General features: G+C 39.3%; 2 protein-coding genes across 2 annotated transcripts in view; both read right to left on the minus strand.

Annotated features, from left to right (window-relative positions):
• Positions 1–28,155: 28,155 nt before the first annotated feature.
• On the minus strand, positions 28,156–44,275 carry LOC139720327 (arrestin domain-containing protein 3-like). Its single transcript, XM_071631692.1, has 7 exons — positions 44,147–44,275; positions 39,094–39,231; positions 38,502–38,734; positions 36,440–36,622; positions 35,066–35,257; positions 31,903–32,599; positions 28,156–29,028 (listed from the first exon to the last, which is right to left on the minus strand). Exons 1-7 carry the CDS (start codon positions 44,265–44,267, stop codon positions 28,742–28,744), a joined length of 1,851 nt encoding a protein of 616 aa, XP_071487793.1. The 5' UTR covers positions 44,268–44,275; the 3' UTR covers positions 28,156–28,741.
• A 9,143-nt stretch (positions 44,276–53,418) lies between these two features.
• The window catches only part of LOC139720303 (uncharacterized), a 66,130-nt gene continuing 47,459 nt past the window's right edge, over positions 53,419–72,089 (minus strand). Inside the window, exon 3 of the mRNA XM_071631666.1 lies at positions 53,419–59,251. Within this exon, the coding sequence (XP_071487767.1) occupies positions 54,101–59,251 (5,151 nt within the window). The 3' untranslated portion in view covers positions 53,419–54,100. The remainder of the gene's footprint in view (positions 59,252–72,089) is intronic.

Here is a 72,089-nt window from a genome sequence, read left to right on the forward strand (position 1 = left end):
TCATTATGCCATTCTCCTGATGTTGCTGTCAGTAATTGCCAGCAGTTGCGCCCGGTGCTCCCCCTCCCCTTAATTTCTAAAGCGAAAAAATATAGCTACAAACGGCAGTTTTGGGACTGTAAAATGTCAAAATGTTCAAGTTCGCTCGCATTTAATCGTTATGCCATTCTCCTGATGTTGCTGTCAGTAATTGCCAGCAGTTGCGCCCGGTGCGCCCCCTCCCCTTAATTTCCAAAGCGAAAAAATATAGCTACAAACGACAGTTTTTGGACTGTAAAATGTCAAAATTTTCAAGCTCGCTCGCTTCGCTCGCTCGCATTTAATCGTTATGCCATTCTCCTGATGTTACTGCCAGCAATTGCCAGCAGTTGCGCCCGGTGCTTGCTGCCATGAGGTGCCCCCCCCCCCCCAATGTCTTGACCCACGGTACGCCTTGCATTATCTTTCTTTGTTGGATGGAAATAAAGCGACATTGGCGTGGCATTAGCGTTTTCACCGTAGCGTTTTCACCGGAAAATGATGAATAATTGAAAAATACTGCAAAATCCACGAGGAATTGCTTTTTTTTTTTTAAGATAAAGTGATACACACTGTATCATAAGCTTTGGATATTCCCTTCGCCGTCTTGAATAAAGACTAAGAGCTATGGACATCATAACCTTTGGATATTCACTTCGCTGCCTTGAATAAAGACTAAGCGCACCGCGTTTACAACAGATTACCTGTGGACATACAGAAGACAGTGCTCTTCTTTGTATAGCGGTTAGTTTCGATTCAGAAGTATAGGGATATAAAAACGAGACCAAATTGGTTAAAAGTTCATTTATTATGACTAAGCTACTCATTTGGAAATGCTATCATAGCTTGATAAGCATATCTATGCCCGACAAACAAAATGACACCAAAAAGGTTTTGCCACCTCAGGTGGTACCAATAACCCATTTTTCGGATCTTGGCCCATGGACTATTTGCAGAATTCCTGGATCCGCCCCTGCTAGTAGATGGTCATGTACGACAAATGCACAAAATGCCCAAGTACATTCATCTTTCAGCATTCAACGAGGGTTGATGAATTAAATGCATTTGGAGTTTTAGTTAGAAAAAGCCAGTTCACACTTAGCTCGTGGGCACATTTACAAATGACCTTTCTTTCTTCTCAGTAGGTCAGGCACTTCACTCGTTTTCAAAGCAGCGTGTTGCATAAGCATGCCCACAATATGGAATTCACGTTCATAGAAGGTGAGAGGGTAGTAGAAAAACAATATAGATAATCCCTTTTATGAGGAACTTTAGATATGACAACGGTACATTGTTTTGTTTGTTTTTCTTTTTAGCAGTGTTTACCAGAATATTGTTGTTAATCAGGCAAAAAAAACAAAAACAAAAAAACACACACACACACAGACACGGAAACAATATTGTCACATAATGTAAAGACGCAGTATTGTAGCAGAATTTAAGAACACGTTGACAGGAAAAATGAAGGTTAAAGAGACAAAAGAAGGGGGTGAGAATAAAGAAATAGAGATCTGATGCCACGCAACTCCATCACCAGCTGGAAGTACGAATAGAAGTCGTCCCGGAGATCAAGGGGAGTTGTTACATTTCACTGTGCTTCTGTTTTAACATATAACCGGTGAAATTTTGATGGTGTCATTTTTTAGAGCATCATATGCTGAATATATGTGCCAAATTTCAGAGGAATTGGTTTAAAAACCTTGAAATTATCAAAGGTCACACTCTGCCTGTCTTTGGTCAAAGAGCGTCAAAAAATATTTGGTCTTGGTCGGGTTAATGGCTGAAAATGTATTACTAAGCTACTACTCTGGAAATTCTATCATAGCAAAATATAATCCTTAGATATATGCCATTTCAAAATGCACAACTAGAACTTGCCACCAATAACCCATTTTCGGGTCTTGGCCCATGGACTAATTATGTGACAATTGTTTCCGTGTCTGTTTTTTGTTTTGTTTTGTTTTGTTTTTTTGCCTGATTAACAACAATATTCTGGTAAACACTGCTAAAAAGAAAAAAAAAACAATGTACCGTTATCATATCTAAAGTTCCTAATAAAAGGGATTATCTATACTGTTTTTATACTACCCTCTCAACAAATACATCAGTTTTCAACAAAAATCACTCTGTTCATTTACAATATTATTTATTGTAATGTATTGTAGTTTACCGGTACATTGTTTTTGCATCATCTTTCATTGTTGGATGGAAATAAAGCGACATTGGCGTGGTATTAGCGTTTTCACCGTAGCGTTTTCACCGGAAAATGATGAATAATTGAAAAATACTGCAAAATCCACGAGGAATTGCTTTTTTTTTTTGTTTTTAGATAAAGTGATATACACTTTATCATAAGCTTTGGATATTCCCTTCACCGTCTTGAATAAAGACTAAGAGCTGTGGACATCATAGCCTTTGTATATTCACTTCGCTGCCTTGACTAAACACTAAGCGCACCGCGTTTACAACAGATCACCTGTGGACATACCGAAGACAGTGCTCTTCTTTGTATAGCGGCTAGTTTCGATTCAGAAGTATAGGGATATAAAAACGAGACCAAATTGGTTAAAAATTCATTTATTATGACTAAGCTACTCATTTGGAAATGCTATCATAGCTTGATAAGCATATCTATGCCCGACAAACAAAATGACACCAAAAAGGTTTTGCCACCTCAGGTGGTACCAATAACCCATTTTTCGGATCTTGGCCCATGGACTGTTTGCAGAATTCCTGGATCCGCCCCTGCTAGTAGATGGTCATGTACGACAAATGCCCAAAATGCCCAAGTGCATTTATCTTTCAGCATTCAACGAGGGTTGATGAATTAAAAGCATTAGGAGTTTTAGTTAGAAAAAGCCAGTTCACAATTAGCTCGTGGGCACATTGGTACAAATGACCTTTCTTTCTTCTCAGTAGGTCAAGCACTTCACTCGTTTTCAAAGCAGCGTGTTGCATAAGCATGCCCACAATACGGAATTCACGTTCATAGAAAGAATGAAGTTGTGCAGAGCATGTGACTAGAATGGTCTGTCAATTGACACTTCAGCAGGCATTAATTTCATTGTTTTGAGTTGAATGCATTTTCGGCCAACATTGCTAAATACCAGGCTTGCTGTAAGGTGGATGGGGGGGGGGGGGAGGGGGTGCTAGTATGAACAATTTACAATTCGGGGTTACACGAATAATCACTATATCAGGGGTGCTTATCTCAGTGAATTAAAAAACCAACATGCCTGAGTATACGAATGATCTTTTTCTGCTCAACTGGCTTATAATACAGTGCAAGAAATAGCGTGTGAAATTTGTTACGGTGAATAAAGTGTATTGATTTGTCGAGGTTAGGGGATTCTCCGTGCCAAGAACAAGAAGAGTCATAAAGTTAAAAAAAAAAATCTGTGAATGTCCCGTGGTACCATTCGACCAATCACAAATCTTATTATGTCAACATGATAAATATATACAGTGTATAATTGGGTGCTGTTCGTTATTCCGAAGGTTCGTTTTTCCGAAGGTTCGTTGATCCGAAACACGCAAATTCCCTATACCTAGAGGTTCGTTAATCCGAAAATGAAAAAGGGTTCGTTAATCCGAACATTTGTGGCGTTATTCCGAAGGTTCGTCATTCCGAAGGTTCGTTGATCCGAAAATAGAATAGGGTTCGCTATTCCGAAGGGCCGTTAATCCGAAAATGACCTAGGGTTCGTTATTCCGAAGGTTCGTTAATCCGAAAATGAAATATGGTTCGTCATTCCGAAGGTTCGTTAATCCGAAAATGAAATAAGGCTCGCTATTTCGATGGTTCGTTATTCCGAAGGTTCACTGATCCGAAAATAAAATAGGGTCCGTTATTCCGAAGGGTCGTTAATCCGAATATATAGTAAGGTTCGTTATTCCGGAGGTTCGTTCATCCGAAAATATGATAAGGTTCGTTATTCCGAAGGTTCGTTGATCCGAAAACGAAATAAGGCTCGTTAATCCGAAAATGAAATGAGGTTCGTAATTCCGAAAATGAAATAAACTCACTGTAATGACAAACTACGTTGTCGTAATAAAAAAAAAAAAAAAAAACTGCTTGAATATCACGCAATGAAAATTCGATGTTGTCTCTGGGGAGGATGATACACGTGTATATTTTCAGGTAAAGCTCGTCGTGTTGCGTGATGAAGTGGCGTAGATCAAGAATCTTGATTTTAATTCAGTCTGAACAATAAATTATTTACCTGAGCGATTGGATTTAGAGCGTAGGGAACTGTGTGATTTTTCTATAGCCTATTTTCAGACACCCTCACATTTTTAATGATATTGACAGTAACGACGTCATATTGCAAGTTTGAAATTAAGTGCTTCATTATGCCCCACCTTCCCCATGCTGTAGTCGAGATCTTCGACATGCAGCGGCTCCGTGTAAATATGATCTCACATGGTCCACCTTCATAATGGTTATTTTTTTCAGCACTCGGTATCATGTTTATTATGTATGATAACGACCAATATAATCGCAACATCTATACGTATATGTTTGTGTGTTTTTTTTTGTACCAATATCCAACGACGGGGCGTGTTTTGTTTTTTGTAAGGTGCTTGCAGTTAGTCCCCTTTTTATCTTGTGTCTGTGTGTATTTGTTTTTTTTTTTGTTTCAAACAATATTTTATTTCGATTTCATCATCTATCATTGATTACAATTCAATATCTAATTGTGTTGCTTGCAGCGTGACATTTCAAACGTATATCAAAATATTACAAAATAATTCTTAGGACTGTCATTGTGTAAATTTCCGATTGTTCTACTACTAGTATACAATACACAGTAACTGCTTCACAAATATAATCATCCCCGCAATAATTATAAAATCAGTTGTTAATGCCTAATGGGTCAGCAAAACCAAAATGTATGTACAATACACATTACAAAATATACCCATTGACTGCGTCCGTATACTCGTCACAGCAGTGATTATGAGATAATGAAATCAATATTGTTAAGGGGTCAAACACAAGGTCTGCATACCTACGCATCAGGTGTCAACAAAAAGCCTACATACCTATGTACACACAATCCAATATACAAACATTTTACAAATCTTTATGATCAATGTCTACATAATTCATACCTATAAACATTACCCCTTCATCGTTCACCCGTATAACCTCAACAACACTTCCCCCTCTAAATAGGCATACTCCAGGTATACCTCACTCCAGCACAGATACACACACATATTTGCGCGCGCACACATACACACACACACACACACACACACACGCCCACAAACATCGAACCTGTTCACCAAACACTCAACAACAAAAAGCACAAAAAAGGTATCAAATAGTAGTGCAGTAAGTATCCCGTGTCATTAATTGATTCCATTTCCTGCTGTGCAGGGCCAGCGTACCTCGTTTCATTGCTAATTTCCTTTCTTCTTCTCTACTTTCTAACATTCTTTCTCTAATTTCTCTTATCAAAGGGGGCCTGCTCTTTTCCTTCGAAAATACAAATATCATCCATTCTATCAATAATATCAAATGGTTTATGAGTTGTCCTTTTCCAATATCCTGCGTTTTAATACCAACATGAACAGATTGCCAATCTAACTTTTGCATCTGGGGTAAAACAAAAACTTCACTACACAATTTCCAAATCTGATTGACTTTCCTACAATGAAAAAACAAATGTTCATAAGTCTCAACCTCAGAATAACAAAATGTACATTGATTATCTCCTACAAAACCAAAAGAAAATAACTTAGCTTTTGTATATATTAAACCATACAACATTTTATATTGAAATTCACGCAGTTTACAATCAAGAGTAGACTTGTGTGGGGTGTCTATCGATCCTCTGGGGTATTAGTGTCTTATAAAGAGATTTATTTCATCTAAAGGGATAGTATAGACTATAGTTTTGGGTGAGATGGGAGATTCAAATTTTAACTTTTTGCAAGATAATTCGAAATCATCTGTTAAATTTAAAAAGGATACAATTCTAAAATAAATTCAAAGTGTATTGTATCAAAATCGGTTCAAATGGCCGAGATATCCAAAAACAAAGTAAAACATTGGGCCAAACAAAAGGTGGGTCCAACGTTTTATTAGGATCCCTTTGTTTTGAATATCTCAGCCACTTCAAAACCAATTTTAATCGAATAAACTTTGAATTCCTCGTAGAATTACGTGCTCTTTCATATTTCATAAAAAGTTTCTCATTATCTCACAAAGAAAGTTGGAAACCTGACGCCCCATCTCAGCCAATACTATACCATCCCTTTAATTTTGAATGCCTTCCCTTTATTTAAGATGGTGACCGCGGTCCCCCCCCCCCCAAAAAAAAAAATCATATGTTTAAAGAAAGTGAAATGCATGCAAACATTTTTTTTTCACTTCTAACAATGGGTACCGTAACTTGAATATCCAAACAGTACACCTAAATATGTGTCCAAAATCGGGTTTTACACAAAAAAGTTGCAGTTTCTTTTGGTAATACGTAATACAACTAGTGTCATGGCAAAGGCTATCATAATGGAGTGTAAAACCCAATTTACTTAACTTTACGAGAGCTAGAAATGATACAAAGCACTGGCTTACATTAATTTGTCAGTTACCATCCGACATGAATTCCATGTGTTACCATGGGCCCATTGCATAAAACTCCAACCGGATTTTTTTCCGGTTGAAATCACAAAATTCCGGTTGGAAGCTCCCAACCAGAGTTTTTATGCAACGGATTTTACCTTCTTAGGTTAGCAACCGTAAGAAATTCAGGTTGGGCAAATACCAACTTGAATTTTTTAAGGTTGCTAAAAAAGTTTTATGCAACGGGACCCATGTCACACAAAAAAGTGGAGAACTGCATTTAACTTCTCATTGAATTCATGCAAATATAATTTCTTACCTAGTGACTGATCGGTAGGACAAGTTAGATTACATTCCACTCTTCACAGTGAAACTTATGTAAAGAGATGTTACATTTTAAATCTGCTTGTTGAGTATATTTGATTGTTTATTTGTTTAAAAGCCTTTATTTTTAAGTCCACGCATGTGTGATTTTTTTTTTCCTGCTTGAGACATGTTAGAGTCGCAGAATATGGTAATTATTTCAAATAATGAATGTATCATCCTGACAATGATGAAGAAGGGAAGGAGTGGGAGGGGGGCGAGCTCATCCTCCGGAGGAGAAAATACCTCTACTTTCATCGTTAGTATACATGTACAAATGAAATTACATATTACAACGGCATTACTATACGTCGCCGATAAAAGTTTGTGTGGAATTGCGTGTGTTTGTGTGTGCCTGTTTACATAAATATGTGTGTTCGTATAACTATGTGTTTATGTGTCCAAAGAGAGTATGAGTGTGCTGGCATCCCCTTTTCAAAGTGAACATGCCTCTCCTGAATTGTTATGATGATGATAATAAATTTTAGACTACCGATAAACGTGAGGCTATAAGGCGACGATAATGGGGGTGAGAGCGGATAAGATGGGCATTTAAAGAGTAATTTCAAAGGTTCTATGTACTTGACCTCAATACACACACTCACACATAAGTTATTATGCGCACACGTATCAACGAACGCATAAGACAGTAATTACAACACCATATTTTGTCACAACAAGAATTTTACTCTATTTTAGGAATTTTAAGAGCATTATTTCATTTTCGGATTTACGAACCTTCATTTTCGGACTAACGAACCTTACTTCATTTTCGGATTAACGAACCTTCGGAATAACGAACCTTATTCTATTTTCGGATCAATGAACCTTCGGAATAACGAGCCTTATTTCATTTTCGGATTAACGAACCTTCGGAATAATGAACCTTCGGAATAACGAGCCTTATTTCATTTTCGGTTTAACGAACCTTCGGAATTACGAACCCTATTACATTTTCGGATTAACGAACCTTATTTCGTTTTCGGATTAACGAACCTTCGGAATAACGAACCTTATTTCGTTTTCGGATTAACGAACCTTCGGAATGACGAACCTTATAATCATTTTCGGAATAACGAACCTTCGGATTAAATAACCTTCGGAATAACGAACCTTCGGAATAGCGAGCTGTAACCGTATAATTATACATTTTCTCAAAGCTAATCTTACCGAGTTCACTGCCAGTATTATGCTTTGGATTTGACATTTCGTATTTCATTGTTAGGTCTCGCGCTCACCTGAGTATCGCAAGTTTACCTTCCACGCATTCTTGCAGACTCTTACCTGAGAAAATTGGAAACTTGGGGTGGGGGCAGCTTTGAGAACTGGGGGCATGGTGTCCATTTGCATATTCCATTACACTGGTAAAATACATGTCAAGTACACTATGCTTAGAAAGTGGGACTATGCAGTTTGGAAAAAAAGACTTAAAGCTTTATCACTTTTGATTCTAGAGAAAAATATTATTGAATATTTCTTAGTTTAGGAAGTTTGGGCCCCCCTGGGGCCCCAAAGGTGAGCATTGTGCCCATTCGAACACACTGAGATACTATCCCCCTAGGAATGCTACTTACCAAGTTTGGCTAAAATCCATTATGTTGTTTTTAAAGAAGGAGATGAAAATGTACAATTTAGGCCCCCATTAGAACCCCTCCCCTAGGTCCCGGGGGGGGGGGGCACCACTGATTCCGCCATAAACAAACTTGAAACTACAGTCTTCAATTTACATGTACTAACTAACAGTACTAACTTCGCTCTATCACTTCTGGTTCTAGAGAAAATAATTTTTTAAGATTCATTGATTTTGGGGGGTTTGGGCCCCCTGGGGCCCCCAGGTGGGGCATAGTGCCCATTTGAACATATCGAGATCCTATCCCCCCGAGGGATACTATACCTGCCAAGTTGGTGAAAATTGGTAATGGTGTTTTCAAGAAGAGGATGGAAATTTCCAATTTAGGCCCCCATTAGGACCCCTCCCCTGGGTCCCAAGGGGGGGGGGGGGGGCATCCCTGATTACGCCATTAACAAACTTGAAACTAGTATACAGTTATCAATATAGGCCTACTAACTCATAGTATTAACTTAGCGCTATCACTTCTGGTTCTATAGAGAAGATTTTTTTTTTAAGATTTATTTTTTGGGGGATGGGCCCTGTTGCGACACGGATTGTCGCCCCTACACGGATTGTGCCGCCAACGCCCGTCACGGATTGTCGCCCCCGTCACGGATTGTCGTCTGGCGACAATCCGTGACGAGGGCTGGCGGCACGGATTGTCGCCCGCCCTCGAAGCACATTTTGCTGGGTAATATCGTTCTGGACATAGTCATTGAAATACTAACACATAACTTACATGGCTACATCCATGCAAACATGCCATGTAAAAAGTCATGGTGAGGTTTCAAGGAAGTGTGTATGTGCGCGTGCACATGATAATTTAGTGTCCGTTTGTGCGTGTGTGTGTGTGTGTGTGTGTGTGTGATGGAGCGCTGCGCGTGTTGTGGGAATTGTGTCGTTTGAATGTTTCGTTCCTATTATCTCCTGCGTGCTAATGCAACAGTCACACAGTGCTTTACGATGGGTTACGTACGCCGCGGATAGATGCGGATGAGGGGACGCAGGGGGACGCAGCGGGGACGCAGGCATCCGCAGGGACGTATGTAGACGTAACTGTCCGTGACTCGTCTGTAAAGAAACGTAAAATGAAGGCGGCAAACCTGCGAAATTTTGAAATGTTCAAATTTCGCAGAGGGACTCCACGGACGCAGACTTACGTAAGGTAACCGTAACCAAACGTAACTACCCGTAACTGAACGTAACTCTCCATAGCTTGAACGCAGACCATCGGCAATACATTTTACCTCCCTTCCGTTTGCGTTCGTTTACGTCCACCGTAAGTATTCGAAATCAACCGCAAGTTAACGTATCACAACACTTTCGTCCGCTTACGGATATTTGCGGAGAGTTACGGATGCTGTACACGATTACGTTCTTCGACGTTTTCTGTTTTCCATTCGCATGGGAGCACAGAGACGCGTGGGAAGCCACACAACTCGTGTTGCCAAGCTGCAGCGCATTTACCTGAAGGAATGCTACAACACACTCGGAGCGGTGAAGAGGCAGAACCGCAAAGTCAAGTTACTAAATTTCTCCCACAGTATGGTCATTTTAGGTGGCACCCATATACGCATGACATCGCTTGACCATTGGTGCTGAACATTTTTTCCTTGTACTATTTGAATGTATATTTTTCGAAACTCGGAAAGCAATTTTTGGGTTGGGCATGAGGTGACAGCATTTTTTTTTCCACTTTTCTGGCCGGGAAGGTGTGGGACAGCGATAAACGATATAAAATGAGAACGAATTTAGTATTTCCCTATAGTCTTACCCACTTTACGCTCCATGGATATTACATTTTTTTATATTGTATTTGGGTGTAGGAGGGGTGTCCGAATGTCCTAAATGATTTTTTTTTTCTGGAAATGTAATAGGCTTTGCTTTATCATAACAGTCTCCTTAACATAACCCAGAAAGTCATGAATATTGCTGCACAATGACAGCGTAACCACAGTTTGTCTATTCCATGACTGTAAGTAATATTTTCTTACTCTGTTTAACTTATCGATCTAGATAGTATTCTATTTGTGGTATAATTATGTTATGTAGTCTTTACATTTATGATGTTTATCCATATTTTAGCTGCACAAATAGAATTCAAACTTCAAGTTCAAAATTTCATATATCTTTCATTACTGTAAAGCAAATTAAAGAAATGCGAAAACTTTTCACAACTTCTACGTAAATTCAATTTCAGTTTTCCCCAGTGTACAATGTAAGACAGTCCAATATGTGATAAATTTGCTGTCATAATACATTGACTTGGCAGGGATCGTCATATTGTACATAATTATTTATAACAATCTGTAACATCCGAAAATGTCCGCAACTCTCCGTAAATAGTCGCAACTCTCCGCAAGTGTTCCGAACTATTCGGAAGTTTATGCAAGTTGAAAGAACAAAATTACGTGCCAATTCGTAAGAATATCCGCAAGTGGACGCAAGTATCCGCATTTGGTCGTATCTCTCCGTATCGCCCGCATATTTTTTCACGTATGTTTTGTAAAAATGCTCTGGTGACAGCAAGAGATCCCCGGGTGTCCGCAGAAAAAAAAAATGACGTACTAGTATTTGGACGTAACGCCGGACGCAGAGCATTATGTGACTGGGGCCTTACGTAGACACACGAACGCTCACACACAACACATATACGTAGGGCCTACGTAGCCCACGAACACCAAACCCCTCAGATACTTATGCAGGCACAAAACTGCGCCCACAAACACGCACCATCACATACCCTTTGATATACACATACGCCACTATATACTAGGTGTTTCAAAAAACATTTCCCACTTTTGATTCTTAATAATTCATAAACTATATATCAGATAACACTGTCATTAATATGAGTAATAGCTGAATAGTGTACAATTTGGTTGAAGGTGGTTTGGATATGAAAACATAAATCAGTTGCATGAAATCCATGATTAATTTCACAGTTAGGTTCCAGATTTTGCTCTATTTTCAACCCTCTGTACAAAATTTCACTTTGCACAGGGGTCAATGGGTGTGTATGGGAGTGTGTGGTTAACACCCTGACAATGGTCCTAAACAATGGTTAGGGTTTGAATGTTTCATTATTTATTCATGAGAAATTCCACTATCACAACTAGTCTTTATTCAGCCTCTGGCAGTATCTGTGTAAAGTCAAACGCATGCCGATACTGTCGTTGGGTCTCGACAGTGCATGCTCTCCCTACTTCTGAAAAACGAAATTACAATGAATACCTTCTGTTCTATCGTAAACATGGTGACAGGAAGCAAAGAAAATCAATTAGAGTATACACTTGTGTAAATGGAGCCTTAAATAAATCTACTGTGAAACATATCGCCCCAATGATAAATGCTGCTGAACTCTTTACCAAAAATGATTTTTTTTTTATCAAAAAGCGAAAAATTTGTCAGACTATTTAATTAGTAGACAGTTGTATTAAAATGAGGAACTTTAGATCATTTATGCTTATTTATATCCCAAATTTAGTGATATGTGAAGCAAAAATTGAAAATGATTGCCAGCTGGAACGGAATGTAGTGTTTGCAAGCACATGGAAACGTGTGCTTCCTTTTTCCATGTGCATGCAGTTTACCCTTTACCGTGCATGAATCCAGACTAGCAGTGCCCCAGGGCAATCCATATGAATTATTGATTAAGCATTCATGTGCCTGGGAGCACGAGACTGACGCCTAGTCAACAGGTGGTTCAGGCATGTCTTTTGTTCAGGGCTATTGTCAGCACACACTCACATACACATCATTGGTTCCTGTGCAAAGTCCATTTTTGTACAAAGGGTTAAAATTTGACCAAAATCTGAAACCTTACTTCAAAATCAATCTTAGATTTAATAAAACTGATTTATGCTTTTACATTCAAATTACCTTCAACCAAATTGTACACTATTCAGCTATTATTTATATCAATGACACTTTTATCGGATGAATAGTTTTTGAGCTATTAATGATCAAAAGTGGAAAATGTTTTTTGAAACACCTAGTACACACGTAAGCATACAGGCACACGAATACACACAGACAAACAAACCACTACCACTATACAACCACCACACATGCACATTTTCTACATATTGTATTATTATACTCCAAACACACACACACACACACACACACACACATACGCATAACTTACCAGTCATACCCATCCCACCAAAGCTTAACACCGGAGGAACCACCCCGAGCCCGGGGCGACAATCCTTGACGGGGCGACAATCCGTGTCGCAACAAATTTTTTGCCATCTTGAATTGTCGCCTTCGAGGTCAAAAACTGGGAACTGCACAAGCGTCACGGATTGTCGCCAGACGACAATCCGTGACGGGGGCGACAATCCGTGCCGCCAACTCCGTCACGGATTGTCGCCCCGAGCCGGGGGCGACAATCCGTGTCGCAACAGGCCCTCTGATATTTGGTATTTTGGTATTTTGTCAAGATTAACAGAAAAAGTTTGTTGAAGCTGCAATGCGCATACACACACGCGCGCGCACACACGCACACACACAAAATTGATGCTTCCCCCAAATTCTGGTCACTAATTGGTCTACTGAAGTTCAATCTTTGTTGGAACATGAATACCATGAATTGTTACGTAGGGAAAGCATATGCATTGTGACACTCAAAACGAGTGAAGTGCCTAACCAACCGAGGAAATATAAAACTCATTTGTGCCAATGTGCACGTGAGCTAATTGGCTTATAGTGCGAAAACGAGCAGTAGCAGTTCCAGTAATGCCACCAAATGCTTATTCCAGCTCTCCTTCTATCAAACATCTTTCTTTCTGTCTATCTTTCATGTAATTCCGCACTGATGCAATTTTGTACCACTGCCATCTGATGTTGAATACGCATAACACCATAAGCATGTGACAGAATTTTCTCTCCCCCCCCCCCCCTTTAACAGTACTGTGTACTGGACGAGACAATACAGTCAACGGATAGTGTGTAGTAGGCTTCAAGACGGAGCTGATTGTAATTCTCTGACCACACCTGGAAACACGGACATCTTCGGCTTGTCCATCGACACAAGTTGTAAGTAATATGAATTGTATACGACAAGCTTATTGCAGTCATGGTTGGAACTAAGTTATAGATATTGGGAGAGATGCAACCTAAACGGTGAAAGATGTTGTTACTGATTGTTTAGTGTGAGATGTTTTTATCGTTGTGTAGCATCAACGTTTTTATTGAATCTTACCTAGCATAACGTATATTGATACAAAACGTTCACATTGAGTGGCTAGACCAAAGGTGACCCTGCACCACAAAACAAACAAAAAGTCGCCAGACATGGATTTTTAGTTGAGGGTAGATTCTGAAAGAGCAGACTCTAAGCTTTAAAATGAAACATGATGTTAATCACTGTAGCACCAACAATTAAGGGATAATCAGATGAAGCTGAAATTGAGCATGGTCAATAACCACATTCTGACAATGACAAATATTAACTTTCAGAGCAGTAGCATTATCCTTTCAAAAGTTATTAGAGTTGAAAATGAAGAGGTGTAAAGGATTTTCAGGAAATGAAAGGGGCCTGTAAGAAAAGCCTGATCACAATACTTTACCAAAAAGGGGGTTGTAGAAAAATCGCTAAAAACCCACTTTCCCATTCAATTTATGATCCCAAACTCAAGAATAATGTAGAAGAAGAATAGCTCTTTCAGAAAATATGGAAAATTCAAAATTGACTCAGTTGACCCATTTCACCTTTCTGGAGTCCTCACGTAAAATCAAGGGGTGCGACTTTTTGTTTGTTATGTGATGCACGGTCACAAAGTGTATTGGACAAAACCCTTTCAATTCAGTAAAGACCTTGAGAAATACTCATGGTGGCGATTTCCGAGTTCACAAGGATCCTTTTTGTCAACCAAAACACTTGAAATTGAAAATGATGATCTTCTAAACGTTGGCTTGTTATTGCATCCAATGAAAAGGAGTGATTAACAACTACACTTGTAGTAACATACAGCTTACTTATTGAAAAAGAATACATGCATACTCCGTTCCAAAATCGAACCTGTATGCCCCTCCCTCACACCCACTCACGATATAAACCAAAGGCCACACGATATAAAACAAAAACAAATGCCACACGCTATAAAACAAAAACAAAAAACAAACAAGATATTTCCAATACTCACAAGTAATAGTATTTTGTGATTCCTTGTTTTATGTATAAGCCCTACCCTCGAGGGTGCACGTTACGAGTTTGTAAACACTCGCGAGTCATACAGCCCACAAGTAATAAAGCCCAAGGATGACCACTCGATCGTCATTATACGGTCCACGTCTTCCCACCCATGGGCATCAGGGGGGGGGGGGGGGTGCGTAGCACCCCTTAAGACCCTAAAAACAAACAAACAAACAAACAAACAAACAAACAAACAAAAAAAAATTCAGTCTGCGGGCGCCCTCAATTGCCGGACGCTAAATTATTATTCTTATTTTTTATTATCTTTTTTTTTCAATCCTGGAAGACAAGGGGGCAAACGTCACCCTATAATTCTCGAATTGAGGAAAATTTTCTTCCTTTTTCAATAGAAAACTGTCCAAGTATTTCATTCAACGGACTGTTGAATTTCAATTCTGAAAGTGCAAAATCTCGCGTGGGAGGAGGATACCCCTCCCATACCCTCCCCCGTTAGGTCTCCAACCATACACTTAGCATACCGGGGGGTTGACAAATTTCAGAATATTTCATCAAAAAGCATGTTTGATATCTGTCACTTGAATTCAAATATATTCAAAAGTTCCCTCATCCTCTTTGATTGCAGTTTCCCCCGCTCGGTTCCTACCCACAGCTTAAGACTCGACACATTTGGGGACTGACAGTTTTTCGGAGTATTTCATAGAAGTGTGCATCAGGGGGCAAAACGAGTTACCCCCCCCCCCCCCGCGCCCCCTGTAACAAATAACTGATCAATTATTCAAAGACCAAAATTAACAATAGAGGCATTTTTCTCGTCTAAAAGTTGTCAATTTCATAACTGAAAATGCGAAATTTTTCGCCCATGTCGGTAAGAATAATACACTAACAATTTACATTATTATATCTATACACTTATATTTACTTATGAGTAAATTTAGTGTATAGATGGTAGCCTCGCGTCCTCGAGTGCCCCCTGAAACATACATTTAGTAAACCTTACATTTTTCCTGTTCTTCTATGCTTTATTATGCTAATATAAGAACAAATTATATTGCTCAAACAATGCGATCACGTTTAAGCTTTTAATGAATACATTTCAGACGAATGGCAAAGTGAAAGTAGCTCGCTCCCCCTGCCCGTACTCATAGTAGAATGATTAATTTTCATAAGTTATGATCACAGTCCTTCGCAGTTTTCTTTTTTTTTTACTATGCATAATTCCCTAGAAATTTGCTAATGAAATGCCCTATAAACGCAACTTTTATACTCTGTTTTTACTAAAAAAGTATCCCCCTCCGACATCCTCGCCGAGGATCTCACACCGTCACATAGTGACCCCCGTTATGTTATAATCATAGTCCTCTACAGTGAATTTTCCACTATATTTAATTTCCAGAAATTTGCTTTTAGATGCTCTACAAAGGCGACTTTCTACTCTACTTTACAAAAAGTCCCTACCGTGGGAGGGGGTATCCTCCTCCCACACCCTCCCCCGCTAGGTCCCACAACCACAACCTCGCCGAAGATCTCACACCGTCTCATAAAGAACCCCGGTTTGTTATAATCATAGTCCTTTACAGTGAATTTTCCACTATGTTTAAATCCAATAAATTTGCTTTTAGATGCTCTAAAAAACGCGACTATTGTACTCTGCTTGTACAAAAAGTCCCTACCGTGGGACGGGGTATCCTCCTCCCACACCCTCCCCCGCTAGGTCGCTTCGCTCCCTCGCCGAGGATCTCACACCGTCACACAATGTACCCCCGTAGGCCTATGTTATAATCATAGTCCTTCACAATGTTTTGTTTTTGTTTTTTACGATGTTTAATTCCCTAGTAATTTGATTTAAATTGCTCTATAAACGCGACTTTTATACTCTGTTTTACAAAAAGTCCCTACCATGGGAGGGGCTATCCCCCTCCCACACCCTCGCCGAGGATCTCACACCGTCACCACACTACACCCGTATGTAATATAATCATAGTCCTTTGCAGTGATTTTTCCACTATGTTTAATTCCCAGAAATTTGCTTTTAGATGCTCTACAACTTTACAACTCTACAACTTTACTACTTATGGCTAATTTTCAATTCCATACGTAAAGTACATGTAAACTTTCCGTGACAATTCGTATCCAATGAATACAAAAATAATGTCTTTCAGTATGATGTTTAAAATGATACTATATAAAATCAAGTGTGCACCAGATCGCACAATTTCACATCCCAAAATATTTATAAATTATAAAGGTAATGAAGAAAAGAAAACTTTGAAAGCAACGTATGCTTGTGAATACGTGCCACTAGCAATGTATGCATCTCTGTATAATATGTACAGTGTGTGTGTAAATGTACATGATGATACAGGAACCAATAATCAATTTTTTTTCTTTAATCTCGCAGGTTACATTTAATGTCAAAACGCACCCCCCCCCCCCGCCCTTGACAAAAGCTGGTGACGCCCCTGCCACCTCCCTGATGTTAGCAGCACTCGGAATGACTCCCAAAGACCTCCGTTAACGAAATACCACTGTAATCTGAGAACCTAAAATTTTCAAAATCGTTCAGTACATTCATCCTGTAAATACATGTTGAGCATGTTTTCAAAAAACGCATAGTAAAAATGATCATAATATTGGGTGCTGTTCGTTATTCCGAAGGTTCGTTATTCCGAAGGTTCGTTAATCCGAAACACGCAAATTCCCTAGAGGTTCATTTATTCCGAAAATGAAAAAGGGTTCGTTAAACCGAACATTTGTGGCGTTATTCCGAAGGTTCGTTATTTCGGAGATTCGTTAATCCGAAAATGAAATTCTGAATAACGAACCTTCGAAATAACGAATCTTCGGACTAAAGAGCCTTCGGAATAACGAACCTTCGGAATAACGAGCTGTATATAACCATATTATTTTGTAACTCTGTCATGTCTGTGTTCTGTCACAGCTGGCCGACTGCTCTATTGTGACTTTACGGGAGCCTTCTACACTAACCTGCCTCTAGGGAACTCCACGCAGACAGAAGTACCCGGAGTTGACATACCAAGTACAGCCATTGACAGACGCAGCCTAGTTGATGTGGCCATATTCAACGACACAGTGTACTGGCTGCGGAGGGACGCTTTGGTGGTCACCACAGACTACGCTTCGGACAGTCCGACTTCCGTGCTGCATAACTTACCAGGGGGACATTTCTGGAGAATTGCCATTGCTTTTGATGACTCCATGTAATCCTGCGTTGTCGGCATGTCAAGTACATTAAAACCCCCATAAAATCATGATAATAACTCTAGTAAAATGATGTGTGTTGGATTTTTTAAAAGTTATAAATTACGACAACACTGTATAGTAATGTTACTCAAAATTTAAAGTGTATAACGTACTAACATTTCATACATGAACAATTTCTATGAATTATAGCGATAATATCTTTGCGCATACCAGAAAAGGTTTGGAGTGATTGATCGATTTGAATTTATCTCTACTTTGTGTTCACAAAAGTATGAAACAGACATAACTGAGTTACAGTGATTATTACAATTATTACTATAGAATAATATTTTGTCCATGTTCATGTACAAAAATAATCGAAACAATAATACGTCAAGTAGGCCCTACTAAATCAAAAGCAAAGCTTGCACTACTTTGGCCCCCGGAAACAAAAAAATCAAATGTCATCATTATGCGACATATGATTAACTTATAACAATAAACAGAATATATACCGGAATGCTATAATCTCAACAACAACTAAAGCTGAAGCTCTGCATTAAGAGAGAGGGATTATGTAGGCCATAATACATATGTATATAATAATAATTATATATATATATATATATATATATATATATATATATATAACAAGATAGGATTTGAAATAGAGGGAATAGATGAGATTAAGATGAGATGAATGGGGAAAGAAAAGATGGAGAGAGGAGATGATATGTCAAGCAGGCTGATTGATAATAAAATTTCAAACAGTATATCTTTGTAATCATTTGTTCCTAAGTTGTCTCTTGAAATCAATCAGAGCAGATATTTCTTTTAAACTTGTGTCCAATGAATTCCGGAGTTTAGGCACTCTGAATGTAAAAGATTTATTAGCAGATAATGTTGTATTCATTTAATAGGTAAATGCAGTAAGTCAGACTGTCTTGTTGGGTAATTACGAACCGAACTATTTTTGATAAACGTTTCAGATAATATTACTAGTATCGGCAGTTCATTACAATTGAATTTACGCATAAACTGCCCTATTTGAAAATCATATAAATCATAGATTTTAGGAATCTTATGCTCACAAAACAAGGGATTGGTGTGTGAATAAAAGTTTGTGTGATAAATGATACGGAGGACCTTCTTTTGTAATAAATAATTCTATCTGTCAAAAGTTTACCCGAGTTACCCCAGGCAAAAAGTCCATTATGTGAATTAAGCATATGTAAAGTAGAATAAAGTTTAAATAGAACAGAACGAGGAAAAAATTTATTCATAACTTCAGAATTTCCAGATATGATTTTACTGTTATTATCAATATGTTCTTTCCATAATAAAAACTTATCATTTATCGTCAAACCTAAAAATTTAATGGAATTCACTTGATCAAGTAAATAATTACCAAAACAAAATATTACTAGAAAAAAATGTGTTTAGTTTTTTGCACATTCAATGATTATTCTTTTGACTTCAACCAAATCGAAACACTTTGCAATTCATCATTCATTATTTGAACTAACTGATGAGGATCTGAATGAGATGAAAACATATTTGAATCATCAGCGAACAAAACAAAAGAAAGCTTTCGTCAAGTTGTATATCATTGATATATAATAAGAATAATAATGGGCCAAGGAGGCTTTCTTGGGGTCAGTACTCCACATGAAAGATTACACATTGATGATATATCATTATTCAAATAAACATTGTTTTCTATCTGTAAGATAGTTCCTGAACCACTCCACTGCCCTTCCTCTCACACCAAATCGAGATAATTTTTGCAAGGGTACGCAGTATATTATGATCAATAGTGTCAAGGCCTTGGAGAGGTCCACACAGATGCCAAGAGTGTGACAATGCTTATAAATTGCTGTAGTTATATTATGTATGAATAGTATGTATTCAATATATTTTTTACCAATATATTGTCAATATCATCATATCCGGTACTTATTTTACTTGGAAAATTATCAACCATTTTTAACAACTCGTTATTGTCTGTTGGAAATAAAAACAAAGAATCAGAATTGGGTTCTACAAAAAGAAAAAAAAATGCAAAAAGAAGTTCGTGTTAAAGGGATACTTTCTGCAAGCTCAGATCCAGTTTAAGAAAAATATGAGTTAAAAATTTCCCATATCTGTTTAGAATCATCAACAATATCATCATTAACACTTATTTCAGAGATATTTATATTTTTCTTTGATACATCATTGATGATTTTCAGTGTCTTTTGCATATCACATTTGAATAAATCAAACTGCTTTCAGTAGTATTGCTTTTTTTTTGGCTAACCTTATTAGTTTAATCAGACTAATTTTATGAGATTTTTTTTTTCATTCTTTGCATTTGGCTGAGCCTTAAACTTATAATACAGATTATTTTTCCTATTTTAGAATGCAAAAGAGATTTCAAGATTGCTTGGTATATTCATCTTTCAATTTCATAGTAACAATATTCATTTTGAATGGCTATGTACTAGATGTTCATATTTTCACAAATTCATCGTGTCCCAGTGTGGAATGTGGGCATATTCAATTCAACGTTAATAACAATGGTCATCGCCGACTACTCTAACTAACCAGGATAAAGGGGAAGGGGGGGGGGGGTCTATGCACCTCTTGGTTCCGTGAAGGAGTAATCATTGCTTAGGATGATGTCACAGGTGCGGATCCAGGAATTCTGTAAAGGGGGGGGGGTGTCACTAATATTTCTCGTGCCACTTCCGGGTTTCATTTCATTTTTTTCTTTTTATTTCTTTTGTTTTAAACGAAAAATAAAGGGGGCGTGCGCCGGTTGCGCCCCCCTCTGGATCCGCCACTGTGCCATTTAATCCTGCATTATCTGAAAGTGATGTTAATAATGATAATGGAGAAAAATATAATAATAACAATGACAATTCATCAGTAAGTTAAAAAATATACTTAGTGATTGAAAATCATTCAGAGAACATTAACTGTAACAAATGTGTCTGTATAACAAATAGATACTGGTGCAACATGGGGGAATGAGATATTATCAATGAATCTTACAGTGCCTTGGAGGATATTTACTAGTACTTTTTTTTGGGGGGGGGGTGTAAATAGTATCAATGTTATAAATGTACTTGTTCCTAATCATTGCTGTTGCACAATATGAACAACAAAAAAAAAGCAGTTGTAGATCCTTATCACTCCAATCTTTTACTTCATTTGTAAATAACTGTTTCGCATGCTTTCGCCATATCATCTCCACTTTTGTTAATGGCATTAAAATTTCACTCTTGCTCATAATCATGAGGAAAGTAGACAGTGGAAAATTCAAATATAATCATTGACTCAAATTCTCTTTGGTAGGCCCCCTATCTCTAAGCCATTTCGATCGACTTCATTTTATCAATCCAAATCAAACAATTTATGATTATATAGAAAAACGTACAAATTCGAACCAATAGCTGGTATTAATGAAGGAATTTTAAATGTAGCACATGATTTAAGCAATATTTCAACAGCACTAACGCTTATGACACATCGCATACTCCAGCTGAACACACAATATCCAACAATGAACTCACTGTAACGTGCCACAGAATGGGCAAGGTGTGTATCAGTCGTGCCACGATATGGCTTAAAGGAGATCTCCGGATGATTTTCAGACTTTTACATTTGAACAACTATAAATTAAATCTGAGTTTCAGAATTCACAGTGATTGGGGTGAGGAAGAAGAATGTTTTCAAAATTTAAAACAAATTGCAACGAACAAGGATGATGACGTGGCAGTCTCACCATAAGAGTGCATGAGTTGGGGCTCAGGGATGCAGAACAAAAGAAGGCATGCATAGATTTCACACAGGTCAACATGTTAACCCTAAAAAGACTGGGCTATTTTGGTAGCTCGAAAGACTGGGGGGGGGGGGGCCTAAAGGGCCCCCCCTTAAGATCTCGGCCGTGGATCGCGCGATCGCCGCGGAAATTTGCACAATGGTAGTGTGCGATGTAATCTACAAGATCGTATATTTACATTTTCCAAAATTGTCTTCTTTTATTTTATTTTGATTAATTATGCTAATTTATGCAGGAAATCAGACTTTTTTATCTAAATCAGTAAATAAAGCTCCAAAAGTGCTCATTTTTGGTCTAGATATTCTTTGTAGCATTCTTAGCAAATGTACTAGAAAAAAAATTCGGTATCAAAATTAATTTCTTATTTATTTTATTGTTTTATGAATTTCTTATGTATTTCTTTGTTTTTTCGACCTTTTGTTTTTGTTGTTTTTTTCAGCAAAATTTGTGGCAGACCCTTTTTGAAGCATAATACTACTAAAACAAATTGATTTTAGCCATTGAGAGTAAAAATAAGCATATTTATATGAACCATGTGATAAAACTCAATTTGTATTGACTTTGTACACAAAATCACATTTTTGAGCCATTTTCGGTCTCACGTGCATGTACAAAAAGTTATGTAACTTCAGAACCGTACCCCCGGGCGTCACAAATTTGGTGTCAAAATGTGCGGGAAACTCGAAAGAAAAAAGTCATAGAGCATCGCGGCGAGAGCATTGCGTGTTGCTGAGTAATCGCGCGAAATGTCGAGGGGGGGGGGGCCTTTTAGGCCCCCCCCCCCCCAGTCTTTTTAGGGTTAAGCAAGCTGTATTGTAATGGAATTACACTGCTACATTTTTGAAATATGTGAGGCTCTAATGTCATCAACACTGTTCTGTGTAATTTGTTTAAGATTTTTCATAGTATCGGTTTCTCTGCTCAAGAACCACAATATATTCCACAAATCTATATATGGAGCTGTTGATGTATGTACTACATGATGTGAAAATAGGAAAATCGTCTGGAATGCCCCTTTAATTTGCGGTCGATTTTATCAAAATCATGGCTTTGAGATTCAAATCCCTCTAAGTCGATTCAGGCCAACATGTCTCACTCTCTCTTCACAAGAAATGTAAATATAAAATACTTTGCTGACAGCATTTGAATGTAGTACTACTGTATTTTGTTGCCATTGATTAAATGTACTATATGGGGATTTACCCCCAATCTACATGTATGATAATTATGTGAATTCGGCAAAATGCACAAAAAGAAAAAAAATAGAATATATCAGTTTGGGGAGATTTGAAGAAGCCAATCACAAGTTATGAACGAGTGAGTAACAGTTTTGGTCGAGTCCGTGTGTCGCCATCGCTAGATGGGAATGCCACCACTCGTGACGTCACAGTAGTGGAACGATACAAAGGAAATAGAAAAAGGATTCCTCGTGTCATTTTCATTTTGCTAGTATGATGAAAGCGCACTTGACTTTGTTCCTTCACGAGGTGGTAGGAATGATATCAGCTTTACCCATGCACTTTTCACAAAAGATAGTTTTTAAAAAATCTGTGAATGCGAGTTTGCATCAACTTTATATCGTTCACTACAGTGACATCACAAATTATAGTACATGTACATTTATTCATATACAAGTTAGTACCACTATTAATGTTACAGCGATTTAGCCAAATCTGTTAAAACATGAAAACTTTTAAGTGCACTGTCAGATTTTCTGCAAACTTCAAGCATGAGGCTCTAATTCTTCACGGTTCGTAATGTTTATTACTTAATAATGAATTATTACTGAACATATTACTGAGAATTACACTCAAGAACGTTCAAACATATTGAGGATACTGCTTGGGCTGACTGATGTGTACAAATACCTTGCCCAACAATTTAATTCTTTGCAGTGTTACATTTCTTCGAGAACTCCTGACATCATTAATAAAGTAATCTATCTGACGTAATGACAGACTTCATTAATTTTATTGGTGATCTTCCATCATATGTGTACAGTATATATATATATATATATATATATATATATATATATATAATATTGTGTGAGTGTATGTGTGTGTGTGTGCATGTGTGAAGCAATGTATAACACACGAGCAAATACACACATTATTCATATCTAAGTGGTAATAAGATTGGAATTTTAACTTACAGCCACCAAACTACCATGAGATACTAAACTAATGAGAAATACTTATCCTGACTTTGTGTGCCATAACTGCATCGAACCAAAAGTGTAATACTGAATTATATTTTTATTCTTTTTGCAAACTGTATCTTGTTGGGTGACTGGCATGTCTTGATTAAATTACTCCCCTAACGACACACATTGATAAAGAAATATTTGGAAAATTATTCAAAAAGTATACCGGTATTCTATGTTCTTGTTTAATAAAGCTTTCATGTTAGTACTTCAGATCATTTGATAATAATTCATGTTACTGCATTGCAGTCAATCTGACAAATCATTTCACTCCAAACATATAGAGAGTGGGAAGCAAATTAATGCACTGTCTTTTCAGAAAAAAAAAAAGACATGTGCAATTACACATAAAATGCACAGTTGAAATTTGATAATAGATGTGAATAAAACTCCTGAATCTCACATATTTCAGGACAATCACATGCTGTTTCAGCACCTTTGGTCATATAAGTGTACCTGGCTGCAATTCTACATAGCTTATTAACTCTTCAAAATAGTTGTCATCAACTTTGAATGAAAGCCCGATACAATTTGACATGAAGTTTTCTCGTCTGTAGTTTAAAGTTTTTTCATGGATTGCAAAACACAATATCAAAGACATTGCTGGTAGAACTCATGCAGAACACATATCATAGCAGAACTGAAATACTAATTCTCAGAGTTCCCCCTTTTTATATTGTTAAGAAGTTAGGCAAAAAAAAAAAAAGTATGTTGGCTGCAATATTTGAACATTAAGATATGACTCCATAACAAACAGTTTAAATGAGCCATAAACTGCTTTCATACAAGCATTTTCCTACAATGTACAATTTGTATGTGATCAGTGAATTCCTAGCACAGATGCAACTAGATTTCCACATACTGTAAAAAATGATATATTCGCGGCACGAAATTTTCGCGAATTGGAGCCGACAGCCTTTTTCGTGGCATGAAATTTTTGCGAATTGCCACTGGCGTTCAATGCGTATAGTGTAAACAAGAAATTTCGCGTGCATTTTAATTTCGCGAATCTTGGCGCTCGCGAAATTCGCGAAATTAAAATGCATGTGAACATTCAATGTCTCACTTGTTCATAAAACGTATGTAGAAGTAATTAAAAAGTCAATCAGTAAAGACATGTTAATGTTATAAATCATGCACACAGAATAGCAAGACATGAACGAGTGATAATTGGCCAACTGACCCTGGATATAGAAATAATATATAAGATGTTATTTTTGTGAGGTTTTATTTTTTTGTGAATTTCGAGAATCACTATTGAGCTGCAAATTTGTTGTTGTTTTACAGGAAGAAGAGAAAGAGAGAAAAATGGGCTGCAAATTTAACAACACACAAAAATGTTGCCATGCACTAGGTTAACAATGTACTTACAAGTCAATTCGTGAAAACAACATCTTGGTCATGTTCTTGTCAAAATGTCTGTGACCTCTTCATTCACAAAAATATCTGTACGCAAAAATAACGGCTTATACCCTAGATGAAATACATGTAAACCTGAAAACACATTGCAAATTCATTTAATATTAAAGATAGATAGGGCTATTAAACAGATATAAAAACCTATATGCAGCTGAGATGATAAATAGTTTTATAAATGTACATTTTTACTATGTCTGAATATTCAATAAAAATTGCATTAAATATACAACACATGGCAACAAAAATATGAGTGTGCTTCAAGAACCTTGCATTTCACCCATACAAGTATGTCAGCTCACAGAAGCTGTGGTATTCTAAATGTGAGGAGTGGTTTCTTCTGATCACTTATAAATAAAAAAAATACATAAATTATCAAATTAGAGCAATGAAGACAAGGTCTAGGATTTGAGCTATCTGATAATCATGACTTTTGGGCCCACAAAAGAAAAATGTGCAAATCTATTAGCCCTGCGATAGCTGATTTGGCAACTGCGCTTGTATTCTCAAGTTTAAAAAAAATAGTTAAAATGTGGCAAGATGCTGAGCAAAGGAATAATCCCTACTTCAATAGTCCCTATTCCAAGTTATATACCTCATAATATATAGAATCCTCTCATCTGATTGATTAAAAGTGGAGTCATGAAAATAGCTGTGCCCCATTTTTGATTTACTGTGCCCGGGGCCTAGGCACAGTAAAACAACTGTGCCCTGTAAATAGGTTTGGAGACAGTCGCGACCCCGTATACATAGATCGCTCATATGTACGCACCAATGATATGACCGCCGCGCATTCGATCAGCGTGCTGTAAAAGAGACTAGCGGTCACTGTGCCCTGTAAATAGGTTTGGAGACAGTCGCAACCCCTTACACATAGATGATCACTCATACGTACGCACCAATGATATGACCGCCGCGCTGTCGATCAGCGTTGATTACGAGTGCTGTAAAAGAGACTAGAATCTATATTTTTCGGTATCTTTATTTCAGATTCTATATTTTCAGTACATAAAACAAATAATGACAGCTTGATATTCGGGGCACAGTTAAAATTATGTAGGCCCTCAGTGATGTGAAAACCATAACTATGCCCTCAGCTTCACTTCGGGCACAGTTACGGTTTCCACATCACCTTGGGCCCATAATTTTAACTGTGCCCCTCATAGCAGTCATTGTTTGTTTACTATTTCAGCGCATTATCTTTTCAAGGTTTGAATGGGGTTGCATGAACAGACTCATACTCTAAAATAATTTGAAGAAGAACTCTTAACATTTGATCAAATAACTGAGCAAGAAAGCTTGTAGTCCAGTGTTAACTGGGGTTGTCTTGACAAGGGCAGCATACAACAAACATGACTCCTTTCTTAGAATAGAAAAGAAAACAAACGTCACACCTATGCAGCAGTAAAAAAAAAAAAAAAAAAAATTGACACAACAAATTCAAGTATATTTTACTCACTAGAATTTACAACATTTTCTGCTACTTACTATCAATTCAATTTGTTCATTTCCAAGGCTGGTGGTGATTTTTTTCACAGCATGATTGTAATATGATCTGATGTTCCTAAATTTACACCTCATCACACAAACCAATCACAATTATGAAAATTTCTTAATAGTGTTCAAGACATGTGAGTATTACACATATAATCTGTCAATATAAATGATACCTAAAGTTAGTCTTTGCTGTACTAGTAATATCCAGTTACACCTGATTCAAACAAAGATATATTGATAATTTTAGATTGATTTCATTATCATAAAAAAAAAGAATTCGCATAGAATACAAGAACTGCCATCTTCATGTAAGTCAATCTTGACGAGAATGACAAGAATGCATTGACTTGAGACAATATTTGACTTGTGCATATACACAGGAATACATATGTAAGGATAAAAACATAATTTAGGACCTTTTTATTTCAATGACTTGGTCAATCATTTGACACTTACTATACGCCATTGACTTAATTAAGCAGAGTTGGCTATATTACCATCAGTCAGTTACATAGTGAGACCACTGGGGAGGTGCACAACAGAACAATCTGTCTTATTTGGTCCTCTCTGTGTCTATTTGTTTGTCTGTTTGTTTGTCTGTGTTTGAAGATAAGATAGCATGCCCTGAAGATATGCCACAGTACCATGCACACTTTCACAAATAAAAGAAAGCCATGTCTTTTTCATTCATGCATTAACCCAAATCAGGCCAGGCTTTTTTCGGCTATGCTAAAACTGTAGGGGGGTGGATTTCGCTTTGCGATTTGGTCTCAAAAGTTGCGGGAGACTAGAACAAAGAAAGTCAAGAAGCCTCGTGCCAAGGCCTTCTTGCGTTACAGAATTATAGCACCGAAATGTCATGGAGGGGGCCCTTTTACGGTTTAGACTCGGTCACATCATTACATGAGCAGATTTCAGAGTAGAGGTCTTTTTTTTTTCTTTGGAGCGATTCCAATGAGATGCACTGAAAGTACCTACAGTGCACTTCCGTTACAACGAACACGATTATAACAAAATTTCTTTATAACGAAGTAAAACTTCTGGTCCCAAAATTATCGGCATTAAAGTCTATGGTACAAAATTCGCTTGTAACAAACACGGTTATAGCGAAATTTTCGTTATAACGAAGTCTTTTCCGAGCACCACTGACAAAGAAAAACAAAAGAAATGTGCTCCATTATAACAAAATGCGGATTGCTTTCGAAAATACGTAGCGGAACAAGGAATTTACAGCGTCTCTGCATGGGCAAACACGTCACATCACTGTGTTCGCTTGGTGTGTCATGCAGAGTTTCCGAGCGGAACTTGCGTTATTGTAATACAATAATCTGAAATTGATTAACTATTTGTTTTAATGTTCACATAGCTTTCCAGTGTATGACGAGTATTCAACAAACAGAATATCATATATGCGTGGCTTCCTTGTTTTCGTTTTGTATTTGTTCGGTTATAACGAAATTTCGTTATAATGAAAGAAAACTGCCGGTCCTGACCATTTCGTTATAACGAGAGTGCACTGTGTATGTATTCCCTGAGTCAATGCAGCAAGCTAGAGGGGGATGGAACTCTTCTAATTAGGGAGAAATTGGATATAAAGTTTATCAAATACATCAAAACATGTTTGGGGATCTAATGTAATCAGCAAGTTCTTTCACCAATATTGACATTCCTTTAAGTAATTGGTCATAATGGTAGTAGGGCAGATATTGCCTGCTGACTTTGGTAACCCTAAATACATATTGCATCTATACATGCAAAACCACTTATCATATTCAAACAAGACATGCAGAGGATTCCACGGTTTTGACCAGTACTAAGTAAAATGAGAAAGACAAAAATAGAAGAAAGGAAAAATGAAGGCCGTACTACAAAAATGTTGCTGTCTCAGTGGGCAGACCTTCCAGCATTCTGATTTCCTCTGCTGGTGCTGTGGGCATGACCGGCGGTTGCTGGAAGGGGTTGGAGGCAAACGGCTGCTGCTGCTGAAGCTGTGACTGTGCAGTGACCGGTGCCTGCTCCTGACTGCCAGTGCCAATTGAGTAGTAAGGGTACTTGGGCGCATACCTCATGGTACCAAAGTAGTAGGCCTTGCCAACAATGGTTTCTTCACCCGATGCAGCCGGTCTGAAATGCGGTGTCGGCCATTGCTGCACTGCAATTATGAACGCACAAAGAATGGGCAAACACAGCAATTAATCACTCAAATGCACACTCACAACATATGACACTACAGATATCACAGTCTCACATTTCAAAATATGTGCTACAACTTTACAGATCTCATGCATCCACGCTTTCCACTACATTGTCTTACAAAACATATAAAAATGAGTTTAATGTACAAAATAAGAGACGTATTTCCATGTATGTTGGTTGATTGCATTTTGTAAAGTGTAAATCCACATGCTGCCATCACAAGAACATCTGTTGCATAGATCAACCTTAAAAGTTTTATTTTTTTATGTGTGCATCTCATTTGATTTAACTTGATTTGATTTGATTTACTCACAAAATGCATGTACATATAGACTATCGGCATTCACAAATATGAACATTGTTTGTACATGAAATATGCAATACATTAGTGTGGATCGTCATAAGCTTTGAAAAGCTTGACTGGGATGTCCAGTATGGATTTGGATAACATATTTTCACTTCATGCTTTTCTCATGTACACTTGTTCATGTTTGCCTTGCTGTAAGTTCCTGCACACATGAAATCTCTTCTAATAAGCTTATTACAAAAATTCAACATGCATGAAAAATGCACGCCTTTCCATATTAGTATTTCTTTCTTTATACACTTTTAGTCATAATTCAACATTTGAGCTATGCAGAGCTGTGTCATACTTATTACCTCCGCCAGAGGAGGAAGTTATGTTTTCGTTACCGTTGGTTTGTGTGTTTGTTCGTTAGTTAGTTAGTTAGTTAGTTTGTCTGTGTGCAAAATAACTCAAAAAGTAGCTAACGGATGGGGATAAAACTTGCAGGAAAGGTTGAGAATGACACAAGTCACAAACGATTAACTTTTGGTAGTGATCCGAGAATTTTTCGGAAATTTATGAAGGATTTTTGATATTTTGGCAGGTAGGGTCAATGAACTTGGGAGTTCAGGCTTCGCGTATTTGAGGTTTGCATGCGCGCACTAAAGCGTGTGCTCTAGTTTCTGCTAGGGCGAGGCGCGCTGTGCAGCTGAGGACTTATGATGTAACAAAGGCTTCTATATTGGGAAATTGGGAGACTTTCAGTACACAATGCAGTACGTATGAGTGGAAATCACTGATCTCTGTGGAAGAACAAGATCAGTGCGGGTGGAAATGGGCTGCATGCTTGGCGGAGGTCTGCGCTCTCAGAGTGCTTCTCTAGTTAAAGGATTTAATGCTAATATCAGACCGAGCATGAACAGTCATAATCATATGCAACACGCTTTACCGAGAATCCCTTGGCAAATTGCAATGTTTTCCCAACTCATTACATGAGCAAAATGTCTGCATTTCAGAAAGTGACATATTATGAAAGATATGATTATTCAGGAAGGAATATTTGGTGACTACTCTCCGATCAAGTCACTCAGGGGTGTGAGAGTACATTATGCAAAAAAAGAATCTGAAATGTATGTATGAAAAACAAGGCAAGTGCCAAATTATGTCTCGCCCATTCACGTAGAAGGAATTAATATTTTTTAGAACTCCCAGAAATTAATTGACCTGCTTATGACCTTTGACCTTGGGTGACCTTCAACACCCCAAGGGACATTTACCATGCAAGTTTGGTCACAAACGGACAAAGGGATCAAAAGTAATGAGCCATAATCGAAACGCGCCATATGACTTAACATTGGGCCCTGAAAATTTGTTGACCCCTTTCTGTGACCTTTGACCTTGTGATGACCTTTAACTCCCCAAGGGACATCTACCGTCCAAGTTTGGTCACAAATGGACATAGGGATCAAAAGTTATGAGCCACAATCAAAATGCGCCCTAAAAACATAACATTGGGCCCTTAAAGTCTGTTGACCCCTGTCTGTGACCTTTGACCTTGTGACGACCTTCACCTCCCAAAGGGACATCTTCCATCCAAGTTTGGTCACAAACGGACAAAGGGATCAAAAGTTATGAGCCATAAACGAATTGCGCCCTAAAAACTTAACATTGGGCCCTAAAAGTTCGTTGACCCCTGTCTGTGACCTTTGACCTTGTGGTAACCTTCAACTTCCCATGAGACATCTACCATCACCCAAGTTTGATTGCCATTGCAGCAACATGTGCTGAGTTACATGTGATAAGAGAGTCTTGCAAGTAAACTTTAACGTATGACCTCACATGAACTTTGACCTTATCATGTGACCTCTTACGGCACCATAACATGAAGGTACCCCCAGTGCATCCATCACCCAAGTTTGTTTGCCATTGTAGCAACATGTGTCGAGTTACGTGTGATAAGAGTCTTGCAAGTAAACTTTAATGTATGACCTCAAATGACCTTTGACCTTATCCTGTGACCTCCAACGGCACCATAACATGAAGGTACCCCCGGTGCATCTATAATCCAAGTTAGGTTGTAATCCAAGCAACTTATGTGAAGTTATTTGTCAACAGAGAGTCTTGCAGGTAAACTTTAACATAGAAAAGTGAGTCTTGCACATACTCTTTAATATATGACCTCAAATAACCTTTGACATCACATGACCTCCGACAACACCATAACATGAAGATACCCCTAGTGCTTCTATCACCCAAGTGTGGCTGCCATTGCTGTAACAGTTGCCAAGTTATGCATCATAAGAGAGTCTTGCAGGTAAACTTTAACATTTGTGACGGACGACGGACGGACGACGGACGGACGCCATTTGGATCCCTTAGTCTCGCCTTCACCTCCGGTGGGCGAGACAAAAAAGTCTAGAGTGCATTCTAAACTGTGCATGTTTCAATGCATTTGAAGTGCAAAAAAAAGTCCGAAAAGTGGGTTCTGGGCAGAGTAAAAAAAAAAAAAAAAAATCTGAAATCTGACCAAATTTGAACTCTTACATCTCTGGTCACTGCATGTCACACCTGCAACCTGGGGCTGACTGGGCAATGATGCAGCACCAATATTTGTTCCCTTATCACCCTGCATCACAGAGACGTAGTCTGGAGGTGGTATATTTGGCTCATCCTTGCACTGTTGGGGTGTGAAGTACCCTTGTTGTGGTTGAACCTGGGTTTGGGGCCCCATCTGTGGAGGTGGCTGGAATCCCGGCTGCATCTGAGTCAACAAACCCATCTGCGGGTCGAAATGGACCTGTGCTCTGACCTGTGAAGGCAAGTTCCCTGCCATCCCAGCAGCTTGGGACGGGGCAAACCCTCCTTGCACCGTCACCTCGGGTGGGAGGTACCCATGTACCTGTGCTCTGACCTGTGAAGGCGAGTTCCCTGCCGGCCCAGCAGCTTGGGACAGGGCAAACCCTCCTTGCACTGTCACCTCGGGTGGGAGGTACCCATGCGATGGAGCCACATTTGATGGCGGCGGGTACACTTGCTGAGGGCCTACTGCCTGGGGCTGGTACCCGGCTTGGGACACCCCAGGATGAGCTGGCGGGTATGCTTGGTGGGCTGAAGACAGCACTGTTGGCACTGTCGGAGGAAAGGTAGGTCCTGGCTGATCGGGTAGAGCAGGCACAGTTCCTATGGTAATTGGATGCTTCACTATGGCTGATGAGGGTGACCCACTAAGTCTTGCCTTCACCTGCATGAGTTAAAACAGGAGCAGCAAAATACATGTACATGAAGAAAGGAAACACTGTGTCGACATTCTAAACATCTTGTTGGGAACATTTATTAGAATGAAAGTCACATCTCAGGGAAGACACCAGTCACTATCTGCATGACTGAAAGTGAAGGTCCTTCTTTAGCTGTAGTGTAATGTTTTACTTGCATGATAACATTTTATCTCCTTCATTCTACAGAGTCTAAATGTATCCCAGGCACAAGAAATTTATAAAAGAAATTCAGACACATACCAAAACCCTTCACTGCCATATCTGTTAGCAGTTTAAGCTTAAATCCAATAAAAAAATGTTCCGCTGCTTCCAAATGCCATCTTCTGATACAGTTTACTTGGCTTTTGAGGGTTTGTTCGAAAGCAACTATAATCATACCTTGGGGAAAGCTTTCCTAGCACACAATTATGGATTAAAAACACTGGATTATTGTAGGAACATAATACCATCATGTTTAAGATTATCATATTTTGTAATAGCCATCTCTGTTGTATAGTCAGCATGTGTTGCTAGCCACTATTATACGAGCAAGGACATGGCATACTGGTATATCAAACACCTATGGATAGAAAAAGGTGGCACTGTGGATCACGCCACCACACCAATACAGCTGGGAAAGGCAAATAAAATCTTCACCCAATTCCTGGTGTGTGGGGAAAATTACTGTGCACAACTGCAATACCAGCAAGTGACAAGACACAAATAAAACAGAAGCATGTTCTACTATATACAGTACTGTCATCTCTAATCATTGAATAACATGGTATGTGTACTTATGACAAGCAATGGTAAGAAATAGGGGGCACTGCTGAACTCCCCTTACATCTCACCTATGGAAGGGATGGTATAGTTGAGATGGGATGGGACTTCATGTTTTTAACGTTTTTTGATGATCTTTTTTTTCTAGATAATGAGAAACCTCTTACGAAATATGAAAGAGCATGTAATTCTAAGAGGAATTCAAAGTTCAATTGATGAAATTTGGTTTTGAAATGGGCGAGGTGGGACCCACCTTTTATTATGATTTTTTTCTGTTTTTTTTTTTATATCTCAGTCATTTCAAAACCAATTTTCATCAAATAAAATTCAAGTTCCTCATGGAATTGTATGCTCTTCAACATTTCATAAAGTGGTTTCAAAGTATCTTGCAACTAGATATATCGCTACGGCGACTGATATGCCTCCGCCATAATGCATAGTTCTCCTAATAGGTCTATAGTACAATGTCTTGACAATGTGTGATGACAGTTTCAAACAATTGGCAAAATATTAAAATGACAGGTTTGACACAAATGTGCTGAATGTTCACTTTCCTAGAACAAGGTTCAATTGGATGAATGATTAAAATGTCAGAGTGCAGGTATTTGGGGAACTGATGATTTTTACTTGACTTTTGACCCTTTTATAAGTTTATGCATTGAGTAATTTTTCAAGGTATTGAGAAAAAGTATAATTTCAGTATCAAATGGGAAAATAGCATTATCTAAACCTGGCCATTGACCTTTGACCTCACAGTTCCAAAGAGAATCACTGTTAGGTTGAACATGCATAAATATGTAAGTTTCATGATGATACCTTGTGTTACTTTTGAGATATGGAGGAAAAAGTGCAATTCAGCACTTTCACTTGACCTTTGACCTTTTGACCTTTGACCTTTTGGCAAGAAACTTCCCACAGAATATATATTGGGTAATACATGTATACATCAAGTAAAAAAAAAAAAAACTTCATTCATTGCATAAATATAAGGAAAGTAGTGATATTTTGAGTTGACCTTGACCTTTGACCCATGACCCCCAACTTCCCTAGATAATCACTGCCCATCGGTACAAGCATATATACTAAGTTCCATGAAGATACCTTGAACCATTTGCGAGATATGGAGAAAAACAAGAAATTTCATTTTTTTTCCACAAAATAACCTGTGACCTTTGACCTTTGATCCTGTGACCCTAAAATCCACACAAAGTATTATCCCCCAAGGATATACCCTCATACCAAGTTTGATGTAAAACCACCACACGGTTCTTGAGATATCGACAAAAACAAAACGGGACGGACGGACGGACGGACGACCCGAAAACATAATGCCTCCGGCCACTTCGTTGCGGAGGCATAAAAATTAACCCGGTTTGATTTTGCTACAACACGCATTTGCCATTGACGCTTACCCGAGTATACTCCGGACTCGTCCTCAACGGGTTAAAAGCTGAATCCTCATCTCAACCAGTACTATACCATCCCTTTAAATAATGTCTTCCCGCTGTGCAGTTCAACTTGTGTCCTATCAATTTAATACCATTTGTCTTTAGAATACTGAAGTATATTTACAAAATGTGAGCTCACCAAACACTTAAGATACTAAAATATGCACCACTGCTCTAGCTTCATTTTCATCTAGTGCCTCAAATTTATTGAAATATCATGCATACCTTGAGATTGTATTCGACATTGATGTTGCCGCACGCATCAAAGTCGTTGGCAGGAACTGGGGTAATCAGCATTGGCGTTCGGTCAAAGGTCACCGTTGCATGTGCATTATAGCCCTCAAATTTGATCTTTTTGATCACTGTATCGATGGTCATCACCGCTTCACGCGTATTGGTGGCATTATACTCAGCATGCTGTGGGTGTGTGTACATGAAGGTGAGATCAAACGACATGTATGAACTTATTCAAAGGTTCTTTTCATATCATCATGCTGGCAGCGTCAACAATGGAAGAAAGACGGTGAATTGTATTCAACCCATAAGTCACTGAACCGCCCGTCTTACTACTCCCTAAAAGGCCCGTCTTATTACTCCCTAAAATGCCCAAAGCCACCCATTCGTTTTTTAAGCTTTTCATACCATTTTCATCATTTTCAAATAGAACATATGGCATTACAAGCTAAAAGAAGTAAGCATCTGAACGGTCATTGTTTTGACCAGCGGGTACAGGGGAGGTCCACTACATACAATGGACCCACGTCCCTGCAAAATGACATTTTTAAGTATTGTGAGCAATATAATGCAGAAATGTGTGGAAAGCACTTTGAATTTTCTTCTAATTTATTGTCAGGAAGGAATGCTCCAAATAAAATTATGTCTGATTATACTGCATAGACATGCAAATGCAGTACCACTCATGTAGATATGTGTGTTCAGTTTGTGTGCTGCTTTGGAGAATGAATCTTTGTGAAAATGTCACAGCAATCAACCACAACATCAAGTGATTCATAGAATGACAAAATATCTGGACTTTATACTCACAATTTCTGATATAAGGTAATGTGACAAAATACTGAGCAAAACTCTTGATTAACCAGTGTGCCAGACATACACCCATTGTTAAAGGGACTGTACAGTACTAGTTGAGGTGGGGATTCATGTTTTGAACATTCCTTAGTGAGATAATGAGAAACCTCTTATGAAATATGAAAGAGCATGTAATTCTAAGAAGGATTCAACACTTATTTGATGAAAATTGGTTTTCAAATGGCTGAGATATCAAAAAAAGTGATAATAATAAAAGGCGACGACCCACGCCTTTTATTAGGATCTCTTTGTTTCACCTTGTTTTTGGATATCTCGGCCATTTCAAAACCGATTTTCATCAAATAAACTTTTGCTACCCCTTAGAATTGCATGCTCTTTGACATCTCATAGAGTGTTTTCTGAATATCTCGCAAAACATCGAAAGCTAAATCCTCGCCTCAACCAGAACTACACACCCTTTAATAAGGAGAGGGATATTTTGTTGACCTACCACTGCTTCATTTGGCATATGATAGACATTCTGTCAGGGTTTTGGTTTAATCAGAATACCTGAGTCAAGACAGCAGACAGGGAAGAAACGTCTCTGGACGTTCGGTTGCTGAGCTCGATGGTGATCAGGATGGACTCTCCGGGGCAATAGCCGCGCTTGTCGATGGTCACGCACATGCTGAACAGTCCCGACTCACAGAACAAGCAGCAGACCCTCTTCTGTGCGATAGTACTCAGGGGAACCTGCAAGCAGCAGAGGGAGAGTCATCACCTCCATCACAGCTGAAAGCAAGGATACCCTGTACATTATCAGTGACATTTTAAGATATCAGTTTGCAAAGAGGGTTAAAGCATTTTCACCTCCAACTGGCTGCTGATTGAATACACAGCCTAAAAAGTCTGAGTTTCTCTGTCCTGTTATGGCTTTCCGTCCTGTTCTTTAAAAAAAAAAAACATTCGCAATGCATTTTGATAGGATGCTTGGCCTTCTGGGCCACATTCCATAACAAGGAAAAGTAGAAATTACGCGGTGCGTAACATATGTCCCCGCCGGAAGTAGCATTTTGTAACAAAATGTGCAATATAGGTAAAAAATCAAGGTCAAAGGTCAAAGAAGTCAAAGGTCAAAATTCTGTGTAGAAGTTTTGAAGCCCTCACCTAGTGCCATCACATAAAGCAAATGGAATCGAAATTGGGTTAGAAATGGCGAAGGAGTAGCATTTTGTAGCCAATGTACAATATAGGTCAAAAATCAAGGTCAAAGGTCAAAGAAGACAAAGGTCAAAATTCTGTGCAGAAGTTTTGAAGCCCTCACCTAGTGCTATCACATAAAGCAAACGGAATCGAAATCGGGTTAGAAATGGCGAAGGAGTAGCATTTTGTAGCAAAATGCACAATATAGGTCGAAAATCAAGGTCAAAGGTCAAAGAGGTCAAAGGTCAAAATTCTGTGTAGAAGTTTTGAAGCCCTCAACTAGTGCCATCATATAAAGCAAACGGAATCGAAATCGGGTTAAAAATGGCGAAGGAGTAGCATTTCGTAGCAAAATGTACAATATGGGTCAAAAATCAAGGTCAAAGGTCAAAGAAGTCAAAGGTCAAAATTCTGTGTAGAAGTTTTGAAGCCCTCACATAGTGCCATCACATAAAGCAAACGGAATCGAAATCGGGTTAGAAATGGCGAAGGAGTAGCATTTTGTAGCAAAATGTACAATATAGGTCAAAAAATCAAGGTCAAAGGTCAAAGAAGTCAAAGGTCAAAATTCTGTGTAGAAGTTTTGAAGCCCTCACCTAGTGCCATCACATAAAGCAAACGGAATCGAAATCGGGTTAGAAATGGCGAAGGAGTAGCATTTTGTAGCAAAATGTACAATATAGGTCAAAGGTCAAGGTCAAAGGTCACGACTGAAATTCTGTGTAGAAGTTTCAAAGCTCCCATGTAGTGCTATCATATAAAGCAAACAGAATCAAAATTGGCTCATAAATGACAGAGAAGTAGCAAATTGAAGATTTTGATCACACACGGACGCACACACGGACACACGGACGGACGGACGGACGGACGGACGCACACACGGACACACACACGTACGGAGCCCGTTTCATAGTCCCCTGCTCGAACTCGTTCGGCGGGGACAAAAAGTTGATATGACAGCAACTCTTGCTGGAATGGCAATGTCATGGTAATGATGAGAATACAGCTTCCTAATTGGCTGTTGCTATCACTGGAAGTTGCCATTCCAGCTAGAGTTGGAATCCTAACATCTTTTATGAAATGGAGCCCTGGTCCTTGGGGGCAAATGAAAACACCAATGGCTAGTGTGTGTCCACTGTTAGCAGTGTGCATTCCTGGAGTGAACCATGTTTATGGGGAAAAAAAATATTTAGCCCTCTTTGTGCCACATTTTATTTCCCGTCCATAGGTCTGTTAAGAAATTTGTGCAAATTTGACTCACTAGCACAGAAAGACTCTTGATTCTTTATGATTTCAACAAGTTTCACAATATGAACATGAATTGCAAAATGTTTGACTACTCATGCATAATATTGCATGCACTTAACATTTCATCATGAATACGGTATATTGATATTTAACAAAGTAACAGCAATTTACAGCAACTTACAAAGACACTTGGAATGCTGTTCATGTTTTTTATGCTCCAAATGCAAAGGTAGCGCCTCGTTTTGTGACTGAACTTCCAAGGTCTCTCGATGACAGCAGTGAGGTAGTATCGCACCCAGCCATACTTGCTCTCTATAGGCGGTGGTGTGTGGAGACTGGGCAACGTCAACTGGAAAGGGAAAGTGTGATTCCCAGCAGCGAGCTCAAGTCTTGTGGCAGAGAACACATTAGCTCCTGAATTTACAAAAAACAAACAAACAAACAAAAATTTAAAAAACCCCAATGTGAATCATTATCACACCTGCAGACAACTACACTGCACTGAAAATAAATTGCTCTGCATACAAATACTACAAATTATAGTGATGGCAGATATGATAATGCGTGGTCAGAAAACTATTTCCACTTGTTTTTATATTCATAATCATTTTGCAAATCATAAATTTCATTTCAGCCTACAGGGCGAAGTTTTACTGTTTGTTTGTTTGTTTGTTTGTTTGTTTGTTTAAACTTTGGTCATGCACCAAATACTAGTACAGTTTATATAACTGAAGCAACAAAGAGATCACAAAATAGAAAGTTGCAACACTCACCAGTAATACCCCATAGCGTGCTTTGCACTTTGAAGAGTATAAATTTCTTCTTGTAAACTTTCACCTTTTTCACATCATTTTCTTCTGTCTCTTTCGTCCAGTAGGTACGAGCCTTTCCTTTGCATTCAACCTTTAGTCCTGCAAGGAAATAGAAATGATACAGTCATGAAAAAACGAAGTACAAATGCCATATTATATGGCATTGTGTTACAACAGAGCTAACAATAATAACATGAACACAGCTCATTATTGAGAAAGATTGATTGGTTTGTTTCTGATCATTGTCTACTAGTATCCTTACCCGAGTGAGAAAATGTCATTCATTTCTTACTTGGGAAATGGTGAGGATGGATGTACAATGTAAACTTCTGCTTTGCGTCATTTTGTTTTCCCTCAGTGTGTAAAACTGAAATCTGAATCTCCTAGCTGACTGAAAGTATTGTGAAGTCATTATCAATATGTGGTAATCATACTCTTCTTTTTTTTTTTGCTAGTCATGGACTAATCAGTGTACTTCACATGAAACTCTCTTGTAACTCCCTAACTGCACCAGCAACCCCAACACGTACATTACTGGTTACAGCACCCCGGGGTTAAATGGCAAAGTAAATGGAATAACTCAACTTCCTTTCTAAAAACCATCCAATCATCTGTAAATTTTCAGCCATTCACATGTCATCTTTCTAAACAACATGAAATGATTATACACAGGTTGAAAATGGGCTGTCTCGGCCTTAACTATAATTTAGTAAAAATAGCAAAACACCCCACAGGAAACTGCCCCTATTGCCCCACTCCTGAAACAGTTAAACATTTTCTAATAGAATGCCCGAAATATACAATAGAAAGAGCCATGTTAATGGCAGAAACCAACACAAATCGTGACTCTGATATCATTAAACTCCTAACGTCTCAAAATCGAAATATTCAAAATTCCATAATCACATCTGTGTACAGGACAAATCGTTTGAGTCAAGGATAAGTTTGACGAACCTTAAAGATTATAATGTAGTATTTTTATAATGAAGCGTAAAGTAGAAATATTTATTTTGTAAAATTTGTAATACAGTAAATTATTGATATTATGTGAATGTGTATTTGTATGATTTCAGATGTATACATGAGTAGGTATGTGTGTGTATATATATATATAGGCATATACACACATGCATATTATATTATATGCCGCAGTATGTTAAAGGGTGTGTACAGTTCTGGTCGAGGTGAAGATTTAGCTTTTAACATTTTGTGAGATATTCAGAAACCACTCTATGAGATGTCAAAGAGCATGCAGTTCTAAGGGGTATCAAAAGTTTATTCGATGAAAATCTGTTTTGAAATGGCTGAGATATCCAAAAACAAGGTGAAACAAAGAGATACTAATAAAGTTGGGGCATGTCGCCTTTTATCATTAGCACTTTTTTTGATATCTCAGCCATTTGAAAACCAATTTTCATCAAATAAACATTGAATCCTTCTTAAAATTACATGCTCTTTCATATTTCATAAGAGGCTTTTCATTATCTCACTTAGGAATGTTCAAAACATGAATCCCTACCTCAACCAGTACTGTACAGTCCCTTTAAGTATTACTGTATATTAGTATTGGGAAGATTAGTATAGATGTTTTATTATACAATAGAATTTGTTGAAGGTATAGGCCTACCACCAGTGCACCTTTCTTCATCATTTGCACCCTTGATTCTGCCCACAAATGTTCGCTACATACAGATAAATACAATGAATATATTTGGATTTGGATTATATCGGAAAATTGTTCTCCACATGCTCAGGCATGACGGTCGCCACCATCTTTCTCGAGTTACCTAGGGCGCACGCCTGAGAAGCCTGCGAAACGCACTTTGCCGGGTTGGTTAGACAGATCTAAGGGTGGCAACATGGCCGTTTTGACTAAGCGAGGATAACAATAAATTTTTATAATAAAAAAAAATATATGGTTGGAAATAAAAGAAATATGTACTGTATATTATTATAGAATTTGAAATTGTTAAGAAATATTGATAATTAATTTATAGGGAAATATAGATATCATATAGTCTGGCAAAAATAGTCAAAATTATGACTGATTGCCATTAAACCTAAAACAACAACAACAACAACGTTAGCAACTCCCTTGAGTAATACTGATATCATCCACAACTGATTAAAATCTTTTCAAGTGACCAGCTTTTAGTTAAATTGATGATCTATCAAACTATGGCTGTGTCCAGATGGAAAGATGAGCAATAAAAACCCTAGTAACAGATACTTGAGTGTTAAATAATCGGCAGTCATAAAGCAGTAAAACACCCCCCCCCCCCCAAAAAAAAAGGAATGAAACCAGTTATGGTTTTAATACACAGTAAACTGAAATTACTGAGTTCTCAGTTGTCGCTACCATATGAAGATCAATCCAGTATTCTTGTGTATTTGGTCTTGTAACACGATAATTCCATGCCATGTCATGTCAAATGAGAACACCTGAATGTTGCAATCAATGGCTGTAAAGGCCAAGTGGTATTTATCATTTTCATGTAACGTTACATTACCAATCATCACCGAATCTAAACATATCTGATGCTCTCGTTTATCTTACACTGCTTATCATGGTTGCAAACATAACAAAACAAAACATGCATAGATCAGTAAAAACATCAATGAAAAAAAAAGATATATGGCATTGGAATTGGTTGACCGAAAGATCAGTCTGTATCCGGTCGTTGGGGATATGTTCCGCGGAGACTGCGTCTGGCTTCACGGAATCCCCTCCATAACGTCAAAAAAATAAAAGACTCCTCCGGACAGATGGATCTTTCTGTCTAGTGAATAAGTTATATTCATGATATTCCGCTTCAAACTTATCCACATGCCAAAGTCCAAACCCAACACGAGCGGACCTCTGGCTCTGCTCTGGGCCTAACTACACGGAGCCGCTGTCGCGAGCGACAGCGGCTGCACGTCTACTCCTTCGCAGACGTTGTCATTTTTCAGTGGTGGTTGTGCGACTCCTTCAGGAATATCTTTTTTAATCGTGGAAAACTAAAATATAAGGAATCCCCGTAATCTATGATAATCATCCAATAATCGGTACGCATATTTCTTTTTAATTACGTCAAAAACCTACCGAAATCCGTCCTTAAAATCAGGTCTGTGAGCATCCGTATTGCTTCACTCCTCATCTTCTGCGTGTTATTGAATGGCAGTCACTCTCCTATGCTACAACGTAGGTAGTCGGAGGTAGTCGGAGTGACGTCATATCATGAGAGCAGCACGCGCGGAAATACATGGTAGAAGACGACAAGCTTTACGTAACACACGAAACGCACGGGCGTACGTAAAATGCTAACACGGTACCTCGGGTTGCGCGTTCGTGGCTGTTCGTTTATTTTGTGAATCATCGCACAATCTACTCCGAAAAATTCAACAATAAGGTTTGGATACCAACAAAACACCAAATTCAACTCAACCATCAGCAACATACGATATAGGTGGGTGGTATTACTGTTAAAATCAAACAAAATAAAAGACATATTTGTGGTCTTGCCGTCAAAAGCGACAGTCGTTTACGTACGTTTAAACACTAGTACATGTCAGACTGCTGTGCTGTGCACAGCGGTCTGGTCAGGCTACTCTGGGCCTAACTGCGACAGCCGCCACACACTGCGTGTGGCGGCTGCGCCGTGCTCCCATTTCAGATCTTCATGTTGAACAAACGGGTGCCTTTGCGGCGCTATATTTCCTTAATTTTTCAACAGAAACTACTAGGAATACCTACATGGGTCGATGAAACCTAAATGACTATCATCGGCAACTGTTTGAGGCATTTCATTGCTTGTGATGCACAAAATGATGTCTTATAAGCAGCTCACCGATGTTCACAGAATTCACAATCACTTGCACAAGCACACAGAATAGGGGAGCTATTCGTTATTCTCACATTAGCGAAACTGCGGAGAAGCCGCCAGGACCGCGCCTGGCGGCGCGGTCTCTGGGGCTACTCTGGGCCTAACCCCGTCGCGGGGCGCTGTAACACAGTAAGGTACGTATTTGTCCGTATGGGGTCGCTGCTGCGGTTACTCTGGGCCTAGACAGAAAGATCCGTCTGTCCGGAGGACTCTTTTATATTTTGCCATTAACGCTGTCCTCCGTAGCTGTATACGGAGGGGATCCGTGAAGCCAGACGCAGTCTCCGCGGAACATTCCCCGACGGACAGATACAGACCGATCTTTCGGTCAACTCTGGGCCTAGACAGAAAGATCCGTCTGTCCGGAGGACTCTTTTGTATTTTGCCATTAACGCCGTCCTCCGTAGACAGACGGAAGGTTGTAGTACCCATTGCTGTGTGGATGTTCTTAACCACTGTCTCTATGGAAAATTGGGTGAGGTACCTCACCCTTCTCGATTGCGTCTAATTCACGGCCCTAGGTCGGCAAATTTAAGCTTGAATAGTTAAATCAACTATTCAAGAATAGACTACACTCACCAGATTAATGAATAATCCAATATTTCGGTCAAATTTTCAACGCAAAACACACATCAACCAGCCCGTCGCGTCGTCACGTTCAAACTGCAGAAACATACAGTATGAATCTATTAGCCAATCACATGCGAGGTAGTTTCTACGTGTTTTTTTTACTTAATAAAGTACCTCGCATGCGATTGGTTTACAGATTCAAAATGGCGACCTACAGCTAGTGAACGGCGATGTTGCGATATGGATAAAATTTCTGCATTATAACCGCGTTACTGTGAGTATTTCGATTGCAAAATGTGAGAAATTAGCCCCAAATATTGCTGCATAATGTGTCATGTCATGTCAAACTTGTTTGAAAGTAAAAAAGCTGTCTGAAATTTGGTTTATCGTAACGTTTGATCTGTGCGCTACTGCCACACAGGAGCTGGCATCATTGACTTCGGTCTGTATACGGAGGGGATCCGTGAAGCCAGACGCAGTCTCCGCGGAACATTCCCCGACGGACAGATACAGACCGATCTTTCGGTCAACTCTGGGCCCTGCCTGGCGCTACTGGCTGCTTTCCTAGTAATAATTACCTGCAATATATCCTTTTGGCGCTGAAAGGTGAATCCTCACTTGTCCCCGAATAGTATCACCTGGCATATAGGCATCTTTATTGTCATCTAATACAACCTCAAATGCTTGTAGCTTTCCCATCTTTACCATCCATGCATCCACGTGTATGGTTTCCCACAGCCACGCTCAAATCGCTCCTAGGAATACCGTCAACAAACACAGATGTACACACATGGGACTTCAATCTCAGCTTTAGTTTCGCTTTGGATCACGATCTATGTCGATTGGAGCTGGAGCACGTGGTCCTCACCATTTATGATACTTGTTCAGTGCGTGATGATAAATGTGACCATATTCAACAGATAATACTATAAAAGATATCAAATATGATATCAGTCATCGGCCACTCCCATTCTCACTCGCTGCACTGTGGCTGCACTCCGCTGATGCGATCATCTTTCTGCCAGCCACACACTTGCACGCTGCACTGCGTATATGCTGCGTTGGGCTGTTGTTGTTGTTGTTGTTATTGTTTATGTTGTAGTCTAAAATTCTAATCATTTAAGACGCTGCCAGGCGTACTAGTACCACACTGTCATTATGACATCTATCAAACTGTTACATGAACCAAAAAAAAAAAAGGATTATATACAAATCAAATGTATTTAATATTGTTTTTGGCAAGAAAGAGGCAATTATTTGTAGTTGTGCGAAAGAAAAAATGTCAGTCTATCAAATTTTATTTCAAATCAGTTTAGGTATTGACTATTGTACACCATGCATGCCTTGCAAATGTGGTTGCATATCAGTGCTGTTGCCTATCAGAGAAGGCTCTGTTGCATATGGTTGAACTGCGCCATCTACAGTAATCTTTCATCATGTACCGGTACGTAAGAAAGCAATTTAGAGCGCTTGTACAATGTGTACAGGCCTGCGTCTACGAAGAAAGCAAATCTTCCATCTACTGGGGGATGTACACAAATCTTCATTCTTTCCTTCTTGAAATGAAGTATTAAATAAAGGAGACCTTGTATCATTCTAATGAAATTATTCTAAGCTGATGCTGCTAAATCAGTTCTGATGACGCCTGGTAGGGAGGTGGGAACCTCCCTGCTCTAATAGTCACTATAGTTCTTAAACCATCCTCCAAAGAGAGATTTTGTTTTTGTTATGTGACAATAGAAAAGTTATCAGACAGTGATGTCATAGCCTTAATTGATTTTCATAGGTGTCTTGAGAACTTTAAACTTGCATTTACTTAAGTATACATTTGTGGCCAAATTCTTATTATGATACCATTATCGTCACTTTCTTGTCAATACTGATCCATCTTTAACCCGTGAACTGCCGAGGGTATTTTAAGCATTTTTAGTTGCTGGGCCGCTCAAATTATTGTTAATGATTCAGAAATATATTTCTAGTGTTTATGTCATGTTATACACATACACCATATATTGAAAGGATGAATTTAAAATTTCCACTATCGAAATTTTCTCTTACAGTACTGGTTGAGGTGAGAATTCAGCTTGAAACGTTTTGCAAAATATTTAGAAACCACTCTATGAAATGTTAAAGAGCATAGGCCCTACAATTCTAAGGGGAATCAAAAGTTTATTTGATGAAAATCAGTTTTGAAATGACTGAGATACCTAAAAACAAGGAAAAACAAAGAGATGCTAATAAAAGTCTTGGCCTGTCAATTTTATTAGGATCGCTTTTTGGATATCTCAGCCATTTCAAGGCCAATTTTCATCAAATAAATGTTGAATCCTTCTTAAATTGTGTACATGCTCTTTCATATGAGGTTTCTCATTATCTCACCAAAAATGTTATAAACCTGAATCCTCATTTCAACCAGTACTGTACAGTCCCTTTAATACATTACTACCGTACCAGTACAATATTTTGAAAGGTACCGTACCAAAGGTAAATTTCCTATTGAAAAAAAATATCATTATTCTCAAAATATAAGCAATTGCTATAATTATTTTTCAAATTTTACTGTAAGATTTTCAAAATATTCTACCTAATTTTGTGAATTAGTACGGTATTTAAAGAAACCAGTGCAGAAATCTCCAAGCATTAACCTTTTATCGTTCCGAAGATAGTTGCATTATTGTGAATCATGTCTGCAATATCAGTGTAGTACCATATGAGGACTTTTCTGTGGTATCTTGTGCAAAAACACACATTACTGTTGGACATAACTTGTGACTGTAAAATTTGATTTTTAAGATGATACTCATTTTCTGCATTATTGTGATAAATATACATGCGTTCCAGTACCGGTACGGTAGTAAAACATCATGAGTTTTCACCAAAATACCATCTGATAATCTCTTCATAGAGGTACAAAATGTACCTTAACCCATCAAGGACGGGCTGATTTTGCTACTGAACATGCATTAGTGTTTCCCATAGACACTTGCCCGAGTATACTCAGGATTCGTCAATGGGTTAAGCACTTTGAAATACGAAGTGGACTACTACAGTGGCCTTTTAAAAGAGTGTGCTGATATGCATTATCAATATACTTGCTTTGGGTGCAAAGACACCAGCATGTATTCTGTTAGTACCGTATTCTAGAATCAAGAATACAAGACTGTTGAAAGCCTTAGTTTATAAGACTGGAGGACTTATACTTGTATTGAGAGATGATGTATGTTTTCAAAATGCACATTTTGACAAGAATTTACAAAGTACAAAGTACAAAGATCTTCAATAGCAAGACTTTGCAAGGGGTCTTAAACCAAAGTCATGCACCCTTAAAGGGGAAATCCATTCCAAAAAAATAAGTTAGTCTGACAAAAAAGATTAAAATCTTACGAGTTCAACGGCAAAAATTTGATTGAAATCGGATGAAAAATATGGAAGTTATGAAATTTTGAAGTTTTGCTAATTTCTGCAAAAAAGTTTTTGCACTGAGGATATGAATATGCAAATGAGTGAGCTGACCATGTCATAACCTCACAATTTTCCATTGATCATGTACAAAAAATTATGAAAATTCAATGTCTCTGTCATTGAAGTCTGAAACATGTTATTCCTGGCTGAATAACTTCTGAATGGTGATCAGTTAGATGTATCAGGATTTTAGCCTCGGGCACAATTGCGTTTGAATGAAGAACTGGAAATTTCAAAATTTTATGTACAAAATATATGGCAAGTTGTGAGGGGATGACATGCTCACTTTGTCATTTGCATATTCATATTGATCATTCAAGAACTGTTTCATCAAAAACTAACAAAACGTCAAAATGTCATAACTTCCTTACATTTCACCTGATTTCGATCAAACTTTTATCGTTGAACTCGTAATATCTTATTCTTTCTTTTCAGACTAACTTATACTTGAACTGGATTTCCCCTTCATGGAAATAGAAACTGAATGTGGTCAATATTAAATAGTACTAGTGCGGTATGAAGTCGAACACTGAAATTTGACTCATGCTTTCTTTTAATTTCAGTTGTCATTTTTCAATGAACTTTGAAAAAAAAATTGAGTTTTTGAAAAAGAGCCCTATCACACTTAATCCCTAATTCTCAGTCAACCCTATTGGCCAATGTATGGTATTACATGTATTAAGCAACTGGTATTGCACATGATAGTCTTGCCTTCAGCTTGAAAGGGTTAATGAACACATTTTTGCACTGCTACTTAGAGATGATATCGCAAACGATTTCCACACACTTTTTCCTGTGGAAACGTCGTTGAATCGTGTGACTGATTCTGTACATTTCAATCCATGATTGTAATAAATCATTTTTACATTATTAACAGCCACAATGGGCAAAATGTATTGGGCACAAAAGGACAAGTTACTCCTTTAAACATGTCCCTCATGTCCAAGCAAACAAAGGTACACACGCAAACATACACACAGACAAGGTAGATGTATCTGCAAACTCCCACATTCAGCAAAATATCTTACCAGTAACAAAGATACAGAATGATAGCCTGGTGTCTCCTTAGGTTAAAAGTTGTTATGTGTGTGATTTTCCCCAAATATTTCTCTTGTCACTTTTCAAATTGTTGCTAATTTTGTTTAAATGTGATTTTGATTTGATTTACTACAACATATAAATAGAAAAAAAAATACAGAATGTTCACTCCCTGTAATTTGAAGTCATCAACTTTGTATGTAGAAATATGAATACAGTACACTGAAGTGTGCAAGCGCTGAAAGCACTCTGTCAAGAAAAGAATGTTTACAAGGGGAAACACACTCGCATCAAACACACAGCCTAACCTTGAGAGATCCACATTTTAGAACATCCCTTAGACTCATCACAAACAAGCCTCTTTATGACTCCTTCACACCTACAGTATTATCGGTTCAACACAACCATCAAACACAGCCTAAAACTGGCAAAATTCACAGGATCATCTCGAATAATCCTTTGAATACTCCTCAGTGCCTAGTGCCATTTCAACATGCAAATCACAGACTGCCTCAAGCTCACAAAACTTCACTTTATAGATCATCCCTTTTGGATGATTTAAAAAAAAAAAAAATGCCTTTTGAAAACTACTTCGCATCTTTAACCACTTCAACACACATATCAAACACAGCTTAAAGGGATAGTACAGTATTGGTGGAGATGAGAATTGGGCTTTTAACTTTTTGCAAAATATCAAGAAAACATTTATGAAATAGTACAGGGCATACCATTTATAAAGGAATTCAAAGTTTATTTGATGAAAATTGGGTTCGGAATGACTGAAACATCCAAAAAACAAAGTAAAACAAAGCGATCATAATAAAGTGTGGGTCCCACACTTATTAGAATTGCTCTGTTTTGGATATCTCAGCCATTTCAAAACCAATTTTCATCAAATAAACGTTGAATTCCTCATGGAATTACATGCTCTTTCATATTTCATAAAGGGTTTCTCATTATCTCACCAAAAAAATGTCAGAAACCTGAAATTAGGTGTCAACCGAAACTATACAATTCCTTTAAAACTTGCAAAATTCACTTTATGGAACATCTCTTTGGATCATCTCACAGTATGATGCACCTTTTGATCACTTCTTCAAGTCATTTCAACACGCACATCAAACACACAGCCTCAAATTGAGAAATTTGCGTTTTCAAACATCTCTTCCCATCATCACATCCATGGAACACCAGCATGACAATGAACAAGGGATGAAGAGCAATGTGCACAGATTCTTGTGATTTCATGATATTCAAAAAAAAAAAAAGAGATTTTATTTCTTTCATCCTATTACACCAGGCGATTGACAAATAACGTTATATATGACCCGCATAAATCCCATTAGTTTGTTTTCTGACAAAAGCCAATTCACTTCTACAGGAAGACCTATAGCTATGCTCTTTTTAACAACCCACAACAAGTGAAGGAAGACATAAAGTGGAAGCCATCTTTGATAAAAACATTTTTCTTTCTTTTGTTTCACAACACCACTGACCAACCAGAGAATATGAGAACAAAAATATACATAAATAGAGGCACAAATGGTTCATGATGACGGGTCGCATTGGAGAGAGAAAGCATTTTGATGCGGAGGACAAATTATCCGGCGCTGCGCCGTGATACAGCGCTACTGCTTTTCAGTGACAAGAACAGCATCAAGCTTCCCTTGTATACATTATGTAAATACTTCATATCAATTGACTCAATGGTCTGCTAGCTAGCACATTAATGTCTTATTCACAATAAAAAAATAAATAAATAAAAACAAGTTTGATTTGCTCACATTGGTTTACAGTTGAGTGAAGATCACTGAGCAAAAACCCCCAACCAACTGGTCATCATGGTAATTGTAAGTTACAGTCAACCTTGGAAAATCAAGATAATAGTCCTTCATAAATTATTCTTCACACATGTACAATGTAACAATCTTGTTTGTTTGTTTGTTGTTTCTTTGTTTATTTGTCTGTCTGTTTGTTTGTTTTACATTTGCAGTGACAATCCGTAAGTGCTTTGCACTCTCATCATTCTACCAATAACGAAAACCACTGTGAACACAAAATCTCATAGAAGAGCTCCTACACTACCGAAGACCATCAGGTAAGTGGACATATCACATGCCCGGAAGTGATCCGACTTTTTTTTTTAGAATGCATGGAACGCTGCTCTAGGGAAAAACAAAAACACAAAAACATAAACTTATCATACATTCACAATTGTCACAGCTCTTGCGGCTGGAATACTTTACATCATCTGAACACTGGGGTGGGATATGGAACACTTTCTTCTGGGAATTCAACACAGGTATACAAAATTGATGTTTACATGAGTGTGAACACATAGACATGGCTTGATTGATAGATTGTTCTTGAGGGAACACAAGATGACTTTCAGCATTTGCTAACATGCTGTGTCTGATACCAGTAGTTGTCTGCAAATGAAAACAATCCAAAGCTGCGCTCAAAACACAATAAAAATTTCACCTTCTGTAGGGTGACCTTAATTCATGATAAATAATGCCTTGGGCACCCTTCAGGATAGAGGCATAAAAAGATTAATACTTCTGAACCACTTATGGCCCAAGCCACACACTTAAAAAACAACAACAACAAAAAACAATGTTCTTCTCCTACACATGCCATACAAGGGCAACCATCTATTTTCAAAACGCACCTGTGAGAATGAATGTGACGTTATCATGGTTGCTTAGTAATTACAGACATACAAGACAAGTGGGTGTCACTGCAAGAGTATAGTGCTGTTGATATTCAAGAATTACATACAATGCAGTGAAGCTGCTTTGCTTTCATTGCTGCTCTCCTATCACCTTCTCATCTGCAAAGAAATTGTCACAAACAGTACAAATATAAAACTCGACATATGATGACTATTATTGCCACAACCGGTTAAACAAAAAAAAAGAAAAAAAGAAGAGAAAATCCTGATGTATAATATGCATCACAGAAGCGATATGAACTTGACATATATATATTCATTTTCACATACCGGTATTTGTTTGATCACATCACAAGAAACCAGATGGGGAAGTGACTCATCCTGTTCATCACTTCCTCAATGCAAGTAGATACATGGACAAATTAGTCAACTGAGCACAGAGCGACAAATAAAACCAGTAGAGGGACAAGTCATATCTTAGGTTGACAAATACAAGGATGTTAAGAGGGTGGAAAGTTCTACAAATAATCAACACCCTTTTGCTCCTCAACTGATGATAGAATGGCACTGCAGCAAAGACCAGAGCAGACTACATCTTACTTGCTTTTCTTCTCTCTTTTTTTTTTGTGCCATTAATAGAAGTCAGAGTTTAAGGCAGCAAAAACAAAAATTAAACAAAAACACCACAAAAATACACGGATTGGAGTTTAAAAGTCTGTATAAGATTAAACGAGTCTTCTGTTCCAAGGTAATATGATATTTTGGTCTATTACGATCGCTGTAACTCAAAGAGCCAACACCATTTAATTCCTTTTTACACCTAGTTCACCAGAGGACTAAAACTGGTGGTCTATAAATTCAATTCCAACTGCTTTTTTTTACAATCTGTGTCAAGACAATCTTCAATACTGCTCCAAAATGACAGTGCTCCAGACACAACCATCAAGAAATAGAGTGTGGTACGAACACTTTACACGATGTACAGTGGAAGTTATATAAGTTACATGACACTTTTATGAATTGGAGTCTTGCTTTAGACAGTAAAATGACATCTCAAATTGCAAGGTAACTCATTTATCCCATTTATCACTCAAAACACTGTTGCAGGAAGATCTCAACCATTTGTGCAAAGATTAACTTACGGTGTACATCCCTGATGAGACAGGAAAGGCATTGCTTAGTATTTCCATGACCTCACACTGATACAGCTCAGACATACAACATCAAAACTTTTTTTTTTCAATATAAGTGTCAATAGGAAGAGAGACATCAAATCAAGGAGTCAAAATTACACGCAGCATGATAAACACTTCACTATGCCATACAGATAACCCATTCAAATTCAAGTCTATATAATAGGTGAGTTGCTAAAATGTGGTTATACACTGTACGTCACTTTCCAAATACAGGAGAAAGGCTACAGAGCTTTTACAAGCCCTTCTGCTGTGGAAGCAAGGAAAAATGGCAAACTAATACTTACAACACACATGAAATCAATGGTATATACTCCACACTAAATGCATGTTAACTTAGAATTCCTTGACACTCTACATTCTAATATCACGGTGACACACACACACACATACATTATATTTTTACGCTACTTTTTGATCACTATCAATGAGTACACACAAACCTGAGAAAGAGAAAAGAAATGGGGAATATGTAAAAAGCCTTATTTCAAGTTTCAGTTTTACAAGAAATATCCTTTATGTTCCAATGTTACATATGCATGTATTTTCAACATACATATCAATTTACAAGTTCAAAGACTTCACAAAATGTTAATCTGCCTTGAAAAGTTACATTATGGTACAGGCATCAATAATGAATCTGAAAAATAGTTGTTTGTCTCCCATTAGGGACATATCAAAGAATGTGAACAGTGAGCGAAAGTGTCACAAAATTTCTTGGCACTAATTTGTCTGCACGAAACTTCCGATCAGTGTCATTCCTTTGGACTCATTCAGCAAAAGATATTGCAGCTGTATTTTCAAAATCTTACTGAAAAGCATGCTTGACTACAGAAATATACATGACAAGTGCATGGACATAATGTTAAGTAGTGAAATAAACAATATATTAGAGAAATGTGCATGCTTATTTTGTTCTTTGTTCAACACTCTGAAAAGACTTTCTGTACAGCGAGAAAAACAGAAAGAACATCAAATATTAGGCTTTGAGCACCACTGCAACTCTCATCGTTATCAAACATTTGCTTTTCCTATTGTACTTGCCTCTTGGCCAATATAAATGTGTTTCCTGTGTTCGAATCTCTACTTCTCACAATTACAAAGTATGCTTCAAAAGCACTCTTTTAAAAATTACAAGACAAAAATTGACCCTCTCCATGCCTAATCTTGCACAGTAAATGTTGAAAGTTTGTACTTTGAGCAGAAAAGTGTGATCCTTTCATTAGTCATCTCTGTACAGTGGAGACTCTGTTCACACTAATAAGTACACTGGTCACACCACCTACTCCATGAAAAAAAAATAAGCACTTTTCCCCATTTCAACATAGTAATAGTCATGACATGAGGAAGACTCTCTAATAATTTTCATGTCAATATAATCTCACTGCTATGATAATTCACTTGCCATTGAAATGACAGCATAGACAACCCCATCTTTACCCTTATCTTTTATCCGCACAGGGAACACAACAGTCATTAAAAAAAACCACCAAAAAAACAAACAAACCAACAACATATTTCTCAATTATAACACCACACAATGTTTGGAGAGTGAGCTCTGAAACAATAACGCAGATCTTAATCTTGTGCCTTCACTATTTCAAGGTGCTCTCTCCATAGCCCAATTTCATGACAATAACATTATATAGACATACATTTCTATATCTTTGTATATATTGCATCACAAGTCTCAGAAAAAAAAAGGTTTAAACAAGATTTTATATGATACAGAATGGATAGAAGGCACAAAGGACCAATAGGCAGTCAATCTGGAAAAGAGACACTAAGGCATTGGAATGTGTGAATTAGAAAGCAAGAAAATATATGGAAGAAGGATCTAGATTTGGTAAGTAAACTTTCAAGCATTGTACATGTGTATAGAAAAGAGAAGGTACCAAGAAAGCTGGTATCAAGTAAAAAGTGGTAATCAAGTGTTTACGCGAATTAGGAATGTACATGTCACAATTGTATTGATACCAGATACACCAAATATTTCTCTGCGTTTTTACGATGTTAACATTTGTTGATTAAAACAACTGGAACACTTTTTAACACACATAATCTTAGAGTTGGTACTGTTGATTGAGATAGGTATGTACAAGAAATGTCACATCAGGGTACACAACTGCAGCAACACAATCGCGAATGCACCAAGATGACATGATCTAACTGTCAGCGACACCAAGCAGTCTTGCTGCAGAATCAGCAGACTCCAACATTTGATCTAAAACTGACGCATCCTGGATGCCAAGCAAGTTTGAGATGATGTCGCTGTTCTTCTCCTCACCCTGCCCTCCAGAAAAGACATCCGATGGGTTGGCAACATCCTGCGCCACAAGGGAGTCCTCATCTTCCAGAAAACTTGCCATGTACAATCCTTGCTGCTGCTGCTTCTGCTGTTGTTGTCCAGATTTCTTGCCCGCACTCCTCTGGCTGTCTCGATCCTGTGAAGAGGTTGGAGACCTAGGATTCAGCATGGGGATGCCATCCTCGTAACCCTCTGGAGCATAGCCATTTACCTCGTCATTCTTGAGTTGAATGTCCGAGTTCAGCCAGTTCTCAACAGCCATCAGTTTGTCACTGTTTCCCTGCAGGTCAATCACAGCCCCCGACATCAGAGCCTCGTCAAGCTTGGGGCACTTGGTCTTCTTCATTGCTTGGGAGCCACCAGATCTCTTCCTGTTGCTCTCACTGGCCTTGAAAGAAACAGGCGTGCCATTCCTGCTGTCTCTCAAGGAATCTCCCATTGCACTAACGCTGTCACCGAGATTAAGGGAAGTGTTAGACAAATCCTCAAGCTCCTGATCAGGGTGTTCAGCAATCTTGCTACTGCCAGTCTTCACATCTTCGCCATTCACGAGTCCATTTTTCAAGCTGCTCTCGCAATCTTCTCGCAAGTCAGTATTGTTCAATTCATCCTTCTTCTTCCGGTGTAACTTTATCATGTGTCTCTGGCAATTAAACTTGGTGGTGAATGTGGCTTTGCAGTCCGTGCAATGATATGGATGCTCCACCTCATGTACCTTCTCATGTCTCTCAAGAGTAAGTGCAGTCTTAAACCGCTTGCAGCACTGGGTACACTCAAACTGGGCCCGACTTTTCTTCCCCTTGGTAGGTCTTGGATTTGTTGATTGGCTCCCATGGGACAGTGCTTGAGAGCCAGAAGGTACTTTGGATGAGCATTCTTGCTCGCCATCTTCTGAACCCTGCTGATCATCTTCCATTTCCTTATCTTCAGCATCATTTTTCTCACTTTGGTCTTTGTCTTCCTCTCCTACCTGATCATCTGGATCATCGTCAGCTTCTGCTACCCTCTGTTCTTCTCCATCAGCAAGATCTTCATACTCTGTGCCACCATTAGCAAGCCCTTCTTCCTCATCTTCTGCAGCAGAATTGTCAGCTGGAGTGCGTGAGGACACAGACAGGTCTGTGGCAGCTGCAGCAATGTTGCTTTTGTTCACAAACATCTTCACTTTCAGTGCACTGAATTTAGGCTTTGACTTTTTCTTGAAATTTGATTTAGACTGCAGTGACAAGTCTGTGTGGGCATCACTTTTGAATTTCTTGTCTGCAGCATCACCAGTTGTTGACAGGCACAGAGGTGTATCTGATGTCAGTTTGCTCTCCAGCTTCTTGCTCACAATGTCTATGGATGTGGAAGCCACCTTCTTAGCCTCTGGGTAGATGGTAGAGAAGTTGATGTGTGGGTGGCTCTGTTCATAGTGGGACTGAAGCTGCGTCCTGGTGGTGCACTTGAACTCCTTGCACTCTGGGCACATAAAGGGCTGGTCTTGACCGCCTGGAACAGAGCCTCCTAAGCTGCCAGGTCTAGCACCACCATGTCTCCGCACAATGTGCCTCTCGCAGTTGGACTTTGTGGAGAAGTTGGCCCCACACTGAGGGCACTGGTATGGCTTGAGACCAGTATGGGTGAGGATGTGACGACGCAAGGAGCTGATCCACGGGAAACGACGTCCACAGTAGGGACAACACTGCTTGCTTTCAAACTTGTTTCCTTTTTTCTCTTTCTTGTCCTCCTCCTCCTTCTTAACAGCATTCTGCTCTTCTGTTAACTGGTCTTCCACAATCTGTAGCTCACCTTCCTGCTCATACTCAGGTAAATATTGATCTGAGGATGTATCCTCCTGTTTCACAGATGTACTCAAATCAATAGAGTCATCGGCAAAGTGTTCCACCTGACTGTTATCATCATTGCCTTCAAGAGATTCATCAGTATCACCATCTGCCCTCATTTCTGGGGGGTCTCCCGTGATGTTGGCAAATATCTCGTCTCTCTCATCATCCTTGCTGTCACTGTCTGCTTGATGGAAAATTTCGCCTACTGTGATAGGAGATCTTGTTTCTGGTGGGGACAGGAATGGCTTGAAGTGATTTGAATCAGTAGCAGCCAGCATCTTGCTAACGCTGGCCAGTTCTCCACTCGAGTCTGAGCCCATGCTGTTGTGGGGTGAAGGACCTAGCTTAACCTGCTGAGAGGCACCAACAGGCGTATTTGGTGACACCATCGGGATTTGAGTCTTTGGTGCTCTTGGAGAATACCTCAAACCAGACGCAGACTTGGCCATGAGCTTGAACTGCATAGGTGTAGCACTCTTGGGAATGAAAGACTGCTGGGTTTTCTGCGGTTCTACGTTACTGTGTCGACGCATAATGTGGGCATCTAGATTTGTCTGGAAAGTAAAAGCTGCTGCACAATACATACAGCGGAATGGCCTTTCATCTGTGTGGGTGCGAATGTGAGTCTTTAAATGCGTACCACGTTGGAATGTCATTGTGCAGTGGGGGCAAACTAAGGCATCAATGGTCTCACTGTAGAACTTCCTGTAGACCTCTTTAAAGCGATACATCCCTGCGGAACTGGTTGTTCTTACAGTCAGATTCTGAGGAAGCTCTGACTTTGGCATGGACAAATCTATTGGACTATCCTCAGTATATATTGACGTTCTTCTTTGAGTGGGAATAGCAGAGTTGCTCTTCTCCTCTTGGTTCTTTTTCAAACTGAAATCTAGAGGCTCCACCTGCTCTCCTTGATCATTCAAGACTGGGGAGTCAGAAGTTGATTCTTTCTTCAGATCCTTGATGATAGGTGCACTCTCATCTTCCTCATGCTGATAAACAGTGATGAAAGACTCGACCTCGTCTGAATTGACTTCAGTGTGCCGTTTCAAGATGTGGCGAGCACAATTGCTGAGGCTGCTGAACCCTACTTGGCATTTGGTGCATGTGAAGGGCTTCTGGGGTGTCTTTTCATGGACTCGCAAATGATTCTGGAGATCCCTGAAAAACTTGAAATCCCTATTGCAGATCTTGCAGACTGTGCATGGAGAGCTGTACTTGTTTTCATTTTCATGCTTCGGAACTGGGTTGTGGATGATAACCTCTTCAGCCTCTTCTTTGGTTTTCTTCTCGTGGCGTTTTCTCACATGGCGCTCACAGTTGGCTTTGGTGGTGAAGGCAAAGTCGCACAGCTTGCAGGCATAGGGACGCTCTCCACTGTGGGTGCGCATGTGACGAACAAGTGTACTCTTATCAGCACTGGCATATTCACACAGCATGCATTTATAAGGCATGAGACCCATGTGGCTACGGGTGTGGACTTTCAAGGTGCTGGCAAAAGGGAAGACTTTCTTGCAGTATTTGCAGACATGGGTACCTTTCTTTTTATTGGAAGGTGAAGAAAGATCACATGGCTCTTCATCAATTTCCTCAAGGGATTCTGAATAGGCACCATCTGTCTCTGTCAAGGATACCTCTCCATCTTGATCCTGATGGTCCTCTTTGGCAAACTCTCTTGGTGTGTGCATCTCCTGAGCAATGTCTCCAGACTTAGGCTCGGTGTTACAATGGTTGACTGCCTGGGCAGCCTCAGAGAGCTTTGATTCTGCTTTGACACACGGAAGGATGCTGCTTGCTGTCATACCTTTGACTGGGGACAACTTCAGTGGTGCCGCACAACTCTGACGTGGGGGTATCTGAGCAGCCAAGGGATTGGAGAAATGCTTAACACCAAGAAGAGGGGAGGCTTGCAGCTGTTGCTGGAGCAATGAGGTATTCCCTTTCTCTGAAGGTGACAGAGCTGGTCTGTTAAGCATACTGTTGAGTATTGGTGCTGTGCGCGTACTGTCTGCAGTTTCTGGTTGATTGGTCTTCTCAGGTGACTGCGGAGGAGACCGTGGTTTCAAATTCAGGGCTGCAAGAAACTCCTGGCGTGCAGCTTCCTCATTTTCAGCCAGCTTGTCCTCGCTGTCAGTGAGATCTGTGATCATATCCTGGCTGTTGGAATGTGATTTTTCCTGATGTAGCTTTAAGGCACTTTGACATGGAAACAATTTATTGCATTCACTGTATGTACATTTACTCTCCATGTTGTTTGTTTGCGGGGAATGCTTCTCACACCACACTTGTGCGATGAGGGGAAATTTAGGGGAAGAGAATTCAACAAAACTCAGCTCAGACATGGTCAGACCTGCCTTCTCAGCCATGATGTTGGAGAGGGCCTGCTTCGAGAAATTGTTTGACTTATTCTTCCTGTGTGCCATTTGAACATGCATGCGAAGGCCCTTCTGGTTCTTGAAAGACGCGTCACATATCACGCACTTCAGTACTTTGTTCGGATGTTGCTCGATGTGTGTTTGGAGTCCGTACCGACATAAGAATGTCTTATTGCATATGGGACACAAGAGCTCTTCCTCTTTCTTCTCCTCGCCAGCAACATCGCTCTCCTCCCGCTCCTTTGCATCACTGGACAGATCCATTGGTTGGTCCGAGATGTACGGAGGTAGCTCTTCACTCTGGATGCTCTTTGCAAGAGGCACTTTCAAGATGGTTGTCACCTTTTTCTCAACCAATTTCTTCTCACCTACATTCAGCTTCTTCTTAGGGGACTGGTTCTCCATTTGCGGGGAGTAATCTGCATCTATGTTTTCCAACACTCTCCTGGAGGGAACTCGCTTGCGGGGCTTGGCGTAGTCGTGCTTCACCACATAGTCTGGAGGTGGCAGCTCGCCACCCTTCTCGTGGGTCCGAAGGTGTCGGTGCATGTTGCCGTTGGTGGTGAAAGACATGGAGCAGAGCGGACAGGTGAACGGGCGCTCCCCAGAATGGATGAGCATGTGCCGATCCAGGGAACTGGTGGAGCTGAGTTTCTTGCCACAGATATTGCATGAGTGCGAGCTTGCAGTGTTGTGGGTGCGAACGTGTAGCGTCAGCTCATGAGCCGTCGGGAACTCCACGCCACACACCTGGCACGTGAGTGACTCCGGTGATTCAAATGGCCGGCGCCGTTTCATTGAGTTCTGAAAAGAAAAAAAAATATTGAAAAAAAGGTATGAGATTCTACCCTACATAAATTTTTGACAGCTTTGAATATAGCAGGCTGCCCTCTACAGAGTCTGTTGCTAACACTACAAGGCACCGAAATGTGATGGCTTCATTTGAGATTTTAGATTGAGATGCAACAGACATTGCTGTATCTTCTCACTGCAAAGATGATATGGAAAACACACACAAACATTGCACAGGATCTCAATGAGCAATGCATGGGAAAGGAAACGGAGTACAACTTGCTTACAGTTGTCATACATTCACATTAACTTGTGGCACACAGGTGACAGGATTTGTCTCAAACCAAACCAAACAGACAATGAATGGTCACAATACATTCTTTAGATTTTCAGTAGATTATGCCAACCCCAAACTCCAGAAACTTCTGAGAATCGATTACTAGTCAGACCCCAAATAAAAAGACAAAAACCTACTGCAAAATCTCCAATCAGGTATCTGTCTCGAAGATTGGCAATTTATAGAAACATGAGGGTCTAGTCAGCCTCAGTCAATGACTACTGTAATCGAACATAAAAAAGTGCAGCCTGTTTCTCCACAGAAGAAAAAAAAAACAACAACAAACAAACGAATAAACATGTGCGAGCCATAAGTACAATACTGCTTTCCTCTAGAATGAAAAAAATACACAAAAACACAAATGTGAAAGTATTTGCGATGCAGTTTCACAAACAGATTTTGATTTTACTCACAGATCTCAGGCCTGCCAGAAAGTAGGAAATATTGACTTGCTGGGAAACCCTATGCAAGAGAGTAAGCAAGGGACCTCGATATCATGATGATTAACGTGTAACTTATTACTGTAATTAAAGAAGGAATGCTGGGGTCAATTCCAAGCTGACGAAAATGAGACACAACGTCTGCCTTTTGCTCAGGCTGTATGGCTGGGAAGGGCCCCAGAGTGGGGAGGCGTCGTGGGCTTTCATGTTTGGAACTTTGGGACGGGCGGGCACACTCAAAACACGTTCGTGGGTGAGGCTCACGACTGAAATGACATCTAACCGCACTGTGGTACAATTGCAAATCTCCTACGGATTTGATGGCTATGGATGTGCGGCATTCAGTCAGTGGTGTAGAAGGGGCTCACAACCTTTTTCCTCTTTTTGTGTTTGCTTTTATAAGCACAGAGTACACTAAATGTATTGCTGCCGTTTTGTCTTGGTTGCATGTGGTTGCTGTAATGAAAAAGTTGTGTGCTGTGCTGTTTCTCTGCTATGGCTCAAAATCAGACACTGAACCAGCTCGGGGTCTGGGTTAAGTGTGAGAAGCGATGCTGTCAGTGCATTGTATGCTAAAGATGATGATGTAATGATGACTGATGCAACACAGAGAACCACTAGGACCCAGAAGAGAGGAGGGAGAGGACACACATCCATCAAAAACTTGTCAAGGGTTGTCCATTTCTCCAGGGGCAGGGAAAGGGGGAAGCAAGCAAGGGGAGGGGTGATAAGAAGGGCAAGGGGGAGGGGGAGAAAAGAAGGAGAGGGAGAAAGGAGGGGGAGGGGGGAAAGGGAGTAGAACAGGGTGAGCAGAAGGAGAGGGGTAAGTGAGAAACAGGGGTAACACTTGTTGGAAAAATGCTGTGGAAGTTCTCCAAGCCTACATGGGCCCTGCAACTAAGACTGGTAATCCCTCCACAGTGGAGCTTCGATATCACTTGAGTAGTTCATTGGCAAAATTGCAGACATTTTCATATGTCGACAACAAAATTTGGACCCCTTTTCTTGAGAGAACTGAAAGAACTCCTGAAAGTGGAGAAAATAAAAAGTGATTCACAAGATACTTTGAAACTTCGTGTATGTACTTAAACCCAAATTTGGTATTATAGCTACAATTGTCATACACTATGCTAGATTATCTCTGGTAGTAAAGGTTCCTATTTGACTAAGCTACAGGTCATATGCAAATTTGATAGGCCTACATATTCATTCATAATGCACACACATAAAATAGATGTGTGCATAAAAATATATCTTAAAAAATGCACACAGCAAACTACCAGGACAGGAGTTGACAATATCATTCAATAGTTTATGAGTTTCACCTGGATGCTAAACAAAATCTTTTAGCCAATCCTGACATTTAAAAGCCCAATTCGTCAAATATTCTTGGTGGATTCCTATGCACGACACCTTTGCTATGGTTTCATTGGTAAACAACATGATTGTATGTCTTTTGTCTTCATAAATATTTGAATTATATTAGCATTTGTTATATTATTATATTATACATGAATTGGCATGTGATAAATGCAAAGTTTGTACGTCCCTTTAGAGAAGAATAACTGCCTAAATGTAATTTAAGCTTCTTTGCCATGCCACAGAAAAAAGCTGATAGCTCATTACCTCCAAATAAATAACCAATGTGAAAACAATTCTTCACAGAAAGCACAGAACTCGCTGGCAACACTATCCATCATTTAGAAATGCGCCTGATGTAGAGTGCGAAACTTTTTGGGAGAGGGGGAAACAGCAAAAACTCAAGGACTGCGAGAGATTACGAATAAATCTTACTCCCCAATGCCTGACATGTAACCCCCACTGTTACCATGGCAACTGCAGGGCTATGTGCACTATTTCATCACGGCAGCAGCAGCGGCGGAGGAGAAAGAGAGAGAGAGAAATGAGGGGCGAGCGAGAGACAGTATCAGGCGAGGCGAGCAAAGATGAATATTACATTACGAACACACCCTAGATTTGTAACGCAGTCAGGATGTGTGTCAAATTCTCATGTTCACAAAGAGCGCTGAATTTCTCCATAAAGTACAGATTAACCATTGGGCATAATCCTAGGGTGGCTAGATTGAGATATCATTGCATAAGTACAGCATTTGCATCCTCCCCTGCTTTAAGTGAAGGGTCATTTCCACAGACTTACAGTGTAACCGTGGTGAACTTTTCAACAACAAAGCGCCAGCACTTAAAGTTCTTGATGAAGCAGTGAAGTTGTATGCTAAAGATGAAGATGTTTGACCGGTACAAAATAGCAGCACTACTGTACTAAATCTACATTTCCCTACATTGCATACTCTCACAGCATAGTCACAACCACGAATGGAATAGGTGATGTGAAAATAACACACCCTGCAGGAGCGGCCTCGCATGTGACATTTTGTGAGAGGTTTTGTGCCCCAAAACCTTGCCTACACATCCTATATATATAGTGGCTGCAAGAAACTGTACATTCACTGAAGGGCTTTGTCATGGACAGAAGAATTGTACCACTGCTTTTCACAACCAGTTTCATGTAGAGGGTGGCTGCGCAGGCCATGTCTTGTTCCAACACAGGTACTGGTAACACCAGGCCCCCATTTCACAAAAAGTTGATATGATAGCAGCTCTTGCTGGAATGGCAATTGTCATGATAACAACAGGAATTCCAGCCTCCTGATTGGCTGTTGCTACGGGAAGTTGCCATTCCAGCAAGAGTTGCTATCCTAACATCTTTTATGAAATGGGGCCCAGACCAGCAGCCACTAGTTGTTGTAGTCTTAATGGACATCAAGAAAAGGTTGCAGTCCTTGGATGCTCCGGTTGTGGCAAAATTGTCATTGTCGTTGCTAAGTTAGTATTGCACAGTGATTTCATAGCTACTTGCCTCCCAGTTTTAACAAAAAATCTATCACTCTTCACTGTTACCACATTGGTGAATTTTCACATGCACATTTGCTGGTAGCCAGTGGTATACATATAAATTATATGTAAAAATATGGAATTTTTCAAATATTTTGATGGAATCTAATTTGGTGCAACCAATCATTCTATTACCATGAAGTGTCTATGATGAGTGATATACATTTTCTTTAATACTCACATGTTTCCACATTTCATCACAACAATCTACGGTAACCTATCTCATCAAACATCTCTACAGTCCCACTGACTAAGACCGGTGTCGTCTGCATGGTTGCATAATGGCATGATGATCTTCATGAAAGTTTTCAGGTATGCACAAAAGGCTATACCTGAAGTGAAACAGAGGCAACTATGCATGCATGGACAGGAAATGATGGAAAACTCCCATAATAGATTGCCCACATGATCACCATTGTCATTTTGTGAATACCCATGTAAGAGTCATTTACACCTGAGGGGTGTTTCATAAAGCTGTTCGTAAAGTTACGAACAACTTATGAGCGACTGGTGATCAGTTCTTGTGCTGAATTATGAAAATTCTGGTAAGTATAACAGAACTGATTACCAGACGCTCGTAAGTTGTTCGTAACTTTACGAACAGCTTTATGAAACAGGACCCTGCACTGAAATACTACGAGTTTTCATGCATTTTGTGATTTTTGCAGAGTGTTTCCTATGATTACATGTACCCAAGCAATATACAACAATTCAAAGCTTGCAAATTTTGGGGAATATCATAAAATTACAGTTGTGTTTATTACATGCCCTTTAAAGATAACATTTGATGACATGTGTGTTATAAAGCCTACAGTCAAATAAGGTCTGGACAAAAGTGATACTTTCAGGAAAACAACTCCCCAGTATTCTAGTCCAACATACCCATATCCATGCAGGCAGTCTTTGCAAACAGTCTTTGGCAACAATTCTTTGGAATTTTGTTTTTACTGGAAATCAGTCTTGTGAATACAAGCATTGAGAATTCAAAATTTGAAAGAAATATCCATCTCTTTCACTCTGAACACTTTTTTTAAAAGCCAAAACCTTCACAGATTGTATTCTTGGATCATTGAAAGTGAGGGCTGCACTTCTCTTCACAGGCCTCACAATCATTACAAAATTGAATTTGAAAGCTGGCTACAAACATCAGAATAGCCTGGGGTCTAGTGTACAGGGATGTGCATTGCAAGTAAGAGGTGCTACCACGGCAAAGTTTGGGTTGAAGAAGGTCAAATGTCAAGGAAATGTTTTCATTGCAAACATGAAGTGAGACAAAAGAAAAATAATAAACAAAATGAAACTTTGAGTTAAATCACATAATAATCATGAATAAGAAAGTTGTGATTTTTAAGTCATCTTAAGTGACACTGTTTCCATCTAGGTCTAAGATTTTCTGAAGGGTAAAGATATTAACTCTTCTAATGTCTGGATTATTGTTCTTTGTGTTGTTGTTTTTCTTTGACAAACTGACAAAAAAAAAAGACCACTAACAACTACCAACTGTGTGTATTCATCTCAGCCCAGGCCTCACTGACAATTAATTATACTGTCATATGAAATCATCTGTCTCATCATTGTGAAATGAGGGGAACCAACAAGAATACTCCTCTCTCTCTCTCTCATGATGTGTCTAAAAGCTTGACAAAGGTTCAACGTGGCTACGAGACAGATTGAAAACAAAAATAAAAAAAATCCGTCCATACATAATTATCTGACGTCGCCTCCTCTCCAACATTTTTCCTCCATCCGACGACGGAGGGAGACAGTTGCCAAGAAATGAAAATGATTACCTAAAATTAGCTTGAAATTGGCCTTGGAAGAGGGACAGAACTTGGCAGACCAGGATAAATTGTGTTTCTGCAACTCAAAGATACACCCCATGAAGTGAACCATGAGCTCCAAGTTGGTATTAAACGTTTTCACTTCATGGTAATACTCCTTTGGAAGAAGGCCTCTGCAGTTCATTCAACATTGAACTACACACTTGTCACTGTAACTGACCATTCCCTCTGGTAACAGGCATTGCGTGCAGTCCTATTTATGTGACTATATAATTATGTGTAAACTTTCGTTTATTCATACTGAAATTCTTCTCTAATGAGAACTCAAAAATCATAGGCTGAACTTTGACCTTTATAGTAAACATCATATTTTCTTACAACTACCAAGCCAAGCCCTATTCATTATGTTTCAAGCCGAGGATTAAAACTTCACTATTAAGTGAACTAGTGCTTTATTAGAAACCACAACAAAGGAAGACAAACTGGAGTGATCAACACCATCTCATCCAGGCAATCTTTGAAGTATGTTGTTTAAGTAACTTATTTAAGTCTTGCACTAAACAAAACATATTTCATACATATTTTCAGCAAGAGCAAGGGGGTCTCTATGTATTTACTCTCAAACTACTTGTCTGTGGAGTACCCATTCCACACATGTTAATAACAGCCACATGGTTCTGCTCTTGTTCGAAACTTTAAAACTCATCCTTAACACGCGCAAATACAGTCAGAATATCACTTTAAGATACAGTTTTGCACAAGATTAGCCCAGGCTATAAATTGGAAGGATCAAGAGTGGCCGAGGATACAATCCTGATCTATGAACAGGCCCTGACCTACACAATCGTTGTGGAAACAGTACAGTAAAAGTACGTATAAAATAACGATTACACTGCTGCCTCTCCAGGCAGATGAGGAGCGGGGGAGCGCACTGTGAAAGTATACACGCAACCAGTACATGTCACGGGATGGGAAGAGACAATGGACTACTCATCGCTGCAAGGTTAGCAGATGCAAGATGGCCAAGTTTTGGGTGCATTCATCAAAGGCAGCACGAAAGAGAAACTGAGGGAGAGGAGAGGGGAGGGAGGGTACAGCGAGAATGAGAAAGACAAAGATAGATAGGGACAGCTGAAGGACAGATCAGGATACATGGATGTAAATGATGAAGGGGGGAAAAATACAGAAGATAACTTGAGAAACAACATCTATATAAGGAGATGGAAGGAATGCATGTGTATAGAGGGGATGGAAAGAGAGCAAACACTACTGACACAGGCAAAGACAATCGAGGAATAGAGAGGATTGGTTAGATGAGGCTAAGAAGAACGGGGAGATGTCATCACACCTCCCTGCTCAGAACAAGAATATGAGACTACTGAGAAACTGAGACAAGGGCTAAGGAGAGACATGTGATTAGAGAGATAAAGAGGGTGGGGGGGGGTAAGGTAAGTATCTTTAAGCATCTTAAGTCAAGGGGGGGGGGGAATGGAGGATATCCAGCATAGAGGATAATGGCTGCAATCTTCAGCTCACTGTGCTCTAGCCTCACACACCCATTGACTGTTCTGATCCCCCCCCCACCCTTACCCCTCCTCACCCCCTTCCTCTCCCCCCTCCTCAAATGACAGCATCCTGCAGGCCAGCCTCATCATGTGACTCTGCTCCTGGAGGTTGTTATGCCAGGCGAGGGGCGGCAGGGGAGAGAGAAAGAGGGGGGAGAGAGAGAGCTCACTCGCTCTCTTGCGCGGCTAGAGAGCCGCGCGAGGAGAGTCGCTAACAGGGAGGATGTGGAGATTGGCACAAGTAAATTAAACATCCTGTCGAAGAGGAGCAGCAGCGGCAGCATCCCAACCCCACAGGTCGAGTGCCTCACTGCAGCCAGGCCCATGCTCTCATCTGAGCACCCAGTCTGCCCCCATTTTTTTTTTTTCCTTTGCGGGCTGGAAGGGAGGGTCGCGTCAGTCATCTGTGATAAGCCTTTGTCTCATTGATAAAGAGTGGTGTTTACTCATCGCTACAAGTCTTTTCTCTCTCCCTCTCTTTCTCTCTACTTGCTCTACATTGTTCAGTGAGATTGTACGATGGAAGTCTTTTGGTACTATCATCATTGTCGATATTTACTGAATGTTCATCAGAGCCTGTTGATGTGGTGCTTCTTTTGAGATCTACAAGTCCGTAAATGTGACCCTAAGATAAACATGTTTTAAATGGAAAGAATATGTGTGCACAACACAATGCCAAGATTATAAACTATAACACTAATGAAAGAGAAATAATTTTCTCATATTTTTCCTCATGTAGTGCCCCAGTTACGTTCCTATCCATAAGTCAAAGAGAGATGCTCTAGTACCTGGTATCTCTTGGAATACTACAGCATTTGACTTGCAGCCCAAATCATTCCCCATCTATCCAAATTGTCATACTGTAAAGCAACAAATTTTATGAGAGTGAACATTTGCAAGATTAGAATGCGCATGCATAAGTTCTTGTCTACACGATATGCATTGAGTGCCAGTGTCAATTCACAGAAATCTCATGCCACGAAAATGTCTCGCTTTACAGTAGTTGGATACTGTCATCACATGAACGACTCCTATCAGAGACATTCACTTCCTTTGAAAAGATACATAGATCTACAAACTTCTTGCCAAACTTTTGCAGCTCTCTTAAAATCAATTTCTTTAGCTGCATAACCCATCCTTATTAGCATCATCCCACTGGCCTACAGAAAAAGTCAAAGTAGTTTTCTCTTTTTATTCTTTTCTTCTCATTTCCTCCCCCCCCCCCCCCCCCACCCCCTGAGTCTGAGTCGACAGCACAGAAGGTCTCTCTTATGATTCATTTCTCAGGTCGGATTAGGATGCAAAGTTCGTTATCGAGGCATCACAGGCGGCCCACTGGCGACCTACGCGGGAGATGCCCTGTGCGCGATGCATGTGTACGGCTGTATGCCATGTTGTGAGATGTGGCAGTACTAGCTGTTGCTGTGGTTATGTCAGAGTGTGTGTGTGTGTGTGTGTGTGCAGATAGGATGCTAACAAGTTACATGACAGTCTCTAACCAGAGAAATTGCCACAGCAACACAAAGTAAAAATAAGCCATTGGGTGCACCCATGGAAAAAGTTTTCATCAGAGCATATAGAAACATGAGGTCACACACATTACTATTCATTCCTTATTTTTTCTGGTGTGTTTTCTTTTCTTTTCTGCTTTTATCATGGGGGGGCGGAGAGGGGAGGTAGGGTATGCTTGTGGCTTGAAAAGATCACTAGATCATGGTCAGATTTTCAAACTTGTGATCATTATCATGGAACTGTGGGCCATGTTGAATTGCCTGTTCCTTAAAATTCTAATGTTAGATTTATTTCTGTATGAGCGTAACTTTTCTCAACAATGTTACACATCCATTTCACACAGTCACCATGGGCAAGTAGGATTTGCCTCCAAATAGTGCATGACGCGAACACTTGTACACATCTGTATGAAATAAACACCTAAATATTCACTTGTAAGCAGGGAGCATGTTTTGATGCTGTTGTTTTTCTGACAATTAGCAAACCTTTACATTTTAGGAACAAATCCACTATCACATCTGTTTCGGGGGGGGGGGGGGGGGAGGGAATGACTCCTTCACAGTTGTAGCTCCCTTAAAGACATCAGAAAAAGGTATACACAGGAAATTATAAGACTCTCAACAAAATTATATATATGACTGGGAAAAAAAAAGATAAAATAGAATAAGATTTTGACATGCCCAATTTTTTTCATGTTACTGAGAGAAGTGATAAAAAATTCAACTTGGGACACGTATAATTTTCAGTGACTTCATTTCTGCCACACACATAAATTAAACATGCAACTACCAGACAGATATTTCTATGGTTCGATCCCTTCCCATCACACCTTTTTTTTTGGATACTTCCATAGTTCGCCTTGACGATGTTGCAGTCGGGATGAACAAACTTTAATCCAGCAGGCCGGCGGCCAACAAAGTGGGGGCTCTGCTGCAACAAGTGGTATTCATGGCTAACAAATAAGTGAGCACAATGGATGATCAGCTCGCATCAATAACAGGAAACTTGAAGTTGAAAGCACAAACCAACAGACAAACTGCGATACGTGTAAAGTAAAGGGAAAAAAAATTGAACTCCCTAGTCTACCATCAAGACTTGTACATTTTTCACTGCCTTCAAGATGGTCCACATGAGAAATTTGAAGTCCACTTCTGATTCAAAGATCTAAGTGCGTACCTAACTATCAAAATAATGAAGTCCTCATTCATGATGGTAAAGCAAAGATAGATTGTCACAGTAGAAAAATGATTGGGAATTGGAAACCAAAAGTCTGGTGGTAAAGACTAAATGGACACACAGGAGCAAACAGGGGAAGGTTGCAGCGTACCGAATGAGCAAGCTGTGTGATTCTGCACTGAAAACATGTTTGTCATGCTAGGAACAGCAACTTCCTAACCTCCCATTTCCACTTCATACCTAGGGGGTGTTTTATCATCCTTGTTTCCTTGCCGTGTCAGCTTGATGAAAAGAACAGACAGACAAACCCGCTCTCTGGATGTACAGCGCAGGATGGTTCAATGTATGGATTTTTAATGTTTTGAACTGAGCTCATAAGTTGCATGTTGACCAATCGTGGTCATGTTGAATACAAGTTTGCAATCACAGAATTCATACAACTTTTAAAGTCATCTACATATCCTCTCCTCCAGAGTAGAATAAATCAAAATGAAGATCCTTCTCTTACTTTGACTGTAAAGGGAAGTTTGAGTATGTCAAATAATTTGTGCCAATTTGATGACATATGTTGCACAATCGGTGTTAAGATGCCAGGAAAATGAAGCCTGAAGCAATGGCTTTGCATGAGAGCAACATTGGGTATCAGATGATGTGGGGTAGTCTTAATAGCATTATGTTCTTCACAAAGCTGCACAGAGCGCAAATTGGTGAGATACTGCAAGGATTTCCTGTGAAAGCCCATAATAACATTGATTGTACTTAGTTCCTCCACTCTTCTTTAAACTAAACTAGTATCCACTGTGGATATCGGTATTGTGAAACTTCAATCACGTTCACAATGGGGGGGGGGGGGGGAGGGAATGCCTGCATTGAGGGGAAAGCTGTGGCATAGCAACAGCTCAGTGCAGAGATGACGCTGCTACCAACCACCGGTGTCGACCGAGAGAGAAGACATCTTGTCCGCGGGAGGAAAGCGGACAGGAAAAGCAATATTTGTTTCACGTGGAGAGATGGGACACTGCGGCTGCTTGGAGGAAGTGGCGCAGTGAATCCGACGCTAGTTTACCTCGTGTGCAGAAACAATCAGGAACCATGCACTCTGGACCCGCCTCCATCTAGACTTTGATAATAGCCTGGTCTCAAGACTCTTCCCAATTGTTTTCTCTCACTCATCCCTCCAACCACAGCCAACAATCAACCTCTTTCTCACTCCCAAACAAAACAGAGAAACAAGCAAAACAACACAAATGCATATATGCAACATCACTCACATCAAGCACACAGTTGGAGTAGAGCTAAATATCATTAACTTTTTAAGGAGGCTGTCGAGTCTTGGCTTCATTGCTTTTTGGTACAACTTACGTGTTGTACTTCTGCCCATCCAATAATCCTAAAAGACAATGGAAGAGACTAATTCTGAACTTTAGAGAGAAAGAATCAATCTGATCCTAAATAGTTACAGTAGGAGGTTTAGAGGCCACAAAAAGGGTGAGATATCAACACTGCAAATGCATGGAATATCAAATGGATCAGTAGAAAACATGACAAATGCAACAAAGTATAGATGCACTATTTCATTTTCAAGCACTACTTTTGTAAACTACAATTTGTACTAGAATGAGTATTGTGGAGGAACTGATGCAGCATTTTACAAAACTGGCATGAAACTTGCAGGGATAGAAAAAAAAAGGTCGAGTAACTCAAGACCAAAATAGAGTGTTGTGAATGGTACTTGCAACGGAACAAAACTTGGCATGGGAGAGCATCAATAGAGGGGATGATTCAAGCGATATTTTTTGTTGGCGTTGTCAAGCACAAGCTTGCAATAATCTCAACACGAAGGATGCAGGGGAGGATGACAATGAGTCACTTGAAGATGATAATACGATAGAGATCTAAGTCGGAAGATACGGATGAAGAGAGAGAAAAAAATAAAGAACGATGCAGAATGGGAGGGGTACACAAAGACGGAGGAGGAAGAGGAGTCCATGAAAAAGAAGAGGAAAAAAGAAGCAGGAGATGATGATGATGATGATGATGACGCCAAAGATTACAGGGGTAATAAGAGTGTTTGCTGTAGTGATGGTGGCGATGTTCAGAGATTCGGAGGAGGCTCATCTGCGAGAATAATTAAGCACCTTCCCTCCTTTCAGGTACACAACATCAATGATAATCAAACATGGTAGAACAGTATTCAGTTCCTTTCAAATGCCCAACAGGAAATGTTTAACATCCCAGCGGACAATAGTTTGCTACAATCATCTGGTATCAAGTACCAATGAACTAGGAAGGTTTCTTGGGAGTACATATGCATGGTATATGTACTATCTTACATGCATGACCGCAGTCACTTTGGAGGATGATATCTACCGTGTAGTTTCATTTTCCTAGGAATGTGTGGAGGCGGTTGTGTACCACTTCCATGACACTAAACCAGACAGTTATCATTCCTATCCTGCATGTACATCAGGCTCTGGAAACAATTTGATGTACAATTGAACTTTCAACTGACTTGATTTACAATGCAAATTACCCTCTCAAATGCCCTTTAGGATTCCTTTCATGTCTAACTTGCATGCATTTCAACACGCAACAAGTTTGAGATGCACTTCTCATTACGCCCTGCCTACAGGTAGGGTCAGGGTATAGCAGAAATCTTGTGGACATGAACCGCATTCTGATTGCATAAGACATCAAGGCCTATTTTGTGCACCTAGAAATTTAATTTGCAGCCCTCTCTCCTTTTACTTTTGTAAAAAATCTTTGTGGATAGTTTTGAGCCAAGGCGGCTTTTGTGACTCTTTGTCGGGGACGAATCAATTGTGACGTGCAATCCTGGTTCTATTCCACACTCTGAGAAGCGGATGAGAGACGATCACATGACATGATACTCATCTTCCCTGCAGCACAGACTCGTCATGCAGGGAGTACCAGCAGATATATCCCACCACTGAATGGCAGATTATATGTAAACCATTGCAAGTAATGGCTTTCACTGGATGAAAACAAACAACTGGTTGGCAATCAAATCAAATGGCAACCATCTATAAACATGTTTGTAATAAGAAACGTAAATCTAGGGATGACATTCCCTTTTTATATTGTCTGATATCACAAATACAGGTA

Source organism: Diadema antillarum, unplaced genomic scaffold, assembly GCF_040938485.1.
Source record: "Diadema antillarum isolate AM-2024a unplaced genomic scaffold, OU_Dant_1.0 scf00000126, whole genome shotgun sequence".
NCBI lineage: Eukaryota > Metazoa > Echinodermata > Echinoidea > Diadematoida > Diadematidae > Diadema > Diadema antillarum.

What these genes read in the sequence shown, in the direction of transcription:
- LOC139720327 (XM_071631692.1), bottom strand. Translation starts at nt 44,267, where the DNA reads ATGGGAAAGCTACAAGCATTTGAGGTTGTATTAGATGACAATAAAGAT. An exon ending in CACGCTATGGGGTATTACTG is followed by an intron (nt 38,735 to 39,093) that starts GTGAGTGTTGCA and finishes TTGTAAATTCAG; the next exon opens with GAGCTAATGTGTTCTCTGCC. An exon ending in TGTCTGCTGTCTTGACTCAG is followed by an intron (nt 35,258 to 36,439) that starts GTATTCTGATTA and finishes ACACACCCACAG; the next exon opens with CATGCTGAGTATAATGCCAC.